Source organism: Budorcas taxicolor, chromosome X, assembly GCF_023091745.1.
Source record: "Budorcas taxicolor isolate Tak-1 chromosome X, Takin1.1, whole genome shotgun sequence".
Classification (NCBI taxonomy): domain Eukaryota; kingdom Metazoa; phylum Chordata; class Mammalia; order Artiodactyla; family Bovidae; genus Budorcas; species Budorcas taxicolor.
This window is the reverse complement of record NC_068935.1, coordinates 97,937,494-98,009,582: the sequence shown is the minus strand read 5'-3', so window position 1 is coordinate 98,009,582 and position 72,089 is coordinate 97,937,494. Positions and strand designations below refer to the sequence as shown.

At 40.4% G+C, this 72,089-nt stretch overlaps 1 protein-coding gene across 1 annotated transcript; it reads left to right on the top strand.

Annotated features, from left to right (window-relative positions):
- Nucleotides 1–28,784: 28,784 nt before the first annotated feature.
- On the top strand, nt 28,785–65,051 carry ZNF674 (zinc finger protein 674). Its single transcript, XM_052662723.1, is given in 8 exon segments — nt 28,785–29,211; nt 31,700–31,768; nt 32,337–32,356; nt 34,175–34,301; nt 34,618–34,716; nt 63,565–63,789; nt 63,792–65,007; nt 65,009–65,051. Coding segments are annotated over 8 exon segments (2,226 nt in total).
- Nucleotides 65,052–72,089: the final 7,038 nt, after the last annotated feature.

The window sequence follows — 72,089 nt, the reverse complement described above, 5'->3', positions numbered from 1 at the left end:
AATTTTTGTGTATGTTGTGAGTTAAGGGTACAAATCTATCTTTTTGCATATGGATATCCAATTATCCCAGCACCATCTGTTGAAAAGACTATCCTTTCTCCAGTGAATTGCCTTGGTACTCTTTTACTGAAGTATAGTTGATTTCAATATTCACTATCTTCAGGTGTACAACACAGTGGTTCCATTTTTTTTATAGGTTATACCCCATTTAAAGTTATCATAGGGACTTCCCTGGCCATTCAGTGGTTAACACTTCACCTTCCAATCTCAGTCCTGTTCAGGGAGCTAAGATCCCACATGTCTCCTGGCCAAAAAACCAGAACATAAAACAGAAACGATATTGTAACAAATTCAATAAAGATTTTAAAAATGGTCCACATTAAAAAAAATTAGAATGAATTGAGAGAGCAGCATTGAAATATATATATTACCACATGTAAAACAGATAGCTAGCAGGAAGTTGCTGTATGACACAAGGAGCTTAGCCTGGTGCTCTGTGATGACCTAGAGGGGTGGGATGAGTCGGACATGACTGAAGCGACTTAGCAGCAGCAGCAGCAGGCTCAAGAGGGAGGGGGCACATGTATATTTATGGCTGATTCATGTTGTTGTATGGCAGAAACCAAGACAACACTGTAAAGCAATTATCCTCCAATTAAAATAAATTTTAAAAAATAATGTAAAAAATAATGTTATTACATAATAATGGCTATATTTCCCTGTGCTGTACAATATATCATTATTTCTTATTTATCCTATATATAATAGTTTGCATCTCTTAATCCCATATCCTTATCTTACCCCTCCCCATTCCCTCTCCCCATTGTAACCATTAGTCTGTCCTCTACATCTTTAAGTCTGTTTCTGTTTCATTATATTCATTCATTTTTTTAGAATCCACATATAAGTGATAACATAAAGTATTTGCATTTTTCTGTCTGACATATTTCAGTAAGCTTAATATGTTTAAGGTCCATCCACGTTGATGCAAGTAGCAGAATTTTACTCACTTTTATGGCTGAGTAATATTCCATTGTGTACATATACCATATCATCTTCATCCATTCATCAGTTGATGGACACTTAGGTTGCTACCATATCTTGGCTATTGTAAATAGTGCTGCTATGATAGCATGTGTCCAACTCTGTGTGACCCCATAGATGGTAGCCCACCAGGCTCCCTCATCCCTGGGATTCTCCAGGCAAGAACACTGGAGTGGGTTGCCATTTCCTTCTCCAATGCATGAAAGTGAAAAGTGAAAGTGAAGTCGCTCAGTCATGTCCGACCCTCAGCGACCCCATGGACTGCAGCCTACCAGGGTCCTCCGTCCATGGGATTTTTCAGGCAAGAGCACTGCAGAGGGTTGCCACCACCCTCTTCGAAACCTTTGTTACTTGTAGACAAGTATTGAACCACCCTGGAATATCCCACTTGACTGTAGCCCAGCAGGCTCCTCTGTCCTTGGGGATTCTCAGGCAAGAATATTGGAGTGGGTTTGCATGCCCTCCTCCAAGGATATACCCAACCCAGGGATCAAACCCAGATCTCCTGCATTGCAGGTGTATTCTTTACCAATTGAGCCACCAGGGAAGCCCCAAAATACTGGAGTAGGTAGCCTATCCCTTCTCCAGGGGTTCTTCCCAACCCAGGAATCAAACCAAGGTGTCCTGCATTACAGGCAAATTCTTTACCAGCTGAGCTACCAGGGACCCCAAATCAAGGTGTATGATCCTTTTAATATATTATTGAATTTATTTTGCTAATATTTTGTTGAGGATTTTTGCACCTACCTTCATCAAAGATATTGGCATATAATTTCTTTTTTTGGTATGTCTTTATCTGGTTTTGGTATCAGAGTAATAGTGGCCTTATAGAATGAATTTGGAAGTATTCCATCCTCTTCAGTTTTTTTTTTTTTTTTTGAATAGTTTGAGAAAGACAAGTATTAGCTTTTCATTGTATGTTTGGTAGAACTCCCCTGTGAAACCATCCAGGACTGGACTTCTACTTGCTGAGAATGTATTATAAATTCAATTTCACTACTAGAGATCAGTCTGTTCAGACTGTGTATTTCTTCTTGATTCAGCCTTGGAAGATCTTATGTTTCTAGAAATTTTTCTGTGTCTTTTAGGCTGTCCAATTTACTGGCATATAACCATTCATATTACTCTATTTTTATATCCCTATGATACCAATTGTTATTTCTTTTCATTTTCATTCTTTTATTTGGGTTTTTTTTTTGAAGAGCCTGACTAAAGATTTATCAATTTATTTGTCTTTTCATAAAACCAACTCTTGATTTCATTGATCTTTTCTATTTTTTATCTCTATTTTATTTATTTCCTCTCTGGTCTTTATTATTGCTTCCTTCTATTGACTTTGGGCTCTGATTCTTCTAATTCCTTTACATGGTTGGTTAAGGTATCTATTTGAGAATTTTGTTTCTTGAGGTAGGCTTATATCACTATAAACTTTCCTTTTAGAACTTCTTTTAGTGCATCCCATAGATTTTGGAAAGTTTGTGTTTCCACTTTTATCTGTCTCAAGGTATTTTCTGATTTCCTCTTTAACTTCTTCACTAACCCACTGGTTTTTTAGTAGCACGTTAGCTAGTCTACACATGCTTGTGCTTTTTCTACTTTTTTTCCCTGTAATTGATTTCTAGTTTTATACCATTGTGGTCAGAAAAAAATGTTTGATATGATTTCTATACTGTTAAATTTGTCAAGACTTGTTTTGTGCCCCAGCATGTGATTTATCCTGGAGAACATTCCACATGGACTTGAAAAGAATGTGTATTCTGTTGTTTTTGGATGGAATGTCCTGTAAGTATCTATTAAGTCTAACTGGCCTAATGTGTCTAAAAGACTACTATTTCTTTATTGATTTTCTGTCTGGATGATATGTCCATTGACACAAGTGAAGTGTTAAAGTCCCTTATTACTATTATATTATTGTCAATTTCTTCCTTTATGTCTGTTAATATTTGCTTTATATATTCAGGTGCTCCTGTACTAGGTGCATATATATTAATGAGTGCTATATCCTCTCCTTTTATGTATCCTTCTATCATTATATAGTGTCCTTCTCTTTTGTTATAGACTTTATTTTAGGGTCCATTTTGTCTGAGTATTGCTATACTTGCTTTTTGTCATTTCAACTTGCATGAAATATTTTTCCCCATTTCCTCTCTTTCGGTCTTTGTGTTTCTTGAGCTCTGAAGTAAGTCTCTTGTAAGTGGTATATAGATGAGTCTTTTTCTTTTATCCAATAAACAACCCTATGTCTTTTGATTGTGGCATTTAATCCATTGACATTTAAATTGATTACTGATAGGTACATTCTTATTACCATTTTGTTACTTGTTTTCTGGTTGATTTTAGAGTTCTCTGCTCTTTTTTCTTTATTTGCTTATAGTTTGATGATTTCTTTTAATACGTTTGAGTTCCTTTCTCTCTAGTTTTTGCGTATCTATTGTAGGTTTTTTATTTGTGGTTACCATGGATTCATATATGCTGACTTATAAACTTATCTACTGTTTTTACACGGGTAGATATTTAAATTGAAACACATTCTAAAAGATCTATATTTCTCCCTCTCCTCTGCCACATTTTATGTTTTTGGTGTCCTATGTTACATCTTCATGTTCATCCTCTTATTACTGTAGTTACAGCTGTTTTACAAATTTTTGTCTTTTAATATTTATACTAGCTTAAGTGGTTGATTCTCAGCCTTTAATATCCGCCTTTACTAGTAGGAGTTTGCTTTTCCTATAGATATTTATTTCTTGTTATAGCCTTTTCTTTTCCACTGAGAGAAGACCCTTTAACATTTCTTTTAGGGTCAGTTTAGTGTTGATGAACTCTTTTAGTTTTTGCTTGTCTGGAAAGTTCTTTTATCTCTTCCTCAATTCTAAATGATAGTTTTGCTGGGTAGAGTATCCTATGTTGCAGGCTCTTCCCTTCAGCACTTTGAATATATTATGCCACTCACTTCTAGCCTGCAAGGTTTCTACAGAAAAATCAGGCATTAACTTACTGGGGTTCCCTTGTATATGACTCTTTATCTCTTTAGAATTTGCCTTAGACTCTTTGCCTTTAGAATTCTCTATCTTTAACTTTCACCTTTTTAATTATAGTATGTCTCAGTGAGGTCTGTTTGGGCTCACCTTATTTGGGACTTTCTGCTTCCTTTACCTGGATATGTTTCCTTCTTCAAATTTGGAAGTTTTCAGCCATAATTTCATCAAGTGCATTTTTTTCCTCCTTCTCTTTCTCTTCTCCTCTCAGGGGTCATAATGCAAATGGGCATACTTAATATTGTCCAAGAGATTTCTTTGTAATTTTTTATTTGCTTTTCTTTTTGCTGCTCTGACTGGGTGATTTCTATTATCCTATCTTCCAGATCACTTATGTGTTCTTCTGTATAACCTAGTCTGCTGTTAATTTCTTCTAGTGTGTTTTTCATTTCAGTTATTGTGTTCTTCAATTCTGACTGGATCTTTTTAATATTTTCTATTTCCTTGTTAAGTTTCTCACTGTGTTCATACATTCCTTTCCCTAATTCAGTTAGCATTATTACTAGTAATGCTTTGAATTCTTTCTCTCGTAAATTGTTTATTTCTGTTTCATTAGATTTGTTCAGGGGTTTTCTCTTTTAGTTGAAATGAATTCCTCTATCATCTAATTTTGCTTCACTTTCTCTGTCTCTATGAAATTAGGAAAAACAGTTACCTGTTAGCTATATCTATTAATTCAACTCAATCTTTATAGAAACCTAACTGGTTTTTTCCCCCTAGAAATTTATCTTAAAAAGGCTTAGAATACCAAAAGAATTTTTGAGAAAGAACAAACTTGAAGGACTTTCACTTCATTTTAAAAAATTGCAAAAAAACCCATAGTAATCAAGACAGTGTGGTATTGTCACAAGGACACATAATGGTACAGAATCAAGACTCCAGAAATAAGCCCTTACATTTATAGTCAGTTGATTTTTGGTAGTCAAAATGCCAAATCCCAAAATGCCAAGACAGATGAGGAGACTAAGATGGTGGAATAGGAGGTAGAACTCACCTCCCACTATGAACACATCAAAAATACATCTTCACATGGAACAATTCTCCCTGAAAACTAACAGGAGACTGGCAGAAAGACTCTTGTACAATCAAGACTATAAGAAAGATCCATACATAATCAGATGGGAAGGGAAAAGAAATAATCAGTTTGGGATCTGTTCCCCCAGGAGGGGACCCAGAAAAAGAAGTGGATTAAATAGAGATCCTCCCTGGGGAATGGCAGTTCAAGTCACAGATTGGGTGCCTTAGCCCTTGGGTCTGACATCAGAAAGATGAGTTCCCTTGGCTGGTTGGAGGGCTAATGGAACTAACAGGAGGGCTGTGGGAAGTCTGGACTTTGCTCATGAGGAATGAACACACATTTACTCCTAAAAGAGAGTAGAGAGTGCACATTGAATCTTCATGGGTCACTGGTCACTGGTCAGTTTTCTACCACCTCCCTGGTGTGTACCCCAGCCTGAGCTGAGTGACAGCTTTGTGAAGCAGCTACACATTGGGGCAAGGGCTGCTGAAGCTGAGGATAAAGGTGGCCCAGTTCAGGAGCAGCATCTGAGCTGGGTAGGGGCAGCCATTACTGGTGCTTACACAGGCAGGGCATTGAAAGTGGTCAGGGTCACTGACTGTGGCTTGACCCCCACAGCTTGCACCCCAACCTATACTCAGCACCTGCATCAGCCTCTCTTGCTTCAGAGCTACTCCCCCCACCTCTGAGGTGAAGGTGCTGGTACTTGGAGTAGGGAGAGCACACACTTAAAGGGAATGGAGCCATCTGGGACTTTTGGAAGTCTCATAGCAATAGAGGCACAAAAACTAGAAAACTAAAGATCAGGGTCTGCTAGGCTTTCAGGTAAAAGTTCTGAATGGTTTTGTCCTAGGAGAGGCAAACCAGTTATGGTTCAGCCCTCATGAAGACAAAATAGATTCTGAAATCATTTTAATCCTGATGACTAAGGTTATCTTCTTCTACTATATCTGGCCCCAAGAAGAAAAGTAAGTTGTTTTTAGAGGATGAAACATCATCCAGAGAAATTTTTTTAAACTCTTCATATATAATTTATGGCATTCAGCAATAACAAAATATCGCAAACATGCCATGAGTCAGAAGAAGGAAACCAAGATAAAACAGATAAGATAAATAAACCCAACAGTGATCCAAGTATTTGAGTTATCAAATATTTAACACAACTTAAAAAGAAAACCTATGATTACTACGCTCAAGGAATTATGTGACAAAATTATTGATATTAGAAAGAATCAAATGGAGATTCTAGAGCTAAAAAACACAGCCTTAAATGAGCACTAAACAGATATTAAATGCCAAAGTGCATGCTCAGTCGTGTCCAACTCTTTGCAACTCAAAGGAACATAGCCTGTCAGGCTCCTCTGTCCATAGGATTCTTCAGGCAAGAATACTGAAATGATTTGCTGTTTCTTCCTCCATGGAATCTTCCTGACCCAGAGACTGAAATCATATCTTCTGCATGGCAGGCAGATTTTTTTTTTAATTAAAGGGTAATTGCTTTATGGAATTTAGTTGTTTTCTGTCAAACCTCAACATGAATCAGCTATAGGTATACATATATCCCGTCCCTTTTGAACCCCCCTCCCAACTCCCGCCCCATCCCACCCCTCTAGATTGATACAGAGCTCCTGTTTGAGTTTCCTGAGGCATACAGCAAATTCCTGTTGGCTATCTGTTTTACATATGGTAATGTAAGTTTCCATGTTACTCCTTCCATACATCTCATCCTCTCCTCCCCTCTCCCCATGTCCTTAAGTCTATTCTCTATGTTTGCTTACTCCGTTGCTGCCCTGAAAATAAATTCTTCAGTACCATTTTTCTAGATTCCATATATATGCATTAGAATATGATATTTAACTTTCTCTTTCTGATTCACTTCACTCTGTATAATAAGTTCTAGGTTCATCCACTTCATCAGAACTGACTCAAATGCGTTCCTTTTTATGGCCGAATAATATTCCATTGTGTATATGTACCACAACTTCTTTATCCATTCATCTGTCGATGGACATCTAGGTTGCTTCCATGTTCTAGCCATTGTAAATATTGCTGGGACGAACAATGGGATACATGGGTCTTTTTCAATTTTGGTTTCCTCGGGGTATGTGCCTAGGAGTGGGATTGCTGGGTCATATGGTAGTTTTATTTCTAGTTTTTTAAGGAATCTCCATACTGTCTTCCATGGTGGCTGTATCAATTTACATTCCCACCAATAGTGCAAGAGTGTTCCATTTTCTCCACATGCTCTCCAGCATTTATTGTTTGTAGACTTTTTGATGGCAGCCATTCTGACCGGTGTGAAGTGATATCTCATTGTGGTTTTGATTTACATTTCTCTAATAATGAGGGATGCTGGGCATCTTTTCATGTGTTTGTTAGCCATCTGTATGTCTTCTTTGGAGAAATGCCTGTTTAGGTCTTTTCCTACTTTTTGGTTGGGCTGTCTGTTTTCCTGGCAGTGAGTTCTATGAGCTGCTTGTATATTCTGGAAATTAATCCTTTGTCAGTTGTTTCATTTGCTATTGTTTTCTCCCATTCTGAGGGTTGTCTTTTCACCTTGCTTATAGTTTTCTTTGCTGTGCAAAAGCTTTTAAGTTTAATCAGGTCCTACTTGTTTACTTTTGTTTTTATTTCTATTACTCTAGGAGGTGGGTCATAGAGGATCTTGTTTTGATTAATGTCATCGAGTGTTCTGCCGATGTTTTCCTCTAAGTTTTATAGTTTCTGGTTTACATTTAGGTATTTAATCCATTTTGAGTTTATCTTTGTGTATGGTTGTTAGGAAGTGTTCTACTTTCATTAATTTACACATAGCTGTCCAGTTTTCCCAGCACCATTTATTGAAGAGGCTGTCTTTGCCCCATTGTTTGTTCTTGCCACCTTTGTCAAAAATAAGGTACCCATGGGTGCATGGGTTTATTTCTTGGCTTTCTATCTTGTTCCATTTGTTTATATTTCTGTGTTTGTGCCAGTACCATACTGTCTTGATGAATGTAGCTTTGTAGTATAATCTGAAGTCAGGAAGGTTGATTCCTCCAGCCCCATTCTTCTTTCTCAAGACTGCTTTGCCTATTCAGGGTCTTTTGTGTTTCCATATAAACTGAAATTTTTTGTTCTAGTTTTGTGAAAAATTCCATTGGTAATTTGACAGGGATAACATCTAATCTGTAGACTGCATTTGGTAGTACAGTCATTTTCACAATATTGATTCTTCCTACCCAGGTACATGGAATCTCTCTCCATCTGTTGTCTTTGATGTCTTTCATCAGTGTCTTATAATTTTCTGTGTACAGTTATTTTGTCTCTTTAGGTAAGTTTATTCCTAGATATTTCTTTTTTTCTGCAATGGTGAATGGGATTGATTCCTTAATTTCTCTTTCTGATTTTTAATTGTTAGTATATAGAAATTCAAGTGATTTCTGTGTGTTGGTTTTGAATCCTGCAACTTTGCTAAATTCACTGATTAGCTCTAGTAATTTTCTGATTCTATCTTTAGGGTTTTCCATGCACAGTATTATGTCATCTTCAGTGAGAGCTTTACTTCTTCTTTTCCAATCTGGATTACTTTTATTTCTTTTTCTTATGATTGCTGTAGCTAAGACTACCTGAACTATGTTGAATAGTAATGGTGAAAGTGGACACCCTTGTCTTGTTCCTGATCTTAGGGGCAATGCTTTCAGTTTTTCACCATTGAGAATACTGTTTGCTGTATGCTTATCATATATGTCCATTACTATGTTGAGGTAGGTTCCTTCTACGCCCATTTTTTGAAGAGTTTTCATCATAAATGTGTGCTGAATTTTGTCAAAGACTTTTTCTACATTTATTGAAATGATCATATTTTCTCTTTCAAATTGTTAATATGGTATATCACATTGATTGATTTCTGTATATTGAGGAATTCTTGCATCCCTGGAATAAACCCAATTTGATCATGGTGTATGAGCTTTTTGATGTGTTTCTGAATTCTGTTTGCTAAAATTTTGTTGAGGATTTTTGCACCTATGTTCACCAATGATATTCGCCTGTAGTTTTCTTTTCTTGTGTTGTCTTTGTCTGGTTTTGGTATCAGGGTGATGGTGGCTGCACAGAATGAGTTTGGAAGTGTTCTTTCCTCTGCAATTTTCTGAAAGAATTTTAGAAGGATAGGCATGAGCTCTTCTCTAAATGTTGCATAGAGTTCTCCTGTGAAGCCATCTGGACCTGGGCTTTTGTTTTGTTGTTGTTGTTTTTTTTTTTTTTTTGGAGATTTTTGATCACAGCTTCAATTTCAGTGCTTATAATTGGGTTGTTCACAATTTCTATTTCTTTCTGGTTCAGTCTTGGAAGATTGAACTTTTCTAATAATCTGTCCATTTCTTCTAGGTTATCCATTTTATTGCCATATAGTTGTTCACAATAGTCTCTTATAATCCTTTGTATTTCTGCATTGTCTTTTGTAACCTCTCCTTTTTCATTTCTCATTTTGTTCATTTGATTTTTCTCTCTTTTTTTCTTGATGAGTCTGACTAAAGTCTTGGCAGTTTTGTTTATCTTCTCAAAGAACCAGCTTTCAGTTTTATTCATCTTTACTATTGTTTCTTTCATTTCTTTTTCATGAATTTCTGCTCAGATCTTTATAATTTCTTATCTTCTACTAATTTGGGGGTTTTCTTGGTCTTCTCTTTCCAGTTGTTTTAGGTGTAAAGTTAGGTAGTCTATTTGATGTTTTTCTTGTTTGTTGAGGTAAGATTGTATTGCTATAAACTTCCCTCTTAGAACTGCTTTCACTGCATCCCATAGGCTTTGAGTTGTCTTGTTTTCAGTGTCATTTGTTTCTAGAAATTTTTTTATTTCCCTTTTGATGTCTTCAATAAACTGTTGGTTATTTACAAACATGTTGTTCAGTCTCCATGTGTTTGTGTTTCTTAGTTTGTTTGTTTTTTTTTTCCTGTAATTGATATCTAGTCTCTCTGCATTGTGATTGGAGAGGATGTTTGATACAACTTAAATTTTCTTAAGTTAACTGAGGTTTGATTTGTTACCCAAGATGTGGTCTATCCTGGAGAATTCTCTATGTGCACTTGAGAAGAGGTGTATTATTCTGCATTGTCCTCAAGATATCAATGAGATACATCTCATCTAATGTATCATTTAAGACTTGTGCTTCCTTATTAATTTTCTGTTTGGAAAATCTGTCCATTGGTGTGAGTAGGGTCTTAAAGTCTCCTACTATGATTGTGTTACTGTCAACTTCTCCTTTTTGTCTGTTAGTGTTTGTCTTATACAGAGGTGCTCCTATGTTGGGTGCATCAGTTCAGTTCAGTTCAGTCACTCAGACGTGTCCGACTCTTTGTGACCCCATGAATCACAGCACGCCAGGCCTCCCTGTCCATCACCATCTCCTGGAGTTCACTCAGACTCATGTCCATCGAGTCTGTGATGCCATCCAGCCATCTCATCCTCTGTCGTCCCCTTCTCCTCCTACCCCTAATCCCTCCCAGCATCAGAGTCTTTTCCAATGAGTCAACTCTTCACATGAGGTGGCCAAAGTACTGGAGCTTCAGCTTTAGCATCATTTCTTTCAAAGAAATCCCAGGGCTGATCTCCTTCAGAATGGACTGGTTGGATCTCCTTGCAGTCCAAAGGACTCTCAAGAGTCTTCTCCAACACCACAGTTCAAAAGCATCAATTCTTCGGTGCTGAGCCTTCTTCACAGTCCAACTCTCACATCCATACATGACCACAGGAAAAACCATAGCCTTGACTAGACGGACCTTACTTGGTAAAGTAATGTCTCTGCTTTTGAATATACTATCTAGGTTGCTCGTGACTTTTCTTCCAAAGAGAAAGCGTCTTTTAATTTCATGGCTGCAATCACCATCTGCAGTGATTTTGGAGCCCCCCAAAATAAAGTCTGACGCTGTTTCCACTGTTTCCCCATCTATTTCCCATGAAGTGATGGGACCAGATGCCATGATCTTCGTTTTCTGAATGTTGAGCTTTAAGCCAACTTTTTCACTCTCCACTTTCAGTTTCATTAAGAGGCTTTTCAGTTCCTCTTCACATTCTGCCATAACGGTGGTGTCATCTGCATATCTGAGGTTATTGATATTTCTCTCAGCAATCTTGATTCCAGCTTGTGTTTCTTCCAGTCCAGCATTTCTCATGATGTACTCTGCATATAAGCTAAATAAGCAGGGTGACAATATACAGGCTTGACGTACTCCTTTTCCTATTTGGAACCAGTCTGTTGTTCCATCTCCAGTTCTAACTGTTGCTTCCTGACCTGCATACAGATTTCTCAAGAGGCAGGTCAGGTGGTCTGGTATTCCCATCTCTTTCAGAATTTTCCACAGTTTATTGTGATCCACACAGGCAAAGGCTTTGGCATAGTCAATAAAGCAGAAAGGGATGTTTTTTCTGGAACTCTCTTGTTTTTTCCATGATCCAGGGGATGTTGGCAATTTGATCTCTGGTTCCTCTGCCTTTTCTAAAACCAGCTTGAACATCAGGGAGTTCACAGTTCATGTATTGCTGAGGCCTGGCTTGGAGAATTTTGAGCATTACTTTACTAGCATGTGAGATGAGTGCAATTGTGCGGTAGTTTGCGCATTCTTTGGCATTGCCTTTCTTTGGGATTGGAATAAACACTGACCTTTTCCAGTCCTGTGGCCACTGCTGAGTTTTCCAAATTTGCTGGCATATGGAGTGCAGCACTTTCACAGCATCATCTTTCAGGATTTAAAACAGCTCAACTGGAATTCCATCACCTCCATTAGCTTTGTTTGTGGTGATGCTTTCTAAGGCCCACTTGACTTCACATTCCAAGATGTCTGGCTCTAGATTAGTGATCACATCATCATGATTATCTGGGTCATGAAGATCTTTTTTGTACAGTTCTTCCGTGTATTCTTGCCACCTCTTCTTAATATCTTCTGCTTCTGTTAGGTCCATACCATTTCTGTCCTTTATCGAGCCCATCTTTGCATGAAATATTCCCTTGGTATCTCTAATTTTCTTAAAGAGCTCTCTAGTCTTTCCCATTCTGTTCTTTTCCTCTATTTCTTTGCATTGATTGCTGAAGAAGGCTTTCTTATCTCTTCTTGCTATTCTTTGGAACTCTGCATTCAGATGCTTATATCTTTCCTTTTCTCCTTTGCTTTTCACCTCTCTTCTTGTTATGTCTTCCTCTTGGATTGATCCCTTGATCATTATGTAGTGTCCTTCCTTATCTCTTGTAATCCTCTTTATTTTAAGGTCTATTTTGTCTGATATGAGGATTGCTACTCCATCTTTATTTTGCTTCCCATTTGCATGGAATATATTTTTCCATCCTCTCACTTTCAGTCTATATGTGTCTTTAGGTCAGAAGTGGGTTTCTTGAAGACAGCATATGTATGGGTCTTGTTTTTGTATCCATTCAGTCAGTCTGTGTCTTTTGGTTGGAGCATTTAAATCATTTAAATTTAAATAAATTATTGATATATATGTTCCTATTGCCATTTTCTTAATTGCTTCTTAATTGTTGATTTTGCAGATCTTTTTTCTTCTCCTGTATTTCTTGACTATATAAGTCTGTTTAACATTTGTTGTAAAGCTGGTTTTGAAGTACTGAATTCTCTTAACTTTTGCATGTCTGAAAGAATTTTATTTCTCCATCAATGTTGAATGAGATCCATCACGGGTACTGTAATGTTGGTTGTAGATTTTTTCCCTTTCAATACTTTAAGTAAGACTCATCAAGAAAAAAAGGTAGAAAAATCAGATCAACAAAATTAGAAATGAAAATGGAGAAATCTCAACAGAGAACACAGAAATACGAACGATCATAAGAGACTACTATCAGCAACTATATGACACTAAAATGCACAACTTGGAAGAAATGGACAAATTCTCATAAAAGTATAGCTTTGCAAAACTGAACAAGGAAGAAATAGAAAATATTAACAGACCCATTACAGGCATGGAAATTGAAACTGTAATCAGAAATCTCCCAGTAAACAAAAGCCCAGGACCAGATGGCTTCACAGCTGAATTCTACCAAAAATTTAAAGAAGTGCTAACACCTATCCTACTGAAAGTCTTCCAGAAAATTGCAAAGGAAGGTAAACTTCCAAACTCATTCTATGAGGCCACCATCACCTTAATACCAAAATCAGAAAAAGATGCCACAAAAAAAGAAAACTACAGGCCAATATCACTGATGAACATAGATGCAAAAATCCTTATCAAAATTCTAGCAAACAGAATCCAACAACATATCAAAAAGATCATACGTCATGACCAAGTGGGTTTTATTCCAGGGATGCAAAGATTCTTAAATATTTGCAAATCAATCAATGTGATACACCACATTAACAAATTGAAAGATAAAAACCATATGATTATCTCAATAGATGCAGAGAAAGCATTTGACAGAATTCAACATCCATTCATGACAAAAACCCTCCAGAAAGCAGGCATAGAAGGAACATACCTCAACATAATAAAAGCCATATATGATAAACCCACAGTAAACATTATCCTCAATGGTGAAAAATTGAAAGCATTTCCCCTAAAGTCAGGAACAAGACATGGGTGCCCACTCTCACCACTACTATTCAACATAGTTTTGGAAGTTTTAGCCACAGCAATCAGAGAAGAAAAAGAAATAAAAGGAATCCAGATTGGAAAAGAAGTAAAACTCTCACTGTTTGCAGATGACATGATCCTCTACATAGAAAAACCGAAAGACTGCACCAGAAAATTACTAGAGCAAATGAATATAGTAAAGTTGCAGGATATAAAATTAACACACAGAAAGAGAAATTAAGGAAACAATTCCATTCACCATTGCAGCGAAAAGAATAAAATACTCAGGAATATATCTACCTAAAGAAACAAAAGACCTATATATAGAAAACTATTTAACACTGATGAAAGAAATCAAAGATGACACAAGTGGATGGAGAAATAAACCATATTCATGGATCAGAAGAATCAATATAGTGAAAATGAGTATACTACCCAAAGCAATCTACAGATTCAATGCAATCCCTATCAAGCTCCCAATGGTATTTTTCAGAGAAATAGAACAAGTGATTTCACAACTTGTATGTCAATACAAAAAACCTCAAAAAGCCAAAGCAATCTTAAGAAAAAAGAATGGAATTGGAGGAATCAACCTGCCTAACTTCAGACTATACTACAAGGCTATAGTCATCAAGACAGGGTGGTACTGGCACAAAGACAGAAATATAGATCAATGGAACAAAATAGAAAGCACAGAGATAAATCCATGCACCTATGGACAACTTATCTTTGACAAAGGAGTCAAAAATATACAATGGAGAAAAGACAATCTCTTTAATGAGACATGCTGGGAAAACTGATCAACCACTTGTAAAAGAATGAAACTAGAACATTTTCTAATACCAAACACAAAAATAAACTCAAAATGGATTAAAGATCTAAATGTAAGACCAGAAACTATAAAAGTCCTAGAGTAAAACACAGGCCAAACACTCTCTGACATAAATCACAGCAGGATCCTTTCTGACCTACCTCCCAGAGTAATGAAAATAAAAAGCAAAAATAAACAAATGGGACCTAATTAAACTTAAAAGCTTTTGCACAATGAAGGAAACCATCAGCAAGCTGAAATGACAGTCTTCAGAATGGGAGAAAATAATAGCAAATGAAGCAACTGACAAAGAATTAATCTCAAAAATATACAAGCAACTCCTGCAGCTCAATTCCAGAAAAATAAGTGACCCAATTAAAAAAAAAATGCATCAAAGAACTAAACAGACATTTCTCCAAAGAAGACATACAGATGGCTAACAAACACATGAAAAGATGATCAACATCACTCATTATCAAAGAAATGCAAATCAAAACCACAATGAGGTACCAGCTCACGCCGGTCAGAATGGCTGCTATCAAAAAATCTACAAACAATAAATTCTGGAGAGGGTGCTGAGAAAAAGGAATCCTCTTACACTGCTGGTGGGAATGCAAACGTGCAGCCACTATGGAGAACAGTGTGGAGATTCCTTCAAAAACTGGAAATAGAACTGCCATATGACCCAGCAATCCCACTGCTAGGCATACACACCAAAGAAATCAGAATTGAAAAAGACACGTTTACCCCAATCTTCATTGCAGCACTGTTTACAATAGCTAGGACAGGGAAGCAACCTAGATGTCCATTGGCAGATGGATGGATAAGAAAGCAGTGGTACATATACACAATGGAATATAACTCAGCCATTAAAAAGAATGCATCTGAATCATTTCTAATGAGGTGTATGAAACTGGAGCCTATTATACAAAGTGAAGTAAGTCAGAAAGAAAAACCAATATAGTATACTAATGCATATATATGGAATTTAGAAATATGGTAACAATGACCCTATATGCAAGACAGCAAGAGAGACACAGATGTAAAGAACAGACTTTTGGACTCTGTGGGAGAAGGCGAGGGTGGGATAATTTGAGAGGGTAGCACTGAAACTTGTATATTATAATACGTGAAGTGGATCGCCGGTCCAGGTTTGATGTATGAGACAAGGTGCTCCGGGCGGGTGCACTGGGATCACCCTGGGAGATGGGATGGGGAGGGAGGTGGTAGAGGGATTCTGGATGGGGAACACATGTGTGCCCATGGCTGATTCATGTCGATGTTTGGCAAAAACCACTACAATACTGTAAAGTAATTAGGCTTCAATTAAAATAAATAAATAAATAAAAATACTTTAAATATATCCTGCCATTCCCTTCTGGCCTGCAGAGTTTCTGCTGAAAGATCAGCTGTTAAGCGTATGGGGTTTCCCTTGTATGTTACTTGTTGCTTCTTCCTTGCTGCTTTTAATATTCTTTCTTTTTTAGTCTGTGTTTATTCTTTCTGTGTTTAGTCTTTGTTAGTTTGATTAGTATGTGTCTTGGTGTGTTTCTCCTTGGGTTCATCCTGTATGGGACTCTTTGTGCCTCTTGGACTTGATTGACTATTTCCTTTTCCACGTTGGAGAAATTTTCAACTATAATCTCCTCAAACTGTTTCTCATATCCTTTCTTTTCCTCTTCTCCTTCTGGGACCCCTATAATTTGAATGTTGGTGCATTTGATATTGTCCCAGAGGTCTCTAAGACTATCCTCAGTTCTTTCCATTCTTTTTACTTTATTCTGCTCTTCATAAGTTATTTCCACCATTTTATCTTCCAGCTCACTGATTTTTTTTTTGCTTCAGATATTCTGCTTTTGATTCCTCCTAGAGTATTTTTAATTTCAGGAATTGTGTTGTTTGTCTCTGTGTGTTTATTCTTTAACTCTTCTCGGTCTTTGTTGATTGATTGTTGCATTTTCTCCATTTTGTTTTCAAGGTTTTTGATCACCTTTACTATCATTATTCTGAATACTTTTTCAGGTAGTTTGCCTATTTCCTTGTCATTTATTTGGACTTCTGTGTTTTTAGTTTGCTCCTTCATTTGTGTAGTATTTCTCTGCCTTTTCATTATTTTTTTTAACATTGTGTTTGAGGTCTCCTTTTCCCAGTCTTCAAGGTTGAATTCTTTCTTTCTTTAGGTTTCTGCCCTCCTAAGGTTGGTCCATTGGTTTGCATAAGCTTCACATAGGGTGAGATTTGTGCTGAGTTTTTGTTTGTTACTTTTTCCTCTGACGGGCAAGGCAGAGTGAGGCAGTAATCTTGTCTGCTGATGATTGGGTTTGTATTTTTGTTTTGTTTGTTGTTTAGATAATGCATCCTGAACAGTGTGCTACTGGTGGTTGGGTGACGCCGAGTCTTGTATTCAAGTGGTTTCCTTTGTGTGGGTTCTCACTATTTGACACTCCCTAGGGTTAGTTTTCTGGTTGTCAAGGGTCTTGGACTCAGTACAAGACCTTTTAGAACTAACACCCCAAAAAGATGTCCTTTTCATTATAGGGGACTGGAATGCAAAAGTAGGAAGTCAAGAAACACCTGGAGTAACAGGCAAATTTGGCCTTGGAGTACAGAATGAAGCAGGACAAAGCCAAATAGAGTTTTGCCAAGAGAATGCACTGGTCATAGCAAACATCCTTTTCCAACAACACAAGAGAAGACTCTACACGTGGACATCACCAAATGGCCAACACCAAAATTAGACTGATTATATTTTTTGTGGCCAAAGATGGAGAAGCTCTGTACAGTCAGAAAAAAACAAGACCAGGAGCTGACTATGGCACAGATTATGAACTCCTTATTGCAAAATTCAGACTTAAATTGAAGAAAGTGGGGAAAACTACTAGACCATTCAGGTATGACCTAAATCAATTCCCTTATGATTATACAGTGGAAGTGACAAATACATTTAAGGGACTAGATGTGATAGAGTGCCTGATGAACTATGGTTGGAGGTTCATGACATTGTACAGGAGACAGGGATCGAGACCATCCCCAAGAAAAAGAAATGCAAAAAAGCAAAATGGCTGCCTGATGAGGCCTTACAAATAGCTGTGAAGAGAAGAGAAAAGCAAAGCTATATCCATTTGTATGCAGCGTTCCAAAGAATAGCAAGGAGAGATAAGAAAGCCTTCCTCAGTGATCAGGACAAAGAAATAGAGGAAACCAATAGAATGGGAAAGACTAGAGATCTCTTCAAGAAAATTAGAGATATCAAGGGAACATTTCATGCAAAGATGGGCTCGATAAAAGACAGAAATGGTATGGACCTAACAGAAGCAGAAGATATCAAGAAGAGGTGGCAAGAATACACACAAGAACTGTACAAAAAAGATCTCCATGACCCAGATAATCACAATGCTATGATCACTCACCTAGAGCCAAACATCATGGAATGTGAAGTCAAGGGGGCCTTAGGAAGCATCACTATGAACAAAGCTCATGGAGGTGACAGAATTTCAGTTGAGCTATTTCAAATCCTGAAAGATGATGCTGTGGAAGTGCTGCACTCCATATGTCAACAAATTTGGAAAACTCAACAGTGGCCACAGGACTGGAAAAGGTCAGTTTTCGTTCCAATCCCAAAGAAAGGCAATGCCAAAGAATGCTCAAACTACTGCACAATCACATTCATCTCACACGCTAGTGAAGTAATGCTCAAAATTCTCCAAGCCAGGCTTCAGCAATATGTGAACCGTGAACTTCCAGATATTCAAGCTGGTTTTAGAAAAGGCAGAGGAACCAGAAATCAAATTGCCAACATCCGCTAGATCATCAAAAAAGCAAGAGAGTTTCAGAAAAATATCTATTTCTGCTTTATTTAGTATGCCAATGCCCTTGATTGTGTGGATCACCACAAACTGTGGAAAATTCTGAAAGAGATGACCTGACCTGCATCTTGCGAAATCTGTATGCAGGTCAGGAAGCAACAGTTAGAACTGGACATGGAACAACACACTGGTTTCAAGTAGGAAAAGGAGTATGTCAAGTCTGTACATTGTCACCCTGCTTATTTAAGTTAGATGCAGAGTACATCATGAGAAATGCTGGGCTGGAGGAGGCACAAGCTGGAATCAAGATTGCCGGGAGAAATATCAGTAACCTCAGACATACGGATGACACCACCCTTATGGCAGAAAGTGAAGAAGAACTAAAAAGCCCCTTGATGAAAGTAAAAGAGGAGAGTGAAAAAGTTGGCTTAAAGCTCAACATTCAGAAAATGAAGATCATGGCATCCGATCGCATCACTTCATGGCAAATAGATGGGAAAACAGTGGAAACAGTGGCTGATTTTATTTTTGTGAGCTCCAAAATCACTGCAGATAGTGACTGCAGCCATGAAATTAAAAGACGTTTACTCCTTGCAAGGAAAGTTATGACCAACGTAGACAACATATTAAAAAGCAGAGACATTACTTTGCTGACAAAGGTCCATATAGCCAAAGCTATGATTTTTCCAGTAGTTACATATGGATGTGAGTTGGACTATAAAGAAAGCTGAGTGCTGAAGAATTGATGCTTTTGAACTGTGGTGTTGCTCCCCTGGACTGCAAGGAGATCCAACCAGTCCATCGTAAAGGAGATCAGTGCTGAGTGTTCATTGGAAGGACTGATGTTGAAGCTGAAACCCCAATACTTTGGCCACCTGATGCAAAGAGCTGACTCATTTTAAAAGACCCTGATGCTGGGAAAGAGTGAAGGCAGGAGGAGAAGGGGATGACAGAAAATGAAATGGTTGGATGATATGACCAACTCAATGGACATGGGTAAACTCTGAGAGTTGGTGATGGACAGGGAGGCCTGGTGTGCTGTGGTCCAAGGGGTTGCAAACAGCTGGACATGACTGAGGGACTGAACTGAACTGAACTTGGAGACCTATCTAGTAAATTAGTATCCTTGTGGTTCTAGAAGTCCCTCCATTAAAAAACAACAACAACAACACACACACACATAAACAGTTTCCCAAGTTTTCATGATTTATTGTTGTTCAGTCACTTAGTTGTGTCAGTCAGTCACTCTGTTGTGTTGTTCAGTCACTCAGTTCTTTGTGACACCACGGACTGCAGCATACCATTCATGATTAGAGAACCTTTTAATCACATCACGATTTTAAATAAGCCAGAGAACCACTGTTTCATTGAATAGATTCTATGAATGCTGACCCAGGACAGGCATGGCAAATAGATTTCAGCATGATTTCCAACTCTGACCAGTAGAGGTAGTCTAGAACATACTGTTGAGAAGAATATAAGAGTTTGTCTGATCTTATCAGGATGCAATTATTGACAAACCATAGCTTCCATGTAGGCAGACTATAATGGCAGCATAAAGGCAATGGACTTGCTGGTCTTGATCTAGGTTCTTTAGCTTTATTTTCTCTGGCAAAGGATTCCTCTAGTTCAGAATTAGTGACACAAGAATTCCTCCAATAGGAACTCAACTAGGAAAATGTGAAATCTTTATTCCTTATAATTTGTTCATGTTCACTGAGTCTTTACTGAGTGGACTGGTCCTTCAGGAAGGGGAGGAGGTTCTTTATATTGAAGGGAATGCTGGAATTGGAATCTATCTCCAAGCTCAGTACCCAGGAGGATACTCCATACCCAGATGTCCCCATGCCTGTAGCCTTGGTCAGGAGCATTTGAGCATAATCTAGGAATTTCTCCCAATTCTCTGAAGCCTCTTGGCTCTATCACCTACGAATATTTTGGCTCCTCCACTGTGAAGCTGCTCAGGGATTTGGAGCCCAGTTCTCTCCACTTGGGGATATGTTGTCAGAGATGTGGGTTTGTGTGTGTACCTGTACACCTAGAAGTACATACATGTACAAGTGTGCACAAACATAGTGGGGTACACAAGCATAGTGGGGGGCACAGATTAGAATTCACCTGATATCCACAGGGTCCAGGGCCAGGAGAAGAAAATTCTATAATACAAACCACTTCAGCAGCTGATGCTTCTTTGGTTTGCAGAGTGTCACCGGAGACACTGGTAGTCTGGAATGAGGAAAAGGGAGACAAATGTTTCACCTTTAGTGGGATTTTCAAAGATGTGCCAGGTACTGTCTGTTGGCACTCCGTGACACTCCCACCCCCATCCCCTCTCCTGTGCTGAAGAGACTGGAAGCACTGAGATGAGAGTTCTCAGACTCCCTTGCCAGTGTGAGTTCTCTGCATGAATTTGGAAGGGAGAAGGGAGTTAGAAACCATACTTCCCCTCTAGCTGAAAAAGTAGACAAGTATCTTTCAACAGATGAGAGTTTAGTTTTCATTTTATTATAGTTGATTTACAGTGTTACATTAATTTCTGCTATAAGCAGATGTGGGCTTCCCAGGTAGCTCAGTTGTTAAGAATCCACTTGTAATGCGGGAGACCCCTGTTTGATTCCTGGGTCAGGAAGATCCCCTGGAGAAGGGATGGACTACCCACTCCAGTGTTCTTGGGCTTCCCTTGTGGCTCAGCTGGTAAAGAATCCGCCTGCAATATGGGAGACCTGGGTTCGATCCCTGGGTTGGGAAGATCCCCTGGAGAAGGGAAAGGCTCCCCAATCCAGTATTCTGGCCTGGAGAATTCCATGGACTGTATAGTCCATGGGGTCACAAAGAGTCAGACATGACTGAGCAACTTTCACTTTCACAAGCAGATGTGAGTTTTGCAGCACCTGCTAGACTCCCTTACATGTTAATCACCCAGTCACCCTGGAGCCATGAGACTCCTGTGCTGTCAGCAATGATTTTCTGCAGTTTTTTGACTTCTGGGTCTCAGAAAAAAACTTCCTGATCCTTTTCTGTACCATGGTGATTCTGAAAGGCAGTGGTGGCTCCTGATCTGTACTCCTCCATTCTCTTTCTCACTTCTGGAATGATGACAACCAGAGTTCCCTGGAAATCATGTTGAAGAGGGCAGAAATGTTAACAGCCTGGGTCCATATGGGGGAATGCCATCTGTCTTTATGGAATACCCATGGTTTATTCTTTTTTCTTGTTTTGTTATTCTTTCTTTAAAAATTAATTTGTTTGATTAGAGGCTAATTACTTTAAAATATTGTGGTGATTTTTGCCATACATTGACAAGAATCAGCCATGGGTGTATATGTGTCCCCCATTCTAAACCCCGCTCCTACACCCCTCCTCATCCCATCCCTCTGGGTTGTCCCAGTGCCCCAGCTTTGCGTGCCATTTCATGCATCGAATTTGGACTGGTGATCTATTTCACATATGGTAATATATATGTTTCAATGCTATTCTCTCAAATCATCCCACCATTGCCATCAGCCATGGAGTCCAAAAGTCTGTTCTTTAGATCTACGTCTCTTTTGCTGTCTCGCATATAGGGTCATCGTTACCATCTTTCTAAATTCCATATATATGCATTAATATACTGTATTGGTGTTTTTCTTTCTGACTTACTTCACTCTGTATAATAGGCTCCAGTTTCATCCACCTCATTAGAACTGATTCAAATGCATTTTTTTAATAGCTGAGTAATATTCCATTGTGTACATGTACAACTTTCTTATCCATTAGTCTGCTGATGGACATCTAGGTTGCTTCCATGTCATAGCTATTGTAAACAGTGCTGTGATGAACACTGTAAACAGTAATAAACATCATAAACAGCTATTGTAAACAGTGTTATGTGGTAAACGTGTCTCTTTCAATTCTGGTTTCCTTGGTGTGTATGCCCAGCAGTGGGATTGCTGGGTCATATGGCAGTTCTATTTCCAGTTTTTTAAGGAATCTCCACATTGTTCTCCATAGTGGTTGTACTAGTTTGCATTCCCACCAACAGTATAAGAGGGTTCCCTTTTCTCCACACCCTCTCCAGCATTTATTGCTTGTAGACTTTTTGACAGGAGCCATTCTGACCAGGGTGAGATGGTACCTCATTGTGGTTTTGATTTGCATTTCTCTGATAATGAGTGATGTTGAGCATCTTTTCATGTGTTTTTTTAGCCATCTGCATGTCTTCTTTGGAGAAATGTCTGTTTAGTTCTTTGGCATATTTTTTGATTGAGTTATTTATTTTTCTGGTAATGAGCTGCATGAACTGTTTGTATATTTTGGAGATTCTTTGTCAGCTGTTTCATTTTCTATTGTTTTCTCCCATTCTGAAGGCTGTCTTTTCACCTTGCTGATGGTTTCCTTCATTGTGCAAAAGTTTTTAGATTTAATTAGGTCCCATTTGTTTATTTTTGCTTTTTATTCCATTACTCTGGGAGGTGGGTCATGGAAGATCGTGCTGTGATTTATGTCAGAGAGTGTTTTGCCTATGTTTTCCTCTAAGAGTTTTATAGTTTCTAGTCATACATTTAGATCTTTAATCCATTTTGAGTTTAGTGCATGGTGTTAGAAAGTGTTCTAGTTTCATTCTCTTACAAGCGGTTGACCACTTTTCCCAGCACCACTTGTTAAAGAGATTGTCTTTTCTCCATTGTATATTTTTGCCTGCTTTGTCAAAGATAAGGTGTCCATAGGTACGTGGATTTATCTCTGGGCTATTTTCTTCCATTGATCTATATTTCTGTCTTTGTGCCAGTACCATACTGTTTTGATGACTGTAGCTTTGTAGTATAGTCTGAAGTTAGGCAGGTGGATTCCTTCAGTTCCATTCTTCTTTCCATGGTTGATTCATATGTAAGTAGGAAAGCAGCTGTGTCTGAGCCATCATCAGTTCAGTTCAGTTCAGTCACTCAGTCGTGTCCGACTCTTTGCAACCCCATGAATTGCAGCACACCAGGCCTCCCTGTCCATCACCAACTCCTGGAGTTCACTCAGACTCACATCCATCGAGTCAGTGATGCCATCCAGCCATCTCATCCTCTGTCGTCCCCTTCTCCTCCTGCCCCCAATCTCTCCCAGCATCAAAGAGTTTTCCAGTGAGTCAACTCTTCACATGAGGTGTCCAAAGTACTGGACCTTCAGCTTTAGCATCATTCCTTCCAAAGAACACCCAGGACTGATCTCCTTCAGAATGGACTGGTTGGATCTCCTTGCAGTCCAAGGGACCCTCAGGAGTCTTCTCCAACACCACAGTTCAAAACCATCAATTCTTCGGTGCTCAGCCTTCGTCACAGTCCAACTCTCACATCCATACATGACCACAGGAAAAACCATAGCCTTGACTTGATGGACCTTAGTCAGCAAAGTAATGTCTCTGCTTTTGAATATACTATCTAGGTTGGTCATAACTTTTCTTCCAAGGAGTAAGCGTCTTTTAATTTCATGGCTGCAGTCACCATCTGCAGTGATTTTGGAGCCCCAAAAAACAAAGTCTGACACTGTTTCCACTGTTTCCCCATCTATTTCCCAAGAAGTGATGGGACCAGATGCCATGATCTTTGTTTTCTGAATGCTGAGCTTTAAGCCAACTTTTTCACTCTCCTCTTTCACTTTCATCAAGAAGCTTTTTAGCTCCTCTTCACTTTCTGCCATAAGGGTGGTGTCATCTGCATATCTGAGGTTACTGATATTTCTCCTGGCAATCTTGATTCCAGCTTGTGCTTCTTCCAGCCCAGTGTTTCTCATGATGTACTCTGCATATAAGTTAAATAAGCAGAGTGACAATATACAGCCTTGACGTACTCCTTTTCCTATTTGGAATCAGTCTGTTGTTCCATGTCCATTTCTAACTGTTGCTTCTTGACCCGCATACAGATTCCTCAAGAGGCAGGTTAGGTGGTCTGGTATTCCCATATATATATATATATCTTTTGGTCTAATTCAGCCTAATACAAGTGTTGTTCCATATATGTAGTTACTGGTAGTCCCTGGAGTTTGTGGACAGGCAGTTGAGCTTACAAATAGTGTCTGGGCATCTGAGAGGTCCCTGGGGGTCTATTTTGCCCATGGTGTTACCAGCGCAGGTATGTAGACTTACAAAGAGAGCTATTTGGACCTTTTTCCTGGGCTCAATACAGCCAGGTCCTCTTGAGTGGCTGAGACTTGTACAGCATGTTGGACAAGGAGGCCTGGATTGGAGATCACCCCAGTGGTTCTTGAAAAGTCTTAAGTAATCCATCATTGAGCATCCATTCCTTTACTAGTCTCCTCCCTCAGAAGCTCTTGTACAACAGAGGGAGGGAAGGAGTAGAGAGGAACATTGGCTGGGAAGTCAAGTAGATTAGGTCCTAGTCTCAGCCTATTAACAACTCTCTGAAGCTTCCTTTCCCTCCATGGGCTTGAGAGTCTTCAAACTCAGAAGGAAATTAGTGAGAAGCCTCAGTACTGAGATTCAGAGAGCACCCAATTCTATCCCTCATCCCTGATTACATCTGTGTCTCTGTGTGTTCCAAGCAGACGTCATAGCTGCTAAACTAGAGGGTCTGAGAAACCTTATTTGGATTCAAGGTGTATATTCTGAGGACCAGTACATTAGCACCACCTGGGAGCTCATTAGAAACACAGACTCTCAAGGCCCACCACATAACTACTGACTCAGAATCTGCAATTTGATCCCAAGGGGATCCCTCTGTGCCTTCAAGTCTCAGATGTACTGATCCAGAGGCGTGGGGGAAAAGACCAATGTCAGCTTGAAAATAAAGAATGGGATTTGCAGTCAGGAGACCTAGGCTCTACTTTCAGTTCTGCCCTTTACTTGCTCTACACATTTCACCAAAATATGTAATCACCCTCATCCTTATTCTTAAATGAGGTTGCTCTCATAACCACTGAATGGAGTAGAGGTTAATGTATATATTCTGGAGTCAAACTGCCTAATCTTAATTCTTTATTTCATTTACTAGCTGTGAAGCTTTTGGTAAGTCACTTGACATGCACATCCTTCTGTTTCCTTATCTGGAAAGTATAGTATAATAACGAGGGATTCTAATAATAATTTTAAGTTAGAAGTGAATATAAATAACATAGGACAGTGCCTGGCAGAGCCTAAGTCCACAGCACATATTATTACACACTGGCTTTTTACAGCATCTTTAAAGAACACAAAGAGACCTTATTACTTATGGGGTTTGCATGGTGTACACCCTTCTCAGCTGAAGGACACAATCACCCAAAGGCTGAGGTTCTAACCTCTAGGCCATCAGACATCCGTGAGACTGGCTTCACGCTACCATTTTGGAGCCATCAACCAGTCCCCTGGGTTCGATTCCCACCTTGTCTATTCCAGCTCCACTCACTCCACACACTTTCCTGCCTGTGGGAAATCTGCAGGAGTAGTGGCTCAGAGAGCTATGCAGTCCACCCAGGAGTGAACACTTGAATTGGCCTTCCCTTTTCCTACAGAAACTCATGCAGTTCAGAAAGCATAATGTCATCAAGGCATTGCTCAACAGACCTGTCACCACAGTCATTCCAGGGAAGACTTCCAGGAAGGGGGAGGTACCAGGGACCTTCAGCTGAACCCTACAGCTCAGCAAGAAAACAAGCTCCCTCAGCTGCCACTAGGCAAACCTAGACAGTGTATTAAAAAGGTCCATATAGCCAAAGCTATGATTTTTCCAGTAGTCACGTATGGATGTGAGAGTTGGACTATAAAGAAAGCTGAGTGCTGAAGAATTGATGCTTTCGAACTGTGGTGTTGGAGGAGACTCTTGAGAGTCCCTTGGACAGCAAGGAGATCAAACCAGTCCATCCTAAAGGAAATCAGTTCTGAATGTTCATTGGAAGGACTGATGATGAAGCTGAAACTCCAATACTTTGGCTACCTGATGTGAAGAACTGATTCACTGGAAAAGACCCTCATGCTGGGAAAGACAGAAGGCAGGAGAAGGGGACAACAGAGGATGATATGTTTGGATGGCATCACCGACTCAATGGACATGAGTTTTAACAAGCTCCAGTAAATGGTAAAGGACAGCGAAGCCTGGTGTGCTGCAGTCCATGGGATCTCAAAGAGTTGGACATGACTGAGTGACTGAACATCAACAATAGTTGCTGCCCAGTGCACATCCTCAGGACCTCTGCTCCTCAGAGGTGGGAAAATCCCAGCCTTGCTCTCCAAGTGCTGTTCCTTAGGTTGGCCACCTCCTCACAAACACCAAGCAGATGTACTGCTGAGGGCACAGTCAGACTGGATTCATGAGCCCCACCCACTGGGATGGTTGTAACAACCAACCTGGGAATCTACAGCAACAATGTGTGCAGGGTCCCCATGGCTGGATGATTCCCTAGGATGACTCAGGACTTGGAAACACTCTTATGACTTCTCAGAGTCTGGGAGTCCTACTGAGCTGTTATATACATAGTTGATTTATGACAGTGAAAGTAAAATCAGCAAAGGGAAAGGCACAGGGGTGAAGTCCAAGGGAAACCAGTTGTGAGATCCAGTTGTTCTCTCCCAAAGGAGTCACATGGACAACACTTAATTCTCCCAGAAACGATCTGTGACAACGTATGCAGTGTCACCAGTCAGAGAAGTTCAACCATGACTATGGGTCCAGAGATTGTACTGGAGGTCAAGCATGCAGGCATGCAGCTTCCATGTGACCACTTCAGTTACTCAGTCTACAGCCCCCAGATGTCAAATGAACACAGCATGACCCAGGGCCTCAGACACAAAACAGATGCTCATCATAAATCACAGTTAGCAGGAGCTACCTGGTCAAATGAAACAGAGAGGGCTGGAATACAGAAATACCCTATTAGGCAGAACATGCCAGAGTCTTTGGGGTGGCTTCCCAGGAGTGCACAAGAACCAGTCTTCATCAGACAGACTTTTCTTTGGAATATAAGGGTTTGAGTAACTGGGACCTTCTGGAGTTACCATTTACAGTGAATTTTAACTTATTAATATTTAGAGACTTAATTGTCATTTAGAAATGTTATCAGTTGGGTATGAGTGGTGATCCTGTGCAAGGGTGATGACAAAGTGAAAGTCCACAGTGCAGGAAGGAGCAGTAATGGGGACTAGCATGCTCCCTAGTGTTGGGGAGAGGACAGCAAATACTGCCACCAATTGCCAGGTGCCTGCTGTGGGCAAAGTCCTGGGCTTGGAGTTCTAGAGATGTTCCTTCAAACAATCATGAGAACTGTTTGGATGGGTGGTCTTTAGCTATGATGTAAACAAGGCTCAAAGGGCCAGTAAGTGGTGGAGCCAATCCTTCTCTTCTATGGACAGAAAGATCCCAACAGCTAGGTAGATTGTGGGCTAGAAGAATATCTTGGCATGTTTCCTGGATCCTGACGCCCAAGCCACACTAGGAAAAGCTGGTACTGTGTGAACAACCACACGTCCTTCACCAGCCCCTTCTTTTTGTGTGAGCACTCATTCCTGCCAAGTCAGGATATGGGCAGAGTCTGAGCAGGACAAAAGACCAGGTCTTTCTGCAACTAGGGGTTTCTCTACTGTCCTCGGGGCACTATCACACTAACTCTATTAAATTTCTCTTGCCTCTTGACAGTGTTGTCAGAAAAGCTTGTCAGGTCACTTTTTCTGGAAATAGGTTAGGATCCCCAAATCTGGCCATCATTTACAAATGCACAAGGAATTCACAGAGTGGGGGGTCCCCACTCACACGGCTGACAGTAAACAGACTCTTCTCCTAGGACTTCTACACAAGACTGGGACAGAGTCACTTCCCAAGAGACCTCCAGGTTGTAGATTTGGGCTATGATTCATCCAACTACCCTGGGAGTATCAATTAACTCATAGGAGCAAAGGGAAAGAGGGGGAGAAAGCAATGTGTTCACATGGAAGAATAAATAAATGTATGTTGGATGCCACGACTTCTTTCCTCACTTGTATCTTTCAACAGTGCCTGGCAGATATTGGCTGTAGCACAGGGGTCGGCGTCCAGATTCTGCCCTGCCCAGACCAAGTTCTGCTTGCAACCAGGGAAGTGCCACAGGCACACAGCACACAATTAGCCTCTCTCCCCAAGACCCTGACAAGAAACAGAAAACTTTCCTGAAGAGCACTACAGGACTTTTTATCAGACCACGTTGCCACAGGCTGGCATCATCAGAGAAACAGTTCTCCCCTACTTTATGCTGCATTTTCAAAATGGGCAAAGCCCAGGTTCTCCAAAGATCCCCAGGCTCCAAGAAATCAGAACTCCTCGATTTATTTCAGGAGAATCAGGCATCATGGTTTCTTCATTCGTGCATGCTGCCGGCCCAGCAACCTGTCTCCCATCCGCTGCTCCAGGCAGCTTCGCGAACAGTGCCTGACCTCCGTTCTCTGATCCCTGACCTGACACCAGAGCCCAGCTCCAACGGGCCGGCCCCGCCTCCAGATGGCCGCACCCATGTAGTTTGTAGTTATCGCTGAGGCTTCTTATTCTGATGATCTAAAGAAAGAGGAGAGCGTGGCTTTGCGGGATGGAGGGATGGGAACTCCCCAGGGAGCACAGACACAAGGAGTCCCGGCGGCGCAAGAGGACGGGGAGAGCAGGCCTCGGAGACAGCGGACCCGGCTCCGCTACGACAGTCTGCGCGGAGCCCGCTTGCCTCCTGCCTCTCGAGACGCTTCCCGTCCCCTCCATCCCCCGCCCCAGCCTTTCGTACGACTCGTCGCGGAAAATGGTCGCGCTCCCTCGTCGCTTCATCTAACCTCAGAGGGAGCCACGTCAGAACCAGCGTCCCCGAAAGGCGCCATGTTGCCCATTGGCTGTCTTGCCATCCCCCAAGCCCCCTCACCTCCCTCCTGCGCGTGCGCAGCACTTGGGCTCCCAGGGCAACGGGGAACGGAAGTGTTCTGCTCACCCCGAGGGTGGTGCGAATTGGCGCTGGCTGTTTTACGCCCTCAGACCTCGGGTTCCTGGTAGTTTAGTAAGGGGAGGCGAAATTGGGGACGGGCTGAATGGGGAGGTCAGAGGGGCCGTGGGCCGGGGGGTAATGAGCTCGCGCCCCTGGGGTGTTGAGTGACAGGGCCGTGGGGCGGGGAGGGGACTACGGAGTTAACGAGTGAATGGTTCATTAATTGATTCCTTTAGCAACTGTTTACTTGGTGGTGGTTTAGTCGCTAAGTCCTGTCCGACTCTTGTGACCCCATGGACTGTAGCCCACTTCTGTCTATGGGAGTTTTCAGGCAAGAATACTGGAGTGGATTGCCATTTCCTTATCCAGGGGAATCTTCCCAACCCAGGAATCGAATCCGGGTCTTCTGCATTGCAAGCAGATTATTTACCGACTAAGCTATGAGGGAAACCCAGCTGTTTACTTAGTGCGTCGTGGAGAATCCCAGGGACGGGGGAGCCTCGTGGGCTGCCATCTATGGGGTCGCACAGAGTCGGACACGACTGAAGCGACTTAGCAGCAGCAGCAGCAATGAATACCAGACACCATTGTTTCACGTTAGTCATCACAATAGCCCCATGAGTAGGCACTATGATTCTTTTCATTTTACAAAGAGAAAGCAAGAACAGAAAGGCTCGGACACTTGACCAAAGTCACACAGTAAACTAGGGGGATCCTTGTTCTTTTTTTCAGCATACTATTTATGTGTTTCTAACTAACATACCCTGAATTTATCAACTTTATGGCTTACTGTCTCTCCCCTGCTAAGAATACGGCTCCTCAAGATGGGGAACTCTGTTCATGTAGAACAAGCATACTAGGCACTCACTTCTGTTATTAACTGAAGAAAAGCAGCAGAGCGGGTGGTCAGTTTCATTCCATAGCCCAGACTCTTAGGAAGTAAGGCAGTGCCTAGCTCTTTATCTAATGGTGGTGGTAACTGAGCTTACTAAATGTCAACTCTTAAAACTAGAGGGAGGCACTGTGTCTTCTGGTGTCAAGGGAAACATGTGGATTTTCCTCAACTTTGCTCCATCATAGACGTTGCTAACTGCACCTCCTGTGTGGTCATTCCTTTTCCAGGGTCAGGGTTCATAACAGCCAACAGCTCACCAGCTTCAGACGCCAGCTGATCTATCATGGGCTTCCTTAGTTAGTCTACAGAAGACCCAGTCTGAGACCTGAGAAGGAGGTGAGTTTGCCTGGTCAGAGGTAGAGACATGGTTCTGAAGGGAAGGTCCTAGCAAAGGTATCTTTGTCTTTGAATCCTTGGGTCCTGCCTCCTTAGTAATAAGACAGATCATTTGGGAATTCCCTGGCGGTCCAGTGGTTAGAACTCCATGCTTTCACTGCTGAGGGTCCAGGGTTCGATCCTGGGTAAGGGAACTAAGATCCCACAAGCCGAGCGGCCAGACCAAAAAAAAAAAAAGAAAAAAAACCCCTAAACACCCAAAAGACAGCTTCTCTGAGGGGAGCTGGAAGAGAAGCACCACACCAGACGTCAGGGCAGAGTGGGGAGATCCACAGGACAGACTCAAATGCTCTGGTTAGAGGGAAGTGGGTCAGAATATAGCAGGTTCTAGAAGAACTGAACCTGCAGCGCCCTCTGTCCCTTCCTTCCGCTGAGAGAGAGCAAGACTTCTAGCCACCATCAAGAGCTATGTCATGGTGGTCAGTTGAACCTCTGTTGCAGGAGAGAGATGAAAGTTATGGATGGATGGAGGGATGCTTCCCTGTGGTAGTGCTAGCAAGGACATTATCAGGCTGGAAAGATTGACTCCCTACCTCCCAGGACTTTCTCCACTCTTAACGCATTTGTGCACACACATTTGTGCTCCCCTCTTGTGCCGTGGGCTATTTCAGTCAGTCCCATAGTAGGAACAATCCACTTGCCTGTAGCAGAAATGTTGAATCTCCTCTACCCTGACTAAATGACTAAATGTTTTTGGTTTCTGCATTTCTGTGAAATCTCAGAGTAGTCTCTAGGTAGCCATCACCTAGCTATGCTACCCCATTTTCATGCTAGTAACTGGGTCTGGAAGCATGACTCACTAAGCTCCATCTTGCTGAACCTTGTTGTACTGATACTAAGGCAGGGATTGCTAGAGTGGCAGTGGTTAACAAAAGCTCCTTGCTTAAAATTTGTTTTGAAAACTGCCAAATAAGGAAGAGCTTGGCAATCAAATGGCCATGATGGGAAATAAGAAAGTATTAGGGAGGGAATAGGGAGGTGGTGGGCCGGAAGGACCAGGGTGGTGGGGAGCAAGGTCAGTGGTTTCCAGTTCCATGTGGACCTGACCAATGCCAGCCCCTTAACCTCTCTCCATCCCCCTACCTTCCACCCTCCACCCCTTTCCCTTCTGCCCTGCACTCAGCCCTGGTTAGTCTCCTTCTTCCAAACTGCAGCAAGTTGCCCCTGTCTCCAGACTGCTCAGGGTGTGTCACTTCAAGGGCTCAGTGTGATAATTAGGTGATTTGTAAGGATTTATCCTTTTTATTTTACTAGGAATTAATATTGTCAAAAGTGATAAAATGCAAGTAAACAAAAAAGGAAAGGTGAAATCAACCCTCAAAGGTAAGCAGGGTCAACGTTTTAATAGATGTTCTTCAGTACATGCATATAGCTTAACAAAGGAGATCCCACCCACCTGCTTTCTGGTAACCTTCTTTTAAATATGTTAAGACATGAGAACAGGATTCCATTGCATTTTTAAAGCCCATGTGGTATTTCCCATTTTGTGTGTCTTATTTTTTTTAAACTTGAGTCCCCGTTACTGGAGCTTTAGTTGCTTCCAGATTGTTGAATGGTGGAAACACCTACAGTTAACATCTTTGCAAATAAATTACGATAAATTCCCAGGCATAGAATTCTTGAGAGAAAGGAAATATCAGGTTGTTAATGGCTTCTGAGTAGAGGTCTTTAAACACGAGTCATACATCTGTCCAGGGAGAGAAAATTAATTCCCATGGGATTGTGCAAAACTCATGGGATCTTAGCCAAGGGAACAGCCTGGAGCTACCAGCCCTTGTGTTCTGATCATCCTCACTGTGGGGCAGGGGTTATTGTTATTAGGCTGGTGATGGTCTCAAGGCTGTGTGCACTGACCTCGACCCTCCTAGATCCCCATCCTTGGTCTGAGCAGGACCGATAGCCATGTCCCAGGTGAGTTCCTAATTTACCCCTACTTTGTTTCCAGTTAATTTGAGGCAACAATTAGGAAATTATATTGCAACCTTGAAAAAATATGTTAGTTCCCTTAGCTCTGGCTGTTTTCTGCTCAACCTGTCATCCACCTCAGGTTTCTCCAATCCTTCCTCTTTTCACAAAAAAGGAAAAAAAAAAAAAAGGGAACGAGATAAAGAGGAAAAGACATTTTTGTCTACTTCTTACTCTTGGAACTGAGCTTCATATTTTTGCCTTCTCAAAGAAAATTGTTTAAATGCATAGACTTATCTTGCTTTTTCTATTCATTTTCAGTTCACTTTTTGCCTTTTCATTATGTTTGAAATTGTGAAAGTAAATCCACGTCTCATGTTCTAATATGCATAAAATAAACAGTATCCAAAAGATCCCTATTTCTTCTTCCCCCAGTACCACATTCTTCCTCAGAGATGCCCACTGTTAGCAGTTTGGTGATAAGGTGCTGTAGATGCATTTACTTCAGTTTAATTAACTAAAAATAGAGGTACATGTTGGAGAAGGAAATGGTAACCCACTCCAGTACTCGTGGCTGGAAAATCTCATGGACGGAGGAGCCTGGTAGGCTACAGTCCATGGGATCTCGAAGAGTCCAACAGGACTGAACGACTTCACTTTCACTTTTCACTTTCATGCATTGGAGAAGGAAGTGGCAACCCACTCCAGTGTTCTTGCCTAGAGAATCCCAGGGATGGGGGAGCCTTGTGGGCTGCCATCTGTGGGGTCGCACAGAGTCAGACATGACTGAAACAACTTAGCAGCAGCAGCAGAGGTACATGTAATGTGTGTTTTTTCTCAAATGCCATCACACTCCCATACCCATCTTGCTTTTCCCACTTGGTTATATTATGAGTGTTGTTCCCCATCAGTACATAGAAACTGTGTCAGTTCCTCTTTTTATGGTATGGATGTCTCATTTAACTATTTCTTTCTTCGTGAATATTTGTGTGTTTTTTTTTTAATTTTTCTATTGTAAACAGTGCCTCATGAACCGCTTTCTATGTATCTGTTGGCTCATTAGTACAGGTATTTATGGAGAGTACACCTGGAAAAATTTTTGAACCAAAGGTATTCACACTTTAAATTTGCTTTCCCAAATCCTGGACTGATTGGTACTTTCACAAAATTTTAAATACCAGATAATTTCTGTCTTCAACTCTTCTAGGCTGTTGTTGAGAGATTAGAAGGAATCCAGTTCATGCTATGATGCCACCTAAATTCGAGGAAGATACTACAGAAAAGTAAAAAGTGAAAGACCACTTTTATTTAAGAATATGGATGCAGAAATTCTAAAAATGTGTTCTGAATAGATTATTAGTAAATTGAATTGAGCATTTTTTTAAAGTACTCTGTACCAATGATGAAACATTCAAACAAACACTTCGTTCAACAAAAGGTGAAAAATAATTTTCCTTCTCACATGTATCCATATCTCCTTCATATTTCATGCATGCTGCCAGAAATCATGTGTGCATATTTATTTGTCTCGATGGAAGAATCCCCTTTTCTTTTATTTTCTTCCTTTTTGCATATTACAGCACATTCTAGTCCTTTCTGTGTCCATTCCATTTCACTGTGTGTTTGATCAACCTTAGCTTTTCTCACCTCAGCACTCTTGACCTTTGAGTCAGATAATGCTATGTTGTGGAGGGGTGCCATGTGCATTGGAGGATATTTAGCAACATATCTGGCCTCTATCCTCTGGGTAGAGGGATGCCAGTGCCCTGCCGCCCAACCCCCCCTTGTTGTGACAGTGGGCTAAGGAGAAGTATGTTGTTGCAGGAAACATTGACCTTCAGGGATGTGTTTGTAGACTTCATGCAGGAGGAGTGGCAGCAGCTGGACACTGCTCAGAAGAACTTCCGCAGGGATGTCATGTTGGAGAACTATAGTCACCTGGTCTCTCTTGGTGAGGAACCCTCCACAGGGTGACTGGAACACACCCCCTTGTGTTTCCCTCTCTGGGCTGCTGCAGCTCAGGGGTGTCTGGGCCCTGAATGAGTCAGGCCTCAGGCTCCTGGTCAGGAATTTCTAATGGCATTTGCCCCCTGCCCAGGATGGTCATGCTCTTGCCTTCTCTGTGGATGGTCTGTGCTGAGGGCCCACTGGCTAGGCTCACAGGGCAGTCACCAAAGCCAGACCATCCCCGCCCTGCAAGGATGGGCCTTGGTTCTGGAATGCTGCAGATGTTCATAACCAAGTCCTCTATCATTTCCCCTCAACAGGATACCTTGTGGCCCAGCTACATGGGATCTTCAGGTTGGGACAAGGAGAAGAAGAGGCCAGGATGGCAGCTGGAGAAAGCGTGATGTGGAGCTGTCCAGGTAAGCCCACGTCAAGCCAGCTGGGCCAGGCAAGGGGACCTTCATGGCTCAGGGAGATCTTGGCCTCAGTGGCACACCCGGGAACTTATCTCAAAAACCCCAGGCTTGGGGACACAACTGAGGGCTGATGGAATGAACTGCTATGATAGCTACATGATGCCCCACATGCCACCCCTTATTCTTGGGGTTCAGACAGAGGCGGCTGCTATTGTTCTCTAGATCCTGTCTCCACCTTCTAGCATCTCCAGTATAGGGAGACGTGCCCAGGTTTGTCTCTTTCCTCTTCCTCCTCCTTTCTGAAAGCTGTTAAACCTTCTTTCTTGGGTATTCACATGTACATCAGAAGCCAAGCAGATGGAAGGATGATCTTTCCTCTTTATTTGGCATATTGTGGGCCCTTAAAGTCTGAAATGCAGTGTCTTTTACCTCAGGGAAATTATCCTGCCTGGCTTATTGATTTATTGGAGTTGGGATGGACAAAAGAGCTTTGCTTAGTGACCTTTAGCTCTACCAGGCCAGGTACCCCCGTGTCATTGTCTGCTCTCAGTTCAAGGCTAAACAGTGTCAACTTCACACAGATTTCTGTTTGCTTATTTCTCTCATGCCATTCCAAATCTGACTTGACTGCACCTGTTGTCAGATTCCCCCTCTTATCAATACTTCCCTCCTGCTTAGCTCTTTTGTCTTTTGTATTATCTCTATTTATTAAAATAAATAAACCTGAGAGCATATCATATTACTTCCACAGTGGCATGCTTCAGTGAGCACTGTCTGCTTTCCTGTTTGTTTGTTTGTTTTTGCTCAGGGTCCCTTATGGTGACCGAGGAAGTCTCGAGACATTGGTCTTCATCTTTTTCTCTCCCCCTCTTAGTGGTTACCCTTCACTGTGCTCCATGGACCAGCAGCCTGGGCATGGCCTGGGCTCAGAGTAGAAGTGCACATTTGGGATCCACTTCAGCTTTACTGAATCTGCATCTGCTTTTCAACAGCTGTTCAGAGATTAATTTCATGGCTGCAGCTGTAGTCAGACGGGCCCAGCTGATTCCAGGTGACTCTCTAGATGGCTTCCCCAGAGCCCACTCCTGCCTGGCAGGTGCACCCTCTCACTCAGAGCATCCCTGAACCTTCTCCCAAGGACATTTTGGCCTACAATTTACAATTTATCAATCAATCCCATATCTGCTGCTCCATAGAGATTCATCAGGGTTTCTGGTCTGCTGATGGCCTGCTTTTTTCTGCTTCCAGTGTTTCCAGGAATTGAGTCTCATTCTTATTTCAATATTAATTGTGGAAGGAGGAAGCATAGACTCAAAGGCAGCTTCCACCCTTTGAAGTCACATTTCCCATGTTGAGTCTGAATGTGCAGAACAGTCTGGGATATGAAGTAATCTCAGTGCATTCGCAGTCACACCTCCAAGGGCAGCTTCTTTTCAAGGTTTCTGATTCCTCTGATGAGCGTCTCCAAAGGTCCAGGGAGTACCTTCACACCTACATTTCTTTGTTCACTTTCCCTCCTATGAAAAATAAGGATTTAGTTCAATTAACCTTGATCTTCTGCTCTGCAGGGCTTTACAATGTTCGTTAAATTTTTATTTTTCCTTTCTTTGTTGGCTATCTTTGTAACTTTCAACAACATAGCTAAGCTTCTGTTTTTGCATTCCAGTTGGTAACTTTCTTTAAACTGTAGCCAAATGCCTGTGGCTTTTCTACCTGGAACACAAACCCCTAGAGGCAAGAGTCCACATCTTATTCTCATTCATCCAGGTGTGGGGCTGTAGAGGCACTAAGTAAGTATTGCTTTGATTGTTTTGGACTGGGGCAGAGGAAAGAGGTTTGTTATTCTTCCATAGCCCAGTGAAGAGCTTGGACTTCGGAGCTCACAGCCTAGATTCAGATTCTAGCTTCTTCACTCACAAGCTGTCACTTTGTACATGTGACTTAGCCACTGAATGGGGCTAAATGCTAGAACTTACAGGACTGACAGAATTTAATGTGTTGATAAATGTCAAGCACCAAAAAAAAGTGCCTAGGAATAAAGGAAATTCTCAATATAAGTAATCATTCTTTGTATTGTTATTAGCCATATAGAATATTTGTTTAATGTAATGGTTGTTAACCAGAGGTGTATCACCTGTGGAGGCCTAGTTATGTGCATTGTAACATTCTGATACCCATGTCTAGTTCAGATTCATTGCTTTAAATGTCTGCTGACAGAGGTTCAAAGAACTGTGAGACTTATCAAGGCCATCACCCAGGAGCATGGGTCAGATAGGGTAGTAAATAAGAGCACACAGCCTCACTACTGGATAGCTTGGTTCTCTTCCCCCATCCCTCCATTCTTCAAGCTACTTCAGGGCTTATATTCCCCTCTGGGCCCTGGATGAAATCTCTGACAGATTTCATAAATTCTCGGATTGTTCTGAGATAATAAAAATCTTCTGTCAAGATCCACATATCAAGAGTAGCCTCGCTGTCATATTAATTATTTTCAATTTGTTGAGCTTTTCACAGAAAGAACTTATACCTTTGTTAATTTTCTTTATTGTTTTTTTCATTTTGTTGATTTCTCCTTTTACATTTATTTCCATTTCTACTTCTTTGGGTTTACTTTGCTGTTCTGTATCAGTGTCTTTTTCCCTTCAACATTTTATTATAAAAATTTTCAGACAAAACAAGCAAAATAATTATAGTTTGAACATCCATGTAATACCATTTAGATTCTATAATGAATGTTTTGCTGTATTTGCTTTATTGCCTATCTGTGTGCTAATTCCTCTCTTCTTCCATCAATCTCCCTTTTTTGTGTGTGTGGAATACATTTCAAAGTAAGTTGTGGCTATCAGTACACTTCACACCTAAATACTCCCACATGCATATCATTAATTAGAATAAAATATTTCTTAGTATTTTTTCTATCCTTAATGCTTAACAGGTATTTTCATAAAAGGAAATGCAAAACTAGCACAATATGATAGTGGGTTGTATATGGACATCTTTTAATGTAATTTCCAGATGCATTTTCCATGTACTGTCATGATATATGTAACTGCAGTCTCTTCTTGAAAATGAGGTTTGGGTTATTGAGGTATAATTTATATACCATGAAGTTCACATCTCTTAAGTGTACAGTTCTATATATATTGACAAATATATAGTCATTTAAATACCACCACAGTCAAGCTATTGGACATTTTCATTCCCCTAAAACATTCCTTGTTCCTGTTTACAATTAAACTTCTCCCCTACTCTCATATCCAATCTTGTTTCTTCTAGTTTTGTTTTTTTCTAGAATGTTATATAAATTAATCTTATAGTATATAGCCTTATGCATCTTGCTTCTTTCATTTACCTTACTGCTTTTTAGGTTCATCTGGGTTGTGACATGTTTCAACAGTCTGTTCCTTTCTGTAGTCAAATGATACTCCATTTGCTTACCATAGACCAAGGAATGCACTTTTGAATTTTTTCTTGCTTTTGGTTATTATGAAAGAAGCTGGTATGAACACACTCATGTTTAGGCATTTGTGTGGGCCTATGTTTTCATATTTCTGGGGTAAATAGAGTGGGATTGCTTGGTCATATGGTAAGTGTATGTTTAACTTCACAAGACACTACCAAACTGTTTTACAGTGTAACTGTACCATTTTGGATGCCTACTAGCAACATATAAGAGTTCCAGTGTTCTGCTTTCTTGCCAGCACTTGGTATTATTAGTATTGTTAGTCTTTCTAGATGCTGTGTAAGAGTAGCTCATTGTACTATTAATTTGCATTTTTCCAATAACTGATATTCAGCATCTTTTCATGTTCTTTTATTTGCCATCTATATATCTTTGGTGAACTATTTCTTGTAATCTTTTGCCATTTTTGTTATTATTAAATTGTGAGAGTTCTTTATATATTCTGGATGCAAGCCCTCTATCACTATGTGTTTTCCAAGTCTTTACTCCCATGCTGTGGCTTGTTTTTATGTTAACAGTATCTTTCCCAAAAAAGACATTTTTAATTTTGATAAAGTCCAATTTATCAAATTTTTCTTCTACAGTTCATGCTATTATACCCTGTATAACAATTCTCTAACACAAGGTAACAGAGATTTTCTCATATTTTTACAATGTTCAGTTCACTTCACTCCCTCAGTCATGTCCGACTCTTTGCGACCCCATGAATTGCAGCACGCCAGGCCTCCCTGGCCATCACCAACTCCCGGTGTTCACTCAGACTCACGTCCATCGAGTCAGTGATGCCATCCAGCCATCTCATCCTCTGTCGTCCCCTTCTCCTCCTGCCCCCAATCCCTCCCAGCATCAGAGTCTTTTTCCAATGAGTCAACTCTTTGCATGAGGTGGCCAAAGTACTGGAGTTTCAGCTTTAGCATCATTCCTTCCAAAGAAATCCCAGGGCTGATCTCCTTCAAAATGGACTGGTTGGATCTCCTTGCAGTTCAAGGGACTCTCAAGAGTCTTCTCCAACACCACAGTTCAAAAGCATCAGTTCTTCCACACTCAGCCTTCTTCACAGTCCAACTCTCACATCCATACATGACCACAGGAAAAACCATAGCCTCGACTTGACGGACCTTAGTCATCAAAGTAATGTCTCTGCTTTTGAATATGCTATCTAGGTTGGTCATAACTTCTCTTCCAAAGAGTAAGCGTCTTTTAATTTCATGGTTGCAGTTACTATCTGCAGTGATTTTGGAGCCCCCCAAAATAAAGTCTGACACTGTTTCCACTGTTTATAATGTTAGCTCTTATATTTATTAGGCTTCCCTGATAGCCTAGTTGGTAAAGAATCCACCTGCAATGCAGGAGACCCTGGTTTGATTCCTGGGTCGGGAAGATCCCCTGGAGAAGGGAAAGGCTACCTACTCCAGTATTCTGGCCTAGAGAATTCCATGGACTGTATCGCCTGGAGAAGGGAAAGGCTACCCACTCCAGCATTCTGGGCTAGAGAATTCCATGGACTGGAGTCCATGGGGTCACAAAGAATTGGACACGACTGAGTGACTTTCACTTTCACTTATATTTAGGTCCATGGCCAATAATGAGATGAATATTTTTACTTGGTAGGAGTTAAGGGTCATTGTTTTCCTTTTTTTTTTTTGGCATATGCATATTTAATTGTTCAAGCAGCATTTTTTAGACGACTGTCTCTTCTCCATTGACTTACCTTGGTACCCTTATCAAAAACAGTTGAGCACATATGCATTGATCTGTCTGCCAACGTGGCACTGTCTTAATTACTGTAGCCTACATGTTCACATCAGGTACAGTGAATCTTCCAACTTTGTTCTTTTAATAATGTTTTGTTCCTTCATATTTTCATATAAATTTTAAAATCAGCTTGCCAATTTCTGCATGAAAGCCTACAGGGATTTTGTTTGGGATTACATTGAGTCTGTGGATCATTGAAGTGCTAAGAATATTGAGTTTTCCAATTCAAAAACATAGTGTATCTCTCAATTTATTTAGGTCTATAAGATTTATCCTAGTATCTCAGTAATATTTGGTAGTTTTGCGTGCATAGGTCTTGCATAGGGAATATAACTGCAATTTAAATATTTCATTTTAAACACGCCTATTTGCTTTTGGTCAGTATCTTCTTTGTTTTTGTTTTTTTTAATTTAGTGCTTTCTCTAGCAATTAAGAGATACATGCTTTATTAACCCTTTCACCATATATAGTTATGTTTTAAGACTTCAAGTCATATGTAGAAAGTTTATAGCAATATAGGTCACTTCCCTCCCCTCCTTTATGTTATGCTATAGGTTTCAAATATATCCACAACTGTCATACATATCTTAAAGAATTCAAAAGGAGAAAAATAGCCTGTTTTTTTTTTTTGTTGTTTTGTTTTTTTTTTTTTGCAACCCCATGGACTGTAGCCCACTGTCCATGGGATTTCCCAGGCAAGAATACTGGAGTGGGTTGCCATTTCCTTCTCCAGGGGATCTTCCCAACCCAGGGACTGAACCTGTGTCTTCTGCAAGTCTCCTGTATTGCAGGTGGATTCTGTACTGGTGAGCTGCCAGAGAAGCCCATTCTGTATATTTACCCAGATGTTTTTTTTTTGTTGTTATTGTTGTTGTTAATTTATTTTAATTGGAGGTTAATTAATTTACAATATTGTAGTGGTTTTTTTCCATACATTCACATGAATCAGCCATGGGTGTACATGTGTCCCGCATCCTAAACCCTCCTCCCACGTCCCTCCCCATCCCATCCCTCAGGATCGTCCCAGTGCACTGGACCTGAGTGCCCTGTCTCATGCATCGAACCTGGACTGGTGATCTATTTCACATATGGTAATATACATGTTTCAATGCTGTCTCTCAAATCATCCCACCCTCGCATTCTCCCACACTCCAAAAGTCTGTTCTTTACATCTGTGTCTCTTTTGCTGTCTCACATATAGTGTCATTGTTACCATCTCTCTAAATTCCATATATACGTGTTAATATACTGTATTGGTGTTTTTCTTTCTGAGTTACTTCACTCTGTATAATAATCTCCAGTTTCATCCACCTCATTAGAACTGATTCAAATGCATTTTTTTAATAGCTGAGTAATACTCCACTGTGTATATGTACCATAGCTTTCTTATCTATTCAGCTGCTAATGGACATCTAGGTTGCTTCCATGTCCTAGCTATTGTAAATAGTGCTGCAGTGAACATTGGGGGACACATGTTTCTTTCAATTCTGGTTTCCTCGGTGTATATGCCCATCAGTGGGATTGCTGGGTCATGTGGAAAATTCTGAAAGAGATGGGAATACCAGACCACCTGACCTGCCTCTTGAGAAACCTATTTGCAGGTCAGGAAGCAACAGTTAGAACTGGACATGGAACAACAGACTGGTTCCAAATAGGAAAAGGAGTACGTCAAGGCTGTGTATTGTCACCCTGTTTATTTAACTTATATGCAGAGTACATCATAAGAAATGCTGAGCTGAAAGAAGCACAAGCTGGAATCAAGATTGCTGGGAGAAATATCAATAACCTCAGATATGCAGATGACACCACCCTTATGGCAGAAAGTGAAGAGGAACTAAAGAGCCTCTTGATGAAAGTGAAAGAGGAGAGTGAAAACGTTGGCTTAAAGCTCAACATTCAGAAAACGAAGATCATGGCATCTGGTCCCATCACTTCATGGGAAATAAATGGGAAAACTGGAAACAGTGTCAGATTTTATTTTGGGGGGCTCCAAACTCACTGCAGATAGTGATTGCACCCATGAAATTAAAAGACGCTTAGTCCTTGGAAGGAAAGTTATGACCAACCTAGATAGTATATTCAAAAGCAGAGACATTACTTTGCTAAGAAAGGTCCGTCTAGTCAAGGCTATGGTTTTTCCAGTGGTCATGTATGGATGTGAAAGTTGGACTGCGAAGAAGGCTGAGTGCCGAAGAATTAATGCTTTTGAACTGTGGTGTTGGAGAAGACTCTTGAGAGTCCCTTGGACTGGAAGGAGATCCAACCAATCCATTCTAAAGGAGATCAGTCCTGGGTGTTCTTTGAAGGACTGATGCTAAAGCTGAAACTCCAATACTTTGGCCACCTCATGTGAAGAATTGACTCATTAGAAAAGACTCTGATACTGGGAGGGATTGGGGGCAGGAGGAGAAGGGGACAACAGAGGATGAGATGGCTGGATGGTATCACCGACTTGATGGACATGAGTTTGGGTAAACTCCGGGAGTTGGTGATGGACAGGGAGGCCTGGTGTGCTGCAATTCATGGGGTCGCAAAGAGTCAGACATGACTGAACGACTGAACTGAACTGAACTGAACTGATGGCCATTCTATTTCCAGTTTTTTAAGGAGTCTCCACACTGTTTTCCATAGTGGCTGTACTAGTTTGCATTCCCACCAACAGTGAAAGAGGGTTCCCTTTTCTTTGCACCCTCTCCAGGATTTATTGTTTGTAGACTTTTTGATAGCAGCCATTCTGACCAGGTTGAGATGGTACCTCACTGTGGTTTTGATTTGCATTTCTCTGATAATGAGTGATGTTGAGCATCTTTTCATGTGTTTATTAGCCATCTGTATGTCTTCTTTGGAGAAATGTCTGTTTGGTTCTTTGGCCCATTTTTTTATTGTTACCCAGATATTTTATCATTTCTGTTAGTCTTCCCATCCACCCTGCAGAAGATCCTGTTTCATTTCTCTTAGAATAAATATGATGACAAAATCTCTTTGCTTCAGTGTAGAATTCTGGGTTGACTCTTTTTTTTTTTTTTGCCATTAGTAATTTTAAGAAGTTCCAGTATCATCTGATCTTCATTGTTTCTGATGAGAACATCACAGTCATTTGAATAATTGATTCATATGCAGTGTGCTTTTTTTTTAACTGACTACATTCAAGATATTTTTTTTTAACTTTGCTTTCCAGATATTTGACTGTAATATTCCTGGGTGTTTCTGTGAGTTTATGTTGTTTCTGCTATGCTTAGTATCTTGAATCTGTCATTTTATGTCTTTTTCAAAATTTGGGATTTTTTTGCCCATTATTTCTTCAGACCTTTTCTTCTGCACTAGTCTCATTTCCTTGGAGGACTCCAATGATGTGAATGTTGGACCTTCTAATACTGCCCCATGGATATCTGATGCTGTATTTCTTTCTTTTATTTTTCTCAGTCTTTTTGTCTCTGTTCCTCATATTGGCAGGTTGGACCATTTCTGTCAGTTTAACTCCAAGTGTATTGACTCTTGCCTCTCTCGTCTCCATTCTGCTGTTCAATTCACCCCAGGTGTTGGTTTGTTTGTCTTTCTGATTTCAGATACTATCTTTTTTAGTTCTAAAATTTCCATTTTTTAAATAGTTTCTGTATCTCAGTTGAGAACTTCTGTTTATCCATTCACTTCAAGTGTGTCTGCCGCATAGAGCTGTTTCCATAGCTGCTTAAAATGTCTTTGGTATTTCCAGCATCTGGCAGCTGTTGGTTATCTTTTCTCTTGAGAAGTGGTCACATTTTGCTAGTTGTTTGTTGTGTTGAATGATTTTGGATTCTATCCCAGATAGTGGTGATTGTTTTGTTGCTTTTAATCTTTATTTATCACTTGATAAACCTAGTTAGATTCATATCACTGGTTTTGTGTTGTCTTCTGTGGGTATTGATTCTAATCGATGTGGTGTTCAAAGCCTTTGCTTTGTGTATGCACCATTCAGGGGGTTAATGTGAGACTTGAATGATGGCTTAAGTCTTTGCGCAGCTTTCAGAACCTTTGCTGGCCGGCTTCATGGTTGTCTCCATGCATTTGTCACTTAGGTGTTAGTCTCAGATTGAGCTGTGGTTGAAATATTACTTTCATTCAGTTCTTAAAGCTTTGATGTGAGGCTTTTGCTTGGATGAGCTCAGGACTTCTGGAGGTTTATATACCATTAGGACAGAGTCTTGTGAAAAAAGAATGGGGACTAAAAAGAAATGCCCTGGTATACGGGCTGCTTCTTCACTTGACTCACCTTCAGAGTCTACCTGCTTTTTTTTGCTTTTAACTTGTCAGAATCCTGCATAGCTGCTTTACATATTTTGTCCAGAGTTCTTAGTTGCAATAATCAGTAGGAGAGGGGCTGTAGTAGACATACTCCATTGTGCCTAGAAATGGAAACCTTAGTTTCATTCATTCTTGCTTTTATATTTATTATTTCTATCCTCCTGGTAATTTAATTTTCTCTTTTGCTAGTTTCATAAGGTAGAAGTTTAGATAATTCATTTGATAGCTTCCCTGTCTAATATAAGTATTGTGATGCTATGACTGCCTCTAAGAACTGATTAAGCTGTTTCAGCCTCTCTGTATTATACCACAATATACAAGAAACATACAAGAAACTGCATGTATTTAACGTATATAATTTGGTAAGTTTTCTGCATGTATTTTAAGTGTATAATTTGATAAGTTTTGACATGTAAACACCCAAGAATCTATCACCACAATCAAGATAGTGAAGTCATAGAATGAGCTGGGAAGTATTCCCTTCCCTGTTTAGTTCTTTGGGAGAATTTGTATGAAATTGGTGTTATTTCTTCCTTAAATGTTTGATAGAATTCCCCAGTGAAGTCATGTATGCCTGGAGTTTTCTTTATAGGAAGGCATTAAACTACAGTGTCAATTTCTTCAATAGATACTGGATTATTCAGATTATTTCTTCAGGAACGAACTTTGGTAACTTGTGTCTTTCAAGGAGTTTGTCCATTTCACCTAAGTTGGCAAATTTATTGGCATAAAGTTGTTCATAGTTATTTCCTTATTATGCTTTTAATTTCTGAGGGTCTGTGGTAGTCTCATTTTAGTTTTAAAATAGTAATCATGTGTAGAAGTGAAAACTATGAACTTCATTTAAAGGGAAATCTCTCCCCCCCAGCGAAGGTTTTAGTACCAAAGGAAGCATGCTCAGCTTTTTCTTTCTTTACTCCACTCTCCACCACCCACCCATCCCCTCCGCCCCCTGCCACTCACCGAATCACCAACTGGGCCATCTCTGGCTCCTTGGGTGAAGCAAGTGAAGAAGGGAGTTAGGGCAAAAATAGTTTGCCCTAACTGATAAAGATATAATCTGATATTGACACCCTCTGCATGTGGCAGATTCTAGAGACCGATTTCTTTCTGTCCCTGATATGTTTTGGGCTTCCCAAGTGGCACTACTGGTAAAGAACCCACCTGCCAATGCAGGAGACATAAGAAACACAGGTTCAATCCCTGGGTCGGGAAGAACCCCTGGAGGAGGAAATGGCATCTCCATGGCAGCCCACTCCAGTATTCTTGCCTGGAGAATCCCCATGGGCAGAGGATACTGGTGGGCTTCAGTCCATAGGGTCACAAAGAGTTGGACATGACTGAGCACACACAAACTGGTATGTTTATGGTTTCTTTGGAGATGCCCCAGCTAGGGCCCTTGATTGCAGTTCCCTCAATATAGGTGGTGCCTCTTTTCCAGCAAGTTATTTAATATATCTCCTTCTTGCCCTCACCAAACGGCACCGTTGTAGACATCCAGTCTCTTTTTGCTGAGGTCACCTTGATGCTAGGAGAAAGCCCCCTCTCCAAAGTAACCCAACCCTGTTTCTATCCAGAGGGTCCACATCTGGCTTGTGGAATGCGTGTCTGTGTGATGGGGCCTTGATCTCTTCATTATCTCCCACCACCACCCAATGCAACCTCTTTTCTGTGGCCACAGACTGCCACAACCTGCCTGTCACCTGTAGAGTTTTCTAGCCACAAACCAGGTGCCAAGTCCCATGGGTCCCCCAGAGTCTAGTGGACATATATCAAGCAGGTTGTCTCCTTGAAGTTATCCTTACTAGATTAGTGCTGGGGCAAAAGTACTCCTCCTGCCCCTGTTGTGTGAGAGAGAAAATGCCACCACTTTCCAACAGCTCTGTCTGAAGAAGGTTTCTTCCTCAGCTTCTTAAACCTTAATACTCCTACTTTTATTTTTTTTAACTCCTACTTGTAAGGTGTCTTACTGCAGAGGGACTCCAAGTGGTTTTGACCTACTCTTTTAAGTCCTGCAAAGGTCTCTGGACTGCAAAAGTACTTGGTAGTATTTTATTACCAGCCTTTGAAATGAGTCGGGGTTTTTTTTTTTTTTTTTAAATGTTTTATTTTCTTGTAGTGAGAACTTTTAAGATTCACTCTTTTAGCAACTTTCAAATACACAATACAGTATTATTAGCTATACTTGGGCTTCCCAGGTGGCTCAGTGATAAAGAATCTGCCTTCCAGTGCAGGAGATGCAAGAGACATTTGATCCCTGGGTTGGGAAGATCTCCAGAGGAAGAAATGACTACTTGCTCCAATTTTCTTGCCTGGAAGATTCCATAAGCAGGAGGAGCCTGGCAGGTAGAGTCCATGGGATCACAAAGAGTTGGACATGACTGAGCGACCAAGCATACACACACCGCTATAGTCACCATGCTGTTACTACTTCTGCAGTGTTTATTTAGAAAGCCCCAGGCTGGAATCAAAGTAAAAAAATGTCACTGCTGTTTCCCAATTTACAGTGGAGCTGCCTCCTCACCCCTCCCCCCAAGTTAGTATCACCTTAATCCATGTGTACAGATTATTGTTAAATCTTGAGATGTGGGCAAGAGAAGTGGAAAAATAAAGGGCTCTACCAATGGTATTTTCAAAGCAGATGGCCTGCAAAGAGCTGTACTGATATCATGTTAAGCCAGTTCCTTCAGAGCATGGATTGCAACTGGGTGGCAGATGTAGCTTCTGAAATATGTGAAACTTCTGGTTTTGAACAGGAAGCATCAATGTAAAAATGCAAAGCTCTGTAACCTTATGCAGCCAAACTGATGATACAGACAATGCATGATTTAGACCAGTGCTGCCCAAGAGAACTTTCTACAATGATAGCACTGTTCTCTCTATATGGAATTGTAGTATGGGCACACTCCTTGGGCTTCCCAGGTGGCACTAGTGGTAAAGAACCTGCCTGCCAATTCAGGAGATGTAAGAGATGTGGGTTTGATTCCTGGGTCAGGAAGATTCCCTGGAGGAGGGCATGGCAACCCACTCCAGTATTCTTGCCTGGAGAATCCTGTGGACAGAGGAGCCTGGTGAGCCATGACTAACAAAGAGTCAGACACAACTGGAGCAACTTAGCACACATGCATACAGGGGCACACTCTACATTTTGGTAATCTGTTAAGTACGAATTGGTATCTTACTGTAATTTTTGTTTCCCTGATTATAAGTAAAGGTATTTATCATTTTATATTTGGTGTGGACTAGATTTCCTCTTCTGTGGCTTACTTGTTTATATCCTTTATTTGTGTTTTTGTTGGGGGTATTTGACTTTTTTAGATTTATACAGATTCTTTATATAGTCCTGATTCTGATTTTGTGTATAGTCAGTATCTTTTAAAAAAAATTTTATTGGAGAGTACAGTTGATTTACAATGTTGTGTTAGTTTCAGAGGTACAGCAAACTGAATCCGTTACACATACACATATGTCCACTCTTTCTTCATCTTGGTTATTGTTAGTGTTTTTTGAGTAGAAGTTTTCTTTGTAATGTAATTTCTTTGTAATTGATTGATTTTTTAGTTTGTACTTTTTGTGTAATTTCATGTAACTTTTCTCTGACTGAGCTCATAAAGATGTAATGTAATTTTCTTCCCAAAATTTCAAATTTTGCATTTTACTCTCTTAAAATCTGCCTAAGTCAGTTCAGTCACTCAGTCATGTCCGACTCTTTGTGACCCCATGAATTGCAGCATGCCAGGCTTCCCTGTCCATCACCAACTCCCGGAGTTTACTCAGACTCATGTCCATTGAGTCGGTGATGCTATCTAACCTTCTCATCCTCTGTCATCCCCTTCTCCTCCTGCCTTCAATCTTTCCCGGCATCAGGGTCTTTTCCAGTGAGTCAGTTTTTTGCATTAGGTGGCCAAAGTATTGAAATTTCAGCTTCAGCATCAGTCCTTTCAATGAATATTCAGGACTGATTTCCTTTAGAATGGACTGGTTTAATCTCCTTGCAGTCCAAGGGGCTCTCAAGAGTCTTCTCCAACACCAGAGTTCAAAAGCATCAATTCTTTGGGGCTCAGCTTTCTTCACAGTCCAACTCTTACATCCATACATGACCACTAGAAAAACCATAGCCTTGACGAGATGGACCTTTGTTAGCAAAGTAATGTCTCTGCTTTTGAATATGCTGTCTATATTGGTCATAACTTTTCTTCCAAGAAGTAAGTGTCTTTTAATTTCATGGCTACAGTCACCATCTGCAGTGATTTTGGAGCCCAAAAAAGTAAAATCAGCCACTGTTTCCACTGTTTCTCCATCTATTTCCCATGAAGTGATGGGACCAGATGCCATGATCTTCATTTTCTGAATGTTGAGCTTTAAGCCAACTTTTTCACTCTCCTCTTTCACTTTCATCAAGAGGCTTTTTTAGTTTCTCTTCACTTTCTGTCATAAGGGTGGTATCATCTGCATATCTGAGGTTATTGATATTTCTCCCAGCAATCTTGATTCCAGCTGGTGCTTCATCCAGTCCAGCATTTCTCATGATGTACTCTGCATATAAGTTAAATAAGCAGGGTGACAATATACAGCTTTGAAGTACTCCTTTCCCCATTTGGAACCAGTCTGTTGTTTCATGTCCAGTCCTAACTCTTGCTTCCTGACCTGAATATAGGTTTCTCAAAAGGCAGGTCAGGTGGTCTGGTATTCCCATCTCACGTCAGGGTTATAATTGCCTAATTTCTATATTTTTGTGTCTCAGGGAATACCGAGGACAAAGGGGAGGAGAGTTCTACAGGTCAGTAGAGCTGCCAGAACACACGCAACATTTTTCAGTAGGTTCACCACCTTATATGTGCACAGTCTGTAGTACCCCCAGGAAATTACTATAGTAACATCAAAGATCACTGATCACAGATCACTTTAACACATAAAATAATAATGAAAAGGTTTAAAATATTACAAGGATTACCAAAATGTGTCACAGAGACATGACATAAGCAAATGCTGCTGGAAAAATGGTGCTGACAAACTTGCTGGAAGCAGATTCCCACAGACTTCCAATTTGTAAAAAATGCAGCATCTGTGAAGCATAACAAAGTGAAGCTCAAAAAAAAAAAAAAAGCATCAATTCTTTGGCACTCAGCTTTCTTTATAGTCCAACTCTCACATCTGTACATGACTACTGTAAAAACCATAGCTTTGATTAGATGGACCTTTGTTGGCAAAGTAATGTCTGTGCTTTTTAATATGCTGTCTAGGTTGGTCATAGCTTTTCTTCCAAGGAGCGAGCATCTTTTACTTTCATGGCTGCAGTCACCATCTGCAGTGATTTTGGAGCCCCCCAAAATAAAGTTTCTCACTGTTTCCATTGTTTCCCCATCTATTTGCCATGAAGTGATGGGACCAGATGCCATGATCTTAGTTTTCCGAATGTTGAGTTTTAAGCCAACTTTTTCACTCTCCTCTTTCACTTTCATCAAGAGACTCTTTAGTTCTTCGCTTTCTGCCATATATATAGGCATATATAAAATCTGCCTAGATTTTACATAATTCATGAAGAAGGGAACTATTAATTGCCCTTTTTTCCCCATGTGGGCATCCACTTGTACCATCCCACATACTGAACCCTTTCAACGGTGGTGTGGGATACCCCTTCAGCTAGAGGACAAGTTCCATATCTGTGTGGGGCTTTTCCAATGCTCTGTTTTGTTCCATTGGTCTGTTTGTCCCTTTGCCATTTGCATGTTTTTCTAACTTTATAACTTTAAAGTGCCTAATTGAATGCTATATAAATGTCAACTGTTATATCATTCTTACTGTTGTTGATGTTGTTAATAGCTGGTAGGATGATTCTCCTTATCTCTTTGGACTCTTTGGTCTTCAAATAGGAATCTAAGGATTAGTTTGTCAAGTTCCATGGAAAACTATTGGGGATTTCAATTGCAATTGACCTGTGTTTGGAGATGAGTTGGAAGTATGTTGGGGTTTAGTATGTTTACTCTATTGAATTTTACCACCAGTGAACTCTTATTCAACCTGTCCTTTCTGCCATTTAGTAATATTTTGAACTTGTCTTCAGGACATGTTTGCACATCTTTTGTTACACTTATTCCTAGATACCTCCTAGCTATTACTGCAATTGTGATTAGGATTTTTTTTTTCATAGTGTGGTTCCTAATTGGTTAATACTAATGTATGACAATCCATTGGTATTTATACATTCAATTTGTGTACAGAAACCTGTCTGAATGCTTTTATTAACACTAATAGCTTTTAGATTCTCTTGGGTCTTCTATGTAAACAATTATCTTCTTAAAAGCAATTTTGGATTTCCAATTATCAGTTCAGTTCAGTCGCTCAGTTGTGTCTGACTCCTTGTGACCCCATGGACTGCAGCACACCAGGCTCCCTGTCCATCACCAGCTCCCGGAGCTTGCTCAAACTCATGTCCATCGAGTCAGCGATGCCATCCAACCATCTCATCTTCTGTCCTCCCCTTCTCCTCCTGCCTTCAATCTTTCCAGGTGTCAGGGTCTTTTCCAATTATACATTTTCTTTTCATTTCCCATTCTATTAGTCAGGGCCTGTAATACAGTGTCTAATAGATATAATGATAGTGAATTCCTTATTTGTTTCTGATTCTAATGGAAATAATGGTGAGGACAATGATAGAAATGTAATGATAGTCAATGTGTAAGCATGTGCTGCGTCCCACAAATGCAGTACTCTGTCTGCTTTATATACATTACAGAGTTTAATCCTCCAAATGATCTTGTAAAGGAAACTGGTTATTATTTTATAGATGAGAAACTGAGCACAGAGAATGTGACTTCTAAAACGTTCATCATTAAGTATATTTGCTGTGGTTTTTTGAAAAAATATCTTTCATCAAAAGCTTTTATGTCCTTGGTTTACTAAGACATTTAAAAAAAATCATGAATGTGCGGTATTTTCTTGAATGCTTATTTTCTGCATCTATTGAGAAGATACTTTTTTCTTCTTTAATCTATAAATGTGGTAGATTATATTAACATTTTTCTGATGTTGTACTGTTCTTGCATTCCTGCGCTAAACTCTTAATTAGTTTTAAAGCATTTTTAATTGATTGAATTCAGTTTACTCATGTTTAAGAGTTTTCCATTAATGTTCAGAGTGAGACAGATCTTTGATTTTCTTTTCTTGTACTGTTCTCTTATTTTGGTATCCAAGGTTATCCTCACTGCATTAAAAAAAACTGTACTTTTCCCTTTTTTTTTTTTCCTAGTTTCTGAAACTATATTGACTGAACTATACCTGTTTTAAGAGTTTGATAGCAGTCATCTATAACAGCATCTGGATAGGAAGCCTTTTTTAGGGCAAAACTTTCAAGTACAGAGTAAAATTTATAGTTTTTTTAAAAACAATTCCTGATTTATTTATGTTTTCTCTATCTTCTGTCAGTTCTGATAATTTTTAAAGATAATCATGTTTCATCTGAGACTTCAGATTTACTGACCTAGGGCAGTATTCTCTTGATTAAAAAAGCTTTAATTTTTATCAAATTAAATCATGTCCATGGTTTAAAGATAAAATAAATGTGATAAAACTATAATGAATGTCAAGGGCATAATACTGTACTTGGTCTTAGCTAACAAGCTGAGAAACAGTCAGGGCATGAGAAATATAAAATTCAGGATAGTGAGTATCTGAGAAGAAAGAGAATAAAATGTGCACATGAAGAACTTCAAAGGTAAAAATAATTGTTTTAATGAGTGGTGGATATGCAGATAATTTTTGGTATCTCTGTTCTTTATAATTTACATATTTCTTGTAAAAATTATTTAAAACTTTCTGCTATGGAAGATGAAGATTTAGCTCACTTCATTGTTTTTGCCATTCATACACATACACACAAAGACTTCTTTTTTGAATATCAAGTTTTTTTCTTTTTTTTGAAGTATAGTTGATATATTATACTGTGTTAATTTCAGGTATACAACACAGTGATTTGATTTTTTTTATAGATTATACTCCATTTAAAGTTATTCTAAAATATTGGGTGCATTCCCTGTGTCTAGTTTTTATTTTATACCTAGTAATTTTTATCTTTTTAAAAATATTTATTTGGCTGAGCCAAGTCTTAGTTGCAGCATTTGGGATCTTTAGTTGTGGCACGTGAACTCTTAGTTGTTGCATGTGGGACCTAGTTCCCTGATCAGGGATCAAATTCAGGCCATCTGCATTGGAAGCACATAGTCTTAGCCACTGGACAACTAGGGAAGTCCCAGTTTTTATCTCTTAATCCCCTTCTCCTATTTTGCCCCTCCCTTTTCCCTCTCCCAATTGGTAACAGCTAAATTGTTCTCAGTATCTGTAAGTCTGTTTCTCTTTTGTTACATTCATTTGTTTTATTTTTTAGATTCCACACATAAGCGAAAACATACAGTATTTGTCTTTCTCTGACTTATTTCACTAAGCAAGACTCAATGGACATGAGTTTGAGCAAACTTTGGGAAATAGTGAAGAACAGGGAAGCCTGGCGTACTGCAGTCCATGGGGTTGCAAAGAGTCAGACATGACTTAGCAACTGAACAAATATACCCTCCAGGTCTATCCATGTTCTTACAGATGGCAGAATCGCATTCCTTTTTATGGTGAAGTAATATTTCATTGCATGTATGTGTTTGTGTATGTGTGTGTCTTCGTTATCCATACATCTGTTGATGGACACTTAGGTTGCTTCCATATCTTGGCTTTTGTAAATAATGCTGTTTTGAACATTGTGTCTTTTCAAATTAGTGTTTTCGTTTTCTTTGGCTGTATAACTAGGAGTAAAATTACTGGATCAGATGGTAGTTTTTGTTTTTAACTTCCTGAGGGACTTCATAGTGTTTTCCATAGTGACTGTGCCAGTTTGCATTCCCACCAACAGTGTGCGAGGGTTCCCTTTTCTCCACATCTCTACCAACATTGTCTGTGGTCTTTTTCATAGTAGCCATACTGACAGGTGTGAGGTGATAGCGCATTGTGATTTTGATTTGCATTTCCCTGATGGTTAGTGATGTTGAACATCTTTTCATGTGCCTATTGGCCATCTGTATATTTTCCTTGCAACACAAAGACTTCTTGTTTGCCCATGTTCCCAGTATGATTATACCATAAATTTGCTTTCCATCAATACTGTTGTTTACATAATGACTATATGAACAAAATGACTATATGAACACTATAGATAGCTTAGCCATGTAGTGACCTATGATTAATTTATCTTTTCTGTATAACTTTTAGTTTCCTCTGGTTAATAATTGCCTTGTTTCTTTCATTTGCTTCTTTCTCTGAGTACTTCTCGCTAGTTCAGCTTAAACACTTCATGACCCATGATCCAGAGTGATTTTAAATGTTTCCAGAACTAAAAGTACTCCAGCAATCATATCCCTGTGTTTGTCTGGGGCCCTCTGACCACTCCCTTCTGGGTGGATTATCTTCATTCCTGTTTTGTGCAGCCACCATCCTGACATCTTTCTCCACCATCATTCTGGGAATTCCCCCCACTTTCTCATTGTTGGAAGTCCTCATTTGCTTTAATGCCATGCCTTCTTCCACATTTCACTGGAGCACATTCTTCCAGTGCTTTCCTAAGAAAGAATGTAGGTCCATGGGAGGTAAATTTTTTTTTTAGATTTTTGAATATCTGAAAGCGTTTGTTGAAACCTCATCCAAGATGGGGAGTTGAGCTTGGAGTAGAGTTCTAGGATGGACATTTCTTTCCCTTAGACTTATGAAGGCATTGTTCCATTGTCTTCTGACTGAAATTTTCCTTTTGTGAACTCTGAAGCTTCTAAGACTTTTCCTCCCTTTATTTCCTGCTTTCTGACATTTCTTCATGTGTCCTAATAGGATTCATTTCCACCCATATTGCTGGGCACTTGGTAGGAGACAAATCCCTACAGGGATAGTTGCCCCTTTCTCATGCAAAGCCAAGATGCTGCAGGGCTAGACAGCTGCAGTTCAAGTCCATGTGGCATGTAAGACTTTTTAGAAAGCCCTTTTCACTTTGTGAGAGATTCTCAGTTGACCCACTAAATAAAAATAGGCACATCCAGGCGTCTAGACACCCAGGAGAAAATCAGGTATTTAGTGCCCCAGGTAGGCTAAAATCATCAAAATAGGGAACATTCCACAATCTGCATTCCCAAACATCAGCCAGGAGCCACACCTGCCACGTTAACACCTTGCTGGACATTACCTTTACTGGTACTCTCTATTTTTTCATGGGGATTGTAGTTACTATATACTGTTTGGAACCGAGTTCCAAGTTAGATCAAGGTAGTAACAAAACTCTGGAGATGGGGCTTTCAGTGGAGCTCCCTTCAGTTGCTGTGAGGATGCCAGTTTTCATTCCTTCCAGACCACACAGTTGAGGAGCCAGGGGTCTAGGGTGGAGGTGGAGATGGGGAGAAGTAACATCAAGTAGAAACCACGTACTTGGCTGTTCTCAGTGAGGTTCACTGGTGGTTCTTAAATAAATGCTTTTCAACGTGGTGTATGACTTTGGTTAATTTCCAAAGTCCTGAAATTATAGATTTTCATAATTTTGCCAATATTTTCATTGCTTTTAAGGGAAAGACTATTTACTAAGGTCCTCACTCCACTGTTCCAGAAGCCCTGCTTTAAGGCATTTCTCTTAAAACTGCACAAAAGTATAGAAAGTCATAGTCATAAGAAATGCTGTAGTTACCTTCCAATAATAGCAAATGCTAAAATTTTGTCATTTGGTGGTGATGTTTTTTTGTTTATAAAAGAAATAGAGGTTTACAAATAAAGGTGAAGCCTCCCTTTTCCCCTCCTGAGTCCTGTTGCCTTCATTCCCTCCATAGGCAAACAGTATCATGAATTTGGTGAATATCCTTCTAACCCATATTTTTATACTTTTACTACATAAATTTGCACCGGTAATCAATATAGCATTCTTTCTATAAATTTACCAGATTAGTGCCCTAGAAACCATAGGAGATCTTTCCACAACTAACTTTCTGTATTCAGTATTCACCTTTGAGTTTACCTGTGTTAGATTTAATTCATTCATTTTAACTCCTGTATAGCATTCCAACATCTCAGTATCAGAGTCCACCAATCTAAGCCTCTATTGGTGGGCATTTAGTTGTTTCTAATACCTTGTTGCCATTCTTGTACATGTACATATTTGCAGAATTTCTCTGTGGTGTAACTGTAAGTAGAATATGTAGTAGAATATATACATTTTTAACATTATTAGATGTCTAACCTTTTTTCTCTCATAACCAGTTTGTCATATATATTTAAGTGTTTTGCATCTATGCAACTGAAATTGCTTTATAATATTCTCATATTCTGTCCTTATTTGTTTTTGGCATCCAGCTCATTTGTTTTGTATAACATCAGATCAGATCAGATCAGTCGCTCAGTCGTGTCTGACTCTTTGTGACCCAAAGATTCACAGCACGCCAGGCCTCCCTGTCCATCACCATCTCCCAGAGTTCACTCAGACTCACGTCCATCGAGTCGGTGGTGCCATCCAGCCGTCTCATCCTCTGTCGTCCCCTTTTCCTCCTGGCCCCAATCCCTCCCAGCATCAGAGTCTTTTCCAATGAGTCAACTCTTCACATGAGGTGGCCAAAGTACTGGAGTTTCAGCTTTAGCATCATTCCTTCCAAAGAACACCCTGGGCTGATCTCATTAAGAATGGACTGGTTGGATCTCCTTGCAGTCCAAGAGACTCTCAAGAGTCTTCTCCAACACCACAGTATAACATAAGCATTGTTTTACCAATTTTCTTTGGTTATTAAGTGCCAGGTGTATCTGTCTATGATTTTCACATTTCCCATTTTGTTGTAATTGTCTTTTAAAAACACATAGCTCATTTTTAAAAGTACAATTTAATATGGTTGGCCTATACTTAATGGGGTTAATATTTATTTATTGTTCTATTACTGTATTTGTATTTCTTCTTTTAGAGGAAACTGTATTTTCTAAAGATCCCTGCTTTTCCTTTACCTCTTTTCATGCCTTTGCTGGATTTTCTTTACCCTCCCCCCATACCTTTTTCCCCTTTACTCATTTGCCTCTTGAATAATTCAACTACAAAGCATATTCTTAGCAAGCTTTGTATGTGGCAAATTCTCTGTCTTTTCTTGTCCAAAAGCATCTTTATTTTGTCATCTTCCATTGCAATAATTTAGCTGGGGATAGAGATATCTAAAAGGTTGTCTAAGGTGACAGCTTCTCTCAGGACTTCAAAAATATTCTTTTGGCTTCTTTTTTAGCTGATGAAATCTGTTGTTGATCTAATTGTTTCTTTATAGGTGATTTAAAAAATTTCTCCATGGTAGCTTTCAATACTTACTTTCTTAAAGTCTTACAGTTACACGGAACTGTGTCTCAGTACTGTGTCTCACCACACTCAGGACTCTGGACATTCAAGGGTAGGATATAAGGGATATATGTATGCCTATGGATGATTCATGTTGAGGTTTGACAGAAAACAACAAAATTCTGTAAAGCAATTATCCTTCAATTAAAAAAATAAATAAATTTTTAAAAAGGGTAAGATACATGACAGAAATCTCTCATTCATTATCTCTTCAAATGCTGCCTAGACTGGGGGTCCCTCAAGACCACTGCCACTTTCAGAGATTCTTGAGAGGGATTCCCAGGCCTCGGCATTTAGCTGTATATACAGCTAAGATTATTACAGCAATGTAATAAGGATATACAGGCCTCCCCAGTGGCTCAGCAGGTTAAGAATCTGCCTGTAATATAGAAGACACAGGAGATGCAAGTTCAGTCCCTGGGTCAGTTAGATTCCCTAGAGGAGGAAATGGCAACCCACTCCAGTATTCTTGCCTAGAAAATTCCATGGACAGAGGAGCCTGGCAGGCTTTAGTCCATAGGGTCTCAAAGAGGCATACACGACTTATCGACTGAGGATATAAGGATCTACAACTAGAGCATAAGGGGAGAAGACAGGAGCAGAATCTGGAGGACTCCATGTAGAGTTCCTTATGTTCTCTCCCTCCCATCTAGGGTCACACAGCACACACTTCTCCCAGCATTGAAAAGGCAGGCAACATGTGTGTTTTTGTGCACAGAGAAGCCCATTAGAGACTCAGCATCTATACATATACCAACTGCCCCGCACATACCAACATTCCAGACTCCCAGAAGGAAAGCAGATCACCTTGTTTGTAGAAGCAGCCTTATCAGTTAGTGAATGGTGGGGACATTCCTGAACTCTAAATTTCCAGATGGCAGCCAAGGGCCAGCTTTGCAAGCTGGCCTTTCTAAGTATAGCAATCTCAGTGTTGCTCTAGTAACCCATTTCTTGGCATATTGCCTCTCCCTTTTTCTCTAGTCTTCCATTTGGATTAGCTGTTAAACCTATTCTGGAACTTATCATTTCTCTATTTCTCTTACCATATTTCCATTGTTAGCTCTTCATGCTACATTCTGGGTGATCTCAAGGTCTGTCACCTAATTTGTTAAATCTGTCTTTATCTGTGACTAGATAGAAAGTAGGTAGAGTTCTTCCCTTATTTCTTTGAACAGTTGAAATATATTTATCTTGAAGTCCACATGGTTTTTTAACTAACTATAGTTCTAGAAATGGGAGTATCTTTAAATATATCTGCTGCTTCCCTTTCATAGTAGGTCATTTCCTTGTGAGATTGTTAATTTTTTACTGTTAACTCTTCAGTGATAATTGGTATTCCATAGACATCCTGTGAGCCCTAAGCTATGAAAATACAAAAATATATATTTTGGAAGATGTGCCACCACTGGGAACCTACTAATACAGGACCAATTTTCAGTCTAACTTTTTAGCTTAGGGGGCTCTCTACTACACTTATAATCATTTGGATTGAGTTACAGAACTAGGCTTTTGATTTTTTAAATCTTATTAATGTATAATTACAATGTACACTCTGCTGTACAGAAAAGTGACTCAGTTACACTTACATATATTCTTTTTCATATTTTTTTCCATTATGGTTTATCACAGAATATTGAATATAGTTCCCTGTGCTATACAGTAGGACCTTATTCATTAATTCTATACATACTAGTTTGCATCTACTAATCCTAAACTCCCAATCCAACTCTCCCCCATCCCCCCTCCCCTTTGGCAACCACAAGTCTGTTTTCTATGTCTGTGAGTCTGTTTCCGTTTCATATATAGGTTCATTTGTATCATATTTTGGGAGAAGGCAATGGCAACCCACTCCAGTACTCTTGCCTGGAAAATCCCATGGATGGAGGAACCTGGTAGGCTACAGTCCATGGGGTAGCTAAGAGTCGGACACGACTGAGCGACTTCACTTTCACTTTTCACTTTCATGCATTGGAGAAGGAAATGGCAACTCACTCCAGTGTTCTTGCCTGGAGAATCCCAGAGGCAGGGGAACCTGGTGGGCTGCCGTCTATGGGGTCACACAGAGTTGGACACGACTAAAGCAACTTAGCAGCAGCAGTAGTATCATATTTTAGATTCTACATATAAGTTATTTCATAAGGTATTTGTCTTTCTCTGACTTCACTTAGTATGTTAATCTCTAGGTCCATCCATGTTCCTTCAAATGGCATTATGCCATTCTTTTTATGGCTGAATAATATTCCACTTTAGATATATATCTTTCTTACCCATTCATCTGTCAGTGGACATTTAGGTTGTTTCCATGTCTTGGCTATTATAAATAGTGCTGCTATGAACGTAGGATGTATGTATCTCTTCGAATTAGTGGTTATGTCCAGATATAAGCCCAGGAGTGGGATTGCTGGATCATATGGCAACTCTTGTTTTAGTTTTTAGAGGAACCTCCATACTATTTTCCAGTGGATGCACCAATTCACATTCCCACCAACAGTATAGGAGGGTTCCCTTTGCTCCACACCCTCTCCAGTATTTATTTGTAGACCTTTTAATGATGGACATTCTGACCTGTATAAGGTAGTACCTTATTGTAATTTTCATTTGCATTTTTCTGATAAGTAGTGATGTTGAGCATTTTTTTCATCTACCTACTGGCCATTTGCATGTCTTCTTTGCAGAAATGTCTATGTCTTGTGCCCATTTTTTTTTCAGGAAAATTTTTTATTGCCATATAATTGCTTTACAATGTTGTGTTAGTTTCTGCTGTACAACAGAGTGAATCAGCCATATGTATACATATATCCCCTCCCTCTTGAGTCTTCCTCCTCCCCGCCTCATTCTGTTCTTCTAGGTCAAAACAGAGCACCAAGCTGAGCTTCCTGTGTTATACAGCAGCTTCCCACTAGATATGTGTTTCACACATGCTAGTGAATGTATGCCAGTGCTATTCTCTCAATTTTTCCTACCCTCTCCTTTGCCCCTTTGTCCAGAAGTCCATACTCTACATCCACACCTCTTTTTCTGCCCTGCAAATAGGTTCACCAATATCATTTTTCTAGATTGCAGATGTATGCATTACCATATGATATTTTTCCTACTTACTTCACTCTGTATGACAGACTCCAAGTCCATCCACATCTTTATAAACGACCCAAATTCATTCTTTATAGCTAAGTAATAGTCCATTGTATATATGTACCATATCTTTATCCCTTTATCTGTTGATGGACATTTAGGTTGCTTCCATGTCCTGGCTATTGTAAATAGTGCTGCATTGAACATGGGGTGCATATATGTTTTTTGATTTTTAAATTGGAACTCTAAAAATTTATTTGTGCGTGTGTGTTCTGCTACTGCTGCTGCTAAGTTGCTTCAGTCGTGGCTGACTCTGTGTGACCCTATAGACGGGGGCCCACTGTCTCTGGGATTCTCCAGGCAAGAACACTGGAGTAGGTTGCCATTTCCTTCTCCAATACATGAAAGTGAAAAGCGAAAGTCAAGTCGCTCAGTCGTGCCCAACTCTTAGCGACCCCATGGATTGCAGCCTACCTGCCGAGGTCCAGCCTCAGCAGAGTCCAGGGATAACCTCAGGATGGATGTCGTCGGCGAATGAAGAAAGATAGAGAAAGAGATAAGGAAACAATGACAAAGGGTGACCAAGCTTCAGTGAGCGAGGCCCCTTTACTTTATTTTTCTCAGGGCTTTTATACCCTGAGTTGTACATACAGCAAGGTGAAAAATGCAGAGTCAACTCAACATTCCTTCAATATTAACTTTTATCAATATCCGATTCCTTCCTGCAAGAGTCTTGTTTTTTGTACATTATCTTCTGGCCTGGAGGCCTGTTGATATTTTATGACCTCTTTTTGATAAAGGTTGGTCAGCCAGAACAATAATTTTCCCTTGAAGTGTTTCTTCTTAAATTCCTAGCCCATGTCACCCTTAAAGTACAGAGTTACATTTTTATGGAGCAAAGATTCAGTGGGTTACAGCAAAGAAAAAACTTACTAACTCAAAGTCTAATGTTGCTAATGCTAGAGCTACTGCTTGTTATTTCTACATCCTGACTATATGCACTCTCAGGAACACAATGGATAAGGGATGTGAGAACTTGGCAGTAAGCATAGGCTTAACAATGTTGCAAGAGTCTCAATAAACCTGCCAAGTAAGCTAGAATGCTAACAGGGGGTTTGAAACACTCATTTCATGCCCAGGAGAATTATCAACTAGAGCCCTAAGTTAACTCTTTCCAGAGAAAGGTGGTTGGGGACAGCCCCCTGTTAATGTCAGAAGAGTTGGTGAAAGTCATGAAAAAACAGATTCTGGTTTTGGGGTAGATGCTCGAGAAAGGGGGGCCCCTCGAGGCCTGATCTCGCCTTTGCCCGTCAGGCCTCTTCCTCATGACCTTTGCCATGGGCAGGATTCTCCACACTGGCTCCCAGCACCTACCAGGCTCCTCTGTCCATGGGATTTTCCAGGCAAGAGTACTGGAGTGGGGTGCCATTGCCTTCTCCAGCATGTGTGCTCAGTCATATCCAATTCTTTGTGATCCCATGGACTACAGCCCACCAGGCTCCTCTGTCCATTTTTCCCAGGCAAGAATACTGGAGTAGGATGTCATATCCTTCTCCAGGGGATCTTCCAAACCCAATGATCAAATGTGTTTCTGGCATCTCCTGCACTTGCAGGTGGGTTCTTTACCACTGTGCCACCTGGGGAGCCCCCAAAATGAAGTGTGTTAGTTGCTCAGTTGTGCTCAGTCTATGTGATCCCATAGAGACTGTTGCCCACCAGGCTCTTCTGTCCATGGAGATTCTCCAGGGAAGAATACTGGAGTGGGTAGCCATTCCCTTCTCCAGGGGATCTTCCTGACCCAGGGATTGAACCCAGTCTCCTGCATTGCAGGAGGTATCTTTACCATCTGAAGGAAGCCCCCCTCACAAATTTATTTGTCCATTTATTTATTTATGGCCTCCCTGGGTCTTCATTGCTGTATGCAGGCTTTCTCTAGTTGCAGCGAGCAGGGGCTACTCTAGTTGCAGTGCAGTGGCTCCTCTTATCATGGAGCTCAGGCTCTAAGCCCATGGACTTCAGTTGTTGCAGCATGCAACTTCAGTAGTGAAGGCACATGGGCCCTGGAGTGTTTGGGCTTCAGTAGTTGTGGTGCACAGGCTTAGTTGCTCCACAGCATGTGGGATCTTCCCAGACCAGGGATTGAACCCATGTCCCCTGCTTTGGCAGGTGATTTCTTAACCACTGGACCACCAGGGATATCCAGAATACACTTTCTTCTTACCTGAGAACAGTTTTTTGAACACTCAGTTACCATCCTTTCTGTGTCTATCTTTTTTTCAGGAAGGCAGAAAGGATCCTTAGAAACAACACCTCCTTTCATCCCAGGGCCCTCCCTTGATGCAGTACTCACCAAGGACAACCTGAACCACAAGATGACCAGCATGATGACCCTTAGGCCCATTTTTTGATTAGGTTGTTTTCTTGTTATTGAGTTGTATGAGCTGTTTGTATATTTTGGAAATATACAAATATAGTTTGTATATTTAAGCCCTTGTTGGTCTCATCATTTGCAAATATTTTTTCCCAGTCCATAAGTTGTCTTTTCATGTTGTTTATGGTTTTGTTTGCTATGCAAAAGCTGGTGGCTGAGATGGTAAAGAATCAGCCTGCAATGTGGGAGACCTGGGTTCAATCCCTGGATTAGGAAGATCCCCTGGCAGAGGGCATGGCAACCCACTCCAGGATTCTTCCCTGGAGAATCCCCATGGACAGAGGAGCCTGGTGGGCTACAGTCCATGGGGTCACAAAGAGTTGGATACAACTGAGTGACTAAGCACACATGATTTCATTTGCTGTGCAAAAGCTTGTAAGTTTGATTAGGTCCCATTTGTTTATTTCTGCTTTTATATCTATTGCCTTGGTAAACTGATCTAAGAAAACATGGGTACAATTAATGTCAGAGAATGTTTTGCCTATGTTCTCTTCTAGGAGTTTTATGGTATCCTGTCTTATATTTAAGTCTTTAAGCCATTTTGAGTTTATTTTTGTGCATGGTCTGAGAGTGTGTTCTAACTTCATTTATTTACATGTCATAGGTAATTTGATAGGTATTGCATTAAATCTGTAAATTCCTTTGGGTAGTATGACCATTTAAACATATTAATTTTTCCAATCAAAGAGGATGGGAGTTTTTTTCCTTCAGGCCATCTTCAGTTTCCTTTATCAATGTTTTATGGTTCTCAGTGTATTAAGTCTTTCACCTCTTTGGTCAAGTTTATTCCTAAGTATTTTATTTTTTGATGTGATTTTAAAAGGGATTTTTTTTTTTACTTTTCTGATATTTCACTGTTAGTATAAAGAAACATAACCAGTTTCTTTGTGTTAATCTCATATCCTGCTACCATGCTGAATTTATCAGTTCTAGTAGTTTTTGTGTGGAATCTTCAGGGTTTTCTATATATAGTATCATATCAGACTTCTAATTTCTTATATATAATATCATTCTTTCCAGTTTCCTTGACCAGTGGGGAGTCTTTCTAGTTCCTGTTTAACAAGCATGGATACTCTTTGTGGTTCCTACTTTAAGTGAAAATTACATTCCAGTTTCCTGAACATTTGTGCCCTGTGGTCTGGATTCCCCAGTAAATCTTCAAGCTTCAGTTTCTGTTCACCCCATCACTTTAAATTCTCATTTCACTTTTGATGTCTAAAATTTATATTTTCTTGGTCTTGAGCTTGACTGTGAATTAAATTATTTTTGTTTAATATAGGCCAGCATTTCTTTGTATATACAGTTGAGGGAAGTGGTGGAGTATAGGGAAGGTGGTGGAATATAGGGAGGGTTCATTCACATCAGCTCAGGCCCATTAATAGGAGTTCACAGCAGGGCATCTATGAATGAATTTTGTCTCATAACATTATCATAGAAATACTTACAAGTTTGATGTATCATTGCATTTTCCCCTAGAATTCTGGAAAGTTAATAACCAGATAGATAACCACAAGGAAAGCCAAGACAAACCTCTATGGCAAGCTGCATCCATAAATAAGGAAACACTGAAGGATAAAAGTGGCCAAGAATTCAGAACATATGGAGAAATCATTTATCCAAGCACAGGCTTTGTTTCTATAGGACAAAGACTCACTAAATATTATTCATGGGGAAAGTGTTCAAAACATAATTTGAATTTTCTTAGAGTAGAAGCTGTGTAAGGAAGAAAGGTGATGAATGTAAGGCATATTGGAAATTATGCTTCTATTCTAATCTTGATAAAGCTCAATCTGGAGAGAAATTCTTTGAGCCTAATGAACATGGAAAAGCCCTCCACCATAAGCAAGCTCTTAATAAAAGTCCAAGAATTCAAAATGGGGAGAAACTCTATCAATGTTCTGAATGTGGAAAAGTGTTTATCCAGAAAGCAAACCTTGTTGTACATCAGAGAATTCACACTGGAGAGAAACCTTATGAATGCTGTGACTGTGCAAAAACTTTCAGCCAGAAGTCAACCCTAATTGCACACCAGAGAACTCATACAGGGGAAAAGCCGTATGAATGCAGTGAATGTGGGAAAACATTTATCCAGAAGTCAACGCTGACTAAACATCAGCGAACTCATACAGGAGAGAAACCGTTTGTATGTGGTGAATGTGAAAAAGCTTTTAAGAGTTCATATCACCTTATTAGACATGAAAAAACACTCATTAGACAAGCATTTTATGAAGCTATCAAATGTGATAAGTCCAGCCTTATATATCAAAGGACTCATATCGGTGAAAAACCTGAATGCAATAAACATGGGAAAGCCTTTGATGAGACACCTACACCCATTAAACATCAGCTAACTCATACGAAAGAGACACTTTATAAGTGTAGTAAATGTGGAAAAGGCTTCAGGGGAAAGTCACATCTTTCTGTTCATCAGAGAGTTCATACACGAGAAAAATCCTATGAATGCAGCATATGTGGGAAGACTTTCAGTAGAAAATCACATCTCTCTGTCCATCATAGAACTCACATAGGAGAGAAACCTTATGAATGCAGAAGGTGTGGGAAAGCATTTGGTGAGAAGTCAACCCTTATTGTACATCAGAGAACTCATACAGGAGAAAAACCCTATAAATGCAATGAATGTGGGAAAGCTTTCAGTGAAAAGTCACCACTGATTAAACATCAGAGAATTCATACAGGAGAGAGACCCTATGAGTGCAGTGAATGTAGGAAAGCATTCAGTAGGAAGTCAACTCTCATTAAACATCAGAGAATTCATACAGGAGAAAAACCTTATGAATGCAGTGAATGTGAGAAAGCTTTCAGTGTGAAATCAACTCTCATTGTACATCACAGAATGCATACAGGAGAGAAACCTTATGAATGCAGAGAATGTGATAAAGCCTTCAGTGGGAAGTCAACTCATTAAACATCAGAAAAGTCACACAGGAGATAAAACCTATTAATATACTTACTAATAACCTATAATATGATATAATAACCTATCATAACCTATTACTATATTAATATAGAGATAATTTCACTAGTTATACCTCTGCTGCTGCTGCTAAGTCGCTTCAGTCGTGTCTGACTCTGTGCGACCCCATAGACGGCAGCCCACCAGGCTCCCCTGTCCCTGGGATTCTCCAGGCAAGAATACTGCAGTGGGTTGCCATTTCCTTCTCCAATGCATGAAAGTGAAAAGTGAAAGCGAAGCCACTCAGTCGTGTCCGACTCTTAGCTACCCCATGGACTGTAGCCTACCAGGCTCCTTCGTCCATGGGATTTTCCAGGCAAGAGTCCTGGAGTGGGGTGCCATTGCCTCCTCCAAGTTATACCTCATTATATATCAATTCATCCTGGGGAGTAACCTTATAAATATCAAGAATGTAAAAATCTTTATATTACTATTTAATGTTCATTTAACTTAAGACAGAGCACAAAAGCCTAATTCCAGAAGCATCTAATAAATGTGACCAATTTTTCATCCAGAATTCTTACACGAGTGGAGAATTATATATCAGAGAATTCAGAAGTGACAAAACTGTGAATATATTGATGTAGAAAAGAATTTAGAAAGAATTTAAATATCATTGAGTATCAGAATATGCTGAAAAGAAACTAAGAATTTAAAGTCTAGAAAACTGTTAGAAATTATGAGAAAAATATGTTCCATATTCTGTACCACACATTTTGTGGGAAAGGTCTCGAGGTTCCAAACAAGCACTCAGTAGTTAAGACATGTTCACTGTGGAGTAAGTATGACATTTTTGAAAGAAAAATATAAAGTATAAAATTACTAATCCTAGCTATGGTAAACTACGTTCACTTCTTAAACAAATAGGAAAATTCCTCCCTTAAGTGGTATAAAGGGGAATGAGTCATCATGATCCCTGAAACAAGCACTCAAACAGGAGATCTTACACATGTTCATCAACACTTTCAGTGCAAAATACAAACCCCTTTCAGAAAAGGCATATAGTATTTTTGGAAGGAATGATGCTAAAGCTGAAACTCCAGTACTTTGGCCCCCTGATGTGAAGAGTTGACTCATTGGAAAAGACTTTGATGATGGGAGGGGTTGGGGGCAGGAGAAGAAGGGGACGACCGAGGATGAGATGGCTGGATGTCATCACTGACTCTATGAACATGAGTCTGAATAAACGCCGGGAGTTGGTGATGGACAGGGAGGCTTGGTGTGCTGCGATTCATGCGGTCGCAAAGAGGCGGACACGTCTGAGCAACTGAACTGAACTGAAGCTTTGACACACCTCACTTAGGAACATTGCTTACAACTTAATATTTAAGGGTAACCATTTTATGGTTACATTTTATGCCTCATTTTATTAGTCAATAAAATATTTTTAATTTTCAGATTATCTCCCTTAATACAATATTATTTAAAATAGGAAAAAATTGACTATACAATAGTCAATTGATTCAAAATTGACATATCAGTAGGATAGAATAGTATGCACTAGTTAAAAGTGTTCTTGCTGCTGCTGCTAAGTCGCTTCAGTCGTGTCCGACTCTGTGTGACCCCATAGATGGCAGCCCACCAGGCTCCTCCCTCCCAGGGATTCTCCAGGGAAAAATACTGGAGTGGGTTGCCATTTCCTTCTCCAAAAGTGTTCTTATGTTTGAGGATTTAGGGAAATGTTCATGATAATTGGCTAAGTGAAAAAATTTTTTAAATGTACCACATTTACATTGTAAAAATGCATTGAGAATGGATATGCAGCATTATATCAGTGATTCTGGGTGGCAGAAAAGTAAAATTATATGTACATATTTGTATACAAATATATTTGTTTTATATTTGTATGTGTTTTAGATTGTATAGGTGGACACAGAACAAAATGCTTAGAAGGAAATATACCAAATTATTAAGCAGATTATCCAGATTATTACTTGGGTGTTAGGACTGTTGATTTTTAAATTTTTAAATGTAGTCTCCAGAAACTACCAGTAAAATAAATTGTTTAAAGTAATCTTGGGCATGCTTGATTCTGTCTTTCCATCCATACTTTAATGTATGACATCATTCTTTTCTTAAAATAACCCCATTTTCACATATGTGTACATATTCTTTATTCCTTTTTCATGTAGTTATCTGAGGGTATGGTTTTGAGTATATGTTTTGCATCTTGACAATGAATATCCTGCAATTTTAATATCTGTGTGATTTTTTGGATAAAAATGAGTCTCTATAGTTCTTTACTCTGTTATCACCACACCTCATTACATAAATTATCAGCTAACAAACTATACAGGTGAGGAGAGAGGTAGTAAATTGGTCAACGGTACAAGTAATGAAACAAAACTGACTTCTGACACCAAATAGAAATGTCTTCAACTGTGATACCTGTGAATGTTCCTATTCCCTCTTTTCTCCTTGTCCTGTTGTCAGCAGTGTTGTCAGCAGTCCTGTCTCAGGCACATCCTAGGTGACTCCAATGATTTATGCCCTATATAATCCTCTCTGCTTAAGTGTAGGCAGAACTGAGACTTGCTTTCAGCCAATAGTTTATGGCAGAGGTATAGGATATCACTCCCATGACTATGTTATGTTATACAACACTTCATCTTAGGGGACCAGAGAGAAATTTCCCTTGCTGGCCTGATAAAGTAAGCAGCCATGTTGAGGAAATACATGTGACAAGGAATTGCAGCTGGTTTCTAGGGCCTGAACGAGCCCTGAGCTAAGACAGTGGGACTTCAGTGGCAAGCTCATGCAGGCAAGAAAAGTAGCAATAGACAGCTACTTTTTCCCCACAAGGAGCTCGCTGATTGGTAAATGGCATAGGACAGATTCAGAGATGTATAGCAGCCAAGAACCTTATGTGCTAAGGAGATCAACTTAGAGATCAGACCCCACTAGTGATTATGGGCCCAGGTAATTATCAGAGTTTCAGTTGGAACCTCTGAAGAACTTAGGATGAAATTCATAAGAAAATATAAATTAATCCTAATAATTATTTACTTTTTTGCTTAGTTTTTTATTTTCCTGGAGTTTCTGCTGCTGCTAAGTCACTTCAGTCGTGTCTGACTCTGTGAGACCCCATAGATGGGGGCCCACTGTCTCTGGGATTCTCCAGGCAAGAACACTGGAGTGGGTTGCCATTTCTTTCTCCAATGCATAAAAGTGAAAAGCGAAAGTGAAGTCGCTCACTCGTGCCCGACTCTTAGCGACCCCATGGACTGCAGCCTACCAGGCTCCTCCGTCCATGGGATTTTCCCCACTGGAGTGGGGTGCCATTGCCTTCTCAGGGAGTTTCTAACAGTGCTTTTAAAATTTTTCTTGTTTATTTTTCCAGGGTCATAAAACATACAATCGTATATATGGAATTCTCCTCTCTGGTATTAGAATTCAGGATAGTTAATAACTTTGAGGGGGAGGACTTAGAAAGGGCAAAGGGAAGATCCTCAATTAGGGTCAATAGCACACTAGAAATTTTTTTTCTCTGAAGAATATCTGTCTGCAGAAGATGGTATTGCTATGCTCCAAAACCCTCACAGACTGTACTGTGACTCACATACAGGGACCTTCCAAAATTTCCATACACCATGTCCATCTGCCACAGACACTTCATATGCTAGGTCATTTGGTAATCTTGCAAAATCTATTCTTGTTCTAGGCCACACTGAAAACTGGCAGTTTTGTGGGTTATTCAGTAAATGGAGCAGAGCAGCAAGATAGAAGGAGGTTTATTGTGCCTAGTGCCCCTCATGAGTTATGGGACCCTGCTATCTCAAAAGTAGTATAATTCTGACACATATTTCATGGCGTTACTCAAAAATCTAAGGGGCTTGTTTCTCACTCTGCATCTTTTCCCACCACTGACACCTTCAGCCCCTTAGGGCAGCCAGACCATATGGTGCAAGCAACAAGGCTGTTGGCACTAGAGCCTGGGCTAACTGCAGAGCCTTTCCTGCCCTAGGCCCCAGTCAAAGCTGGCAGCCTTTTGTGTTACCTGGAATATGGGCCAGACAAGTATTTTTAGGTGTAAAATGTGTCACCTCTGATCCCAAAGAGGACCTCAAGGTGCTATATTTCTCTTTTGTGAAGTTAAACTTGATGTGGTTGAGCTTGTGGTAGTTTAAACTTATTCTCTGGGATCCAGCTGGTTTCTTCAGGGGCCAGAAAGATGAAATAAATATAACTGTGGTAAGGACCTCCACCCCTTAACCCCTGACTTGACATGGGCTTACCTGGACAGCTCCACAGTGGGCTTTCTCCAGCTGCCATCCCGGCCTCCTCTTCTCCTTGTCCCAACCTGAAGATCCCATGTGGCTGGGCCACAAGGTATCCTGTTAAGGGGAAATGACAGAGGACTTGATTGTGAACACCTGCAGCATTCTGGAACCGAGGCCCGTCCCTGCAGGGTGGGGATGGTCTGGCCTTGGTGACTGCCCCGTGAGCCCAGCCAGTGGGCCCCCAGTGCAGACCATCCACAGAGAAAGCAAGAGCATGACTATCCTGGGCAGGGGGCAAATGCCATTAGGAATTCCCGACCGGGAGCCTGAGGCCTGACTCATTCAGGGCCCAGACGCCCCTGAGCTGTAGCAGCCCAGAGAGGGAGACACGAGGGGATGTATTCCAGTCACCCTGTGGAGGGTTCCTCACCAACGGAGACCAGGTGGCTGTAGTTCTCCAGCATGACAACCCTGTGGAGGTTCTTCTGAGCAGCGTCCAGCTGCTGCCACTCCTCCTGCGTGAAGTCCACAAACACGTCCCTGAAGGTCAATGTTTCCTACAACAACATATCCTTAGCCCAGTGATTAGCTTGCAGACGGAGATAGTACATCAAATCAAGGGCCCACTCTGTGCCCATCTTATGTTCTTCATATGTAGAAAGATTTCAGCCCTCCCCACCACCCAGGAGAACCCTGACAGATGAGTTCAGGAAGGTTCATAGAGTGCAAGGTCACCTGCCCCGGATCACACAGGTAGGAACTAGGAATCAAAATCCATGCGGTCTGGTTTCTGCACACACACTTTTAGACACTGCATTGCCTTTCTCTATGTAATTGTTATACTGTTCATCATCCACAATTTCACATAGTATAGTGTATAGGGTGCTTATGTAATTAAAATTATTTTAAACTGTGGGAAAAGAGATGAAGTGTTAGAAATATCTCACCCTGGAAGTTCATTCTTCCAGCACATATTTATTGACTAGAGACCAAGCTGATAAGTTCTGAGGATTTAAAGATTAATAAAAAACAAACACCTCCTGAGTTGAAGGCGTTACATACATTCTAGTAGAGGGAGAAAAACACCACTTACACATGAAAGGGTGGGAGGAAAGGAAGAAGGCAATGGCAGAGGTAGGGCAGGGAATCCAAAAGAGGAAGAACTCAGTTCTGCTTGGGACTGACAGAGAAGGCTTTGAAAGGGATGTAGATCTAGAACAAATAGTTCAAAACATAGCCACTCAGTCATGACCAACGGCACTGATAATCCGATCAATCATGAGTCAAAGAACAGGACAGTATCTGGCCTGGTCAGCAAATTTAGGTAATAAAGAAAAGGTCTATATTTGATCTTATCACCACCAAACAAGGATTTACTTCTCTAACTTCCTGGAGAGCAATAACCCACCCATTTCCATTCTGGATCCCATCCTGTCCCACTCACCCTCGGTGGCCTTAAATTCAAGAAGACATGTTGTAGCCACAAGGCCCCCATGGGCCACGTGTGGCACCAGTTTACTCAGCTTTGCAGAGGGAGACAGGAAACAGTGAGCCAAAAAGTAGTGACAGGCCTGTGTCGCCAGCAGGAGGACTTTGTACAATCCAGTAGCTCAACCTGCCCCTGCCACTACCCCCGCCATGTGCTAGTTGAGGTGCCCAGGAACAAGGCCACACTGTCAAACACAGCCACTATCTGGCCTAGAAGCCGAAAGCTGCTCCATACACCAGTATCTCTTGTAACAGACCCCCCCAGGCACACGTTTTGCCAAAAGTTTTACTTCATTTTAGGTTCAAAGGATTCATTAGAAAAAGAAACCACTCATTACTCACACAACAATTTGAATATTTAATAGAGGATTATCTGACTTATTTTCAATATACAGTCATTAAAAGAAAAAAATAGAAGCAATAGAGAGAAGTAACAGCATATACATCACCAAATTGGACCAATACCTACATCCAGAATTTAACAGCGCTGTGACGTCCCAAGTAACAGCAATCTGGAGTCCCAATTGGGAGAGGGTCCTGGGCAGTGCCTCCACCCCACTGGAGAGATCAAATTGCAGCTTTGGGGGCTCCTGCTTATAATCCCAGGCTGCAAATTGATACCATCATCAGTTTGTGAACAAAAATGCAGCTCTGGTTTTTCTTTAAACTTTGACAGTGCTGTTTATTCCATCTTCTGAGTCACCAGATTTTCCAGACCCCAGAGGCTGGCCAGGCCTCCAAGAACTCAAGAAAATTCCAAGACCCATTCCCTCTCTTATCTAAAGAGGTGTTTGATAGCTGGTAACAATCTTCATGCTCATGGGCAGGCACGTAACCCAGGGAGTGTCCAGGCAGGTCAGAAGCAGGTCAGAAGCAGGTCAGAGGTCTGATCCCTTGCCTCTGAAGCCTGAACAAGACTACCTCCATTTTAATTTCCCTAACGGCATATTTTCCAGGGTCCTGGTGAAGGACATGCTCAGTTATGAGAGTTACCCTGGACCCAGGAGAACCCAAATCAATGGCTTCCTACCAGCTATTTTTAGTTATTCACAGGCCTCCCAGTCAAGGTGCAGTTTGTTTACCAATCAAGAGTCATATTGATCCTAAGTAACAATGCCTGGTAATACAGCTGTTATTCCACAATTATTGGATTTCCAGAAACACAAAGCTAAAGCGAGGTTATCTCAGATTTCTGTGATGAGAAAGAGTTTTATTCATACTAGACTCAGTGTTATGCTTTAATAATGACAATGAAGGAATTTAAAAACTACTAACAGATCCTACACATACAGGGTCAGAATTTAGTTCAGAACGAAAGC